The 72,089-nt window shown below is 43.7% G+C and overlaps 1 long non-coding RNA gene across 1 annotated transcript; it reads right to left on the bottom strand.

The window, feature by feature from the left end:
• Positions 1-29,759: 29,759 nt before the first annotated feature.
• LOC122553247 (uncharacterized) lies at positions 29,760-41,626 on the bottom strand. Its single transcript, XR_006312662.2, has 3 exons — positions 41,304-41,626; positions 38,554-38,651; positions 29,760-31,364 (listed from the first exon to the last, which is right to left on the bottom strand). It is a non-coding gene; the product is annotated as an uncharacterized LOC122553247 (long non-coding RNA).
• Between the last annotated feature and the right edge of the window lie 30,463 nt (positions 41,627-72,089).

Consider the following 72,089-nt stretch of genomic DNA (forward strand, 5'->3'; position numbering starts at 1 on the left):
GATATAAAGGTGAATGGCATACATCCATGAAGGCCTGACTTTACAATCTTTTACATTTCGTGCAAATATTATGAATGTTTAATACAGTGTCTACATTGTTCCGATCCGAGACTTTTCAGGTATTTGATATTGAAATGATTGAAATGGTCTGACATTGGTTATAAATCTCAATGCTTCTGTAAATATAGTGTGAAATATTTTCTCTGTGATCAAGGTCCCATGGTAATGTGCTGCTCCACTTGATGTTTGAAAGAATCGTACTTTGATTTTGCAAACCACTCCACCATAGAGTATTCAAAGTCAATCATTTCTCTTTTTTTCAAAAAAATCTTGCACAGGAAAGGAATTGCTTCTGACCATAAGCCAGGACTAAATACCATTAGCTGACAGCACAGACTGAGTTATCATGTCAGTAATGGATAATGATGCTTTAAACATCTGTCAAGAGGTATAGACCAAGGAAGGACTGATGTTTCAATTTAGTTATAAATGGGTTAAAATTGGTGCTAGTCTTAGCTGAAAAATCATGTCAAGCCTTACTTAACTCTCCCCCAGCTTAAATTGATTTTGAGTAATTATTCACAAGTCTGTGTACTTAACTTGGGTAATTTGAAAGTAAAGTCCAAGTGGCAGCAGAGGGAGATGGTAAAGAAAACACAAAGTGCTGAAAAATACTCAGCAGGTCTGGCAGCATCTGCTGAGAGAGAAACAGAGTGAATGTTTCAAGACTAACTTGACTCTTCTCCAGAACAGGTTCTGGATATGAAATGTTTTAGACTCCCTACAGTGTGGAAACAGGCCCTTTGGCCCAACAAGTCCATACCAATCCTCTGAGAAATAACCCACCCCCCCTCTGACTAATGCACTTAGCACTATGGACTATTTAGCCTGGCCATTCACCTGACCTGCACATCTTTGGAATGTGGGAGGAAACCAGAGCACCTGGAGGAAATCCACACAGACACAGGGAGAATGTGCAAACTCCACACAGACAGTCACCCAAGGCTAGACCCTGACGTAGGAGTGCTAACCACTGAGCCACCACATTAACCCTGTTTCTTGCTCCACAGATGCTGACAGACCCTATTGGATTTCTCCAGCATTTTCTATTTGCAGATTTCCCACATCCGCAGTGCTTTGCTTTATAAGATAGCTTGCAAGTTGTGCTTAGCAAAATGAAAATGCTTAAAACCAAAGGGCAGGGGGCGGGGAGGGGGATAAAGATTCAGAGCATTTATAGATGCTAAGAGCCAGCAGCAGCTTCACTGCAAGGCTAAAGAAGTGATGGGGAAGACAGCAAAAACTTGCTTTTATCTTGAGCCTCTACGAAATAAAATGCTCTGGGACGACTGAAGGAGGAGTCAGAAATGTGTGCAACTGTCCACAGACACATGGTGAAGGAGTTCTGCTGTTGAGGTGGTTCTGGGTAAGGCGGTGGACTGTCTCTGGGCTTCTCTCTCTCTCTCTCTCTCTCTCTCTGGCACCATCCCCATTGGTCAGAATTGTAACATTTTCACAGGGACGTGAAGGCAATTCTTAGATCACAGTTTATTGCCACTGCTGTCTTTATGCCAGATAATGCATAGGAATTAGAGAAGGCGATGGCCTTGCGATATTATTGCTGGAACACTGATCCAGACACCCAGGTAATGTTCTGGGGACCTGGGTTGAAATCCTATCACAGCAGGTGATGGGATTTGAATTCAATAGAAATCATTCTCCTTGAAGTGTCAAAGACTGAGGGGTGACCTTACACAGGTTCATAAAATCATTAGGGGCATGAATGAGGTGAACAGACATGTTCTTTTTCCCGGGGTTGGGGGAGTCCAAAACGAGAGGGTGTAAGTTTAAGGTGAAAGGGGAAAGATTTAAAAGGGACCTAAGAGGCAACTTTTTCATGCAGAGGGTATGGAATGACCTGCCAGAGGAAGTAGTGGAAGATGGTACAATTAAAACATTATTTTAGATTAGATTCCCTACAGTGTGTAAACAGGCCCTTCAGCCTAACAAGTCCACACTGACCCTCCGAAGAGTAACCCACCCAGACCCATTTCCCTCTGACTAATACACCTAACACTATGGGCAATTTAGCATGGCCAATTCACCTGACCTGCACATCTTTGGACTGTGGGAGGAAACCGGAGCACCCAGAGGAAACCCACACAGACACAGAGAGAATTTGCAAACTCCACACAGACAGTCACCCAAAATTGGAATCAAACATGGGTCCCTGGCGCTGTGAGGCAGCAGTGCTAACCACTGAGCCACCGTGCCAGTCAAAAGGGATCTGGATAGGTACATGAATAGGAAGGGTTTAGAAGGATACAGGCTAAGTGCTGGCAAATGGGACTAGATTTATTTAGGATATCTGGTTGGCATGGACACATTGGACTGAAGGGTCTGTTTCCATGCTGTACATGTCTCTGACTCTATGACTCTAAGTGTTTACTGATGTCTATGAAGCTTTTGTCAGGAAAAGCCCTCTAGCTTCACTAATGTCCTTTCAGGAAGGAAGCTTCCACCCTTCCTGATCTGATCGACCTGTGACTCCAGACACTTAACTTCCCTCTGGGCAATTAGGGATGGGCAACAAATGCTGTCCTAGTTAGTGAAGCCCTCATCCTGTGAATGATGTTTTGTTCAACTAAGAGCAGAATTACACCATTTGGTCCATTGAATCTGCAAGGTCCTGCACAGACCTATACTACTTGGTGGTTTCCAGGTATTTTCCTCATCAATCTGTTCAGAGATGCTGTGACATAGCTCAGGTGTCGGTAGAACTTGAAGGCTCCAGTCTCAGAGGTAGGGACACTGTCATTTCTGCACAAGAGTCCTGGAAAGGAGTGATGGCAGTGTCCGCATGCTTGACTTTGTAAGCGTTGTTGAATCTGAAGCCTAGCCTTTGAGCTCCAATAGTTTTTCTCATTGTTTTCTTTGGAGTGGTATTGTCAGGGAATGAAAAGAGATGGGCAGTGAGCAGAAAGGTGCAGTCGAAACCCAAGGCCAGCCACAATCAACATAAACAATGGAGCAAGCTTGATAGATAATACGGTCTATTGCTGCTCCCATTTCTCATATTCTTTGTACATAATCAGTGCTGACAGAAACAAAAGTCTAGAAGTACGTGGAGCAAAATTTCCACTTGCCTGTGGGTATACTTTCTATCTTATGTCAGATCCAGAGCCAATGGATGTGCAGAATATGAGAAGGTGACAATCTTAGGAGAGGACAGGTGGGAGGGGTTTTGTAGACACAGCACACCCAGTGCTGCATTTTTCCATTTATTACAAATGTTCCAGTCGTATGACAAATGGGGTTTATAATTTCAAGGTAAGACTCTGTACAGGGAACTGAGAGGCTTTCTAGAAACACCTGATGTGCTGCTTTGATTTTTGCAAAGATGACCTGGGATTATACATCACATTATGTCTTGTGGTGTACTGTGACAGACAGCAGACTGACATATCCCCATTAAAGATATGTATACATTATAACATAGGCTGTCCATGCCAGTCATCTCTGCTACTAAATGCGTGACCTGTAATTCTGAGATTATGCCCTCTGGTCCAAGACTCTCCCACAGGAAACAACATCTCCTGTCTAACTCTCCACCAATTCTGTGTGTTTAAATAAGGTCGTCTCTCACCCTTCTTTATTCCCAGAGTACAGGCACAATCTACCCAGCTTCCCCTCATAACAAAATCCCTCCATATCTGTGATCGACTGCGTGCACCTTGGCTGCACTGCCTCCATGTCAATACATTTTTCCTTAGATAATGGACCCAAAACTATTTGTAGTATCCAGCTGTGAGCTGAATAGTGCCTTGTATAGTTTGCAAAACCTCCTTACTTTTAGGTTCCATTCCCTTTGAAATAAAGGCCAACATTCCGACTGCCTTCCCTATGACCTGCTGACCTTGCCTGTCAGTGTTTTGTGATTCATGGGCGAAGGGTCCCTCTGTTTTGTAGCTTTCTGTAGTCTTTCACCATTTTCTCCTCTTTTCTTCCTGCCAAAGTGCATAACCTCATGCTTCCCACATTACAGTCCATCTGCCAAGTTTTTGCCCACTCGCTTAATCTGTTTATATCCCTCTGTAGCTTCTTTGTATCATCCTTACTGCTTGCCTTGACATCTATTTTTGTGACATCCGCAAACTTGGTTTCAGTACATTCACTTTCATCACCTGAGTCACACTGTTTTTCTGGCTCAGATTGAGAGTGTAAGAGGGCAGAGTGCAACTAGGGCTGTGACAGGACTGACAGCGTGATTGGAGTGTTTCAGACCTGGAGGTAGAGAGTCATGGAGCTGTACAGCATGGAAACAGACCCTTCAGTCCAACTTGTCCATGCTAACGAGGTGACCTAAATTAATCTAGTCACATTTGCCAGCACTTGGCCCATATCCCTCTAAACTCTTCCTATTCAAATGGGAGAAAGTGAGGTCTGCAGATGCTGGAGATCAGAGCTGAAAATGTGTTGCTGGAAAAGCGCAGCAGGTCAGGCAGCATCCAGGGAACAGGAGAATCGACGTTTTGGGCAAAAGTCCTTCCTATTCAAATGCCCATCCATTGGCCTTTTAAATGCTGTAATTGTACCAGCTTCCACCACTTCCTCTGGCAGCTCATTCCATGTACGCACCACCTCTGTGTGAAATGGTTCCCCTTTAAGTTCCTTTTAAATCTTTCCCCTCTCACCCTAAACCAATGCCCCTAGTTTTGGATTTGCCCACCCCTGGAAAAAGACCTTGTCTATTTGCCCTATCCATGCCCCTCATGATTTTATAAACCTCTATAAGGCCTCAGTCTCCGACGCACCAGGGAAAAAAGCCCTAGCCTATTTAGCCTCTCCCTGTAGCTCAAATGGGAGCAGATTTTCTTTTAAATTCCTTTGAAGGGCATCACTGACTGGGCCAGCATTTCATGCTCATCCCTAGCTGGCCTTGAGAATCTGGCAGTGACCTTTAGGACACAATACCTGTTTTAAGAAGTCTGTTGAAGGTTGACCTCGAAAAGTTGTATGTCATGTTCATGAGGAGATAGACAGATTTAAAAGGACTGGAGATGTCGACTAACATGGGGTATCTGGGAGCATTGTTGGGTGGTAAGGAATTTACTGGGAATATGATCAAGAAGACTTGAAGGTAGGCCCGATCTTCCATCTTGGGACCCTCCAATCACACGGCATCAACGCCGATTTCACCAGTTTCCTCATCTCCCCTCCCCCCACCTCATCCCAGCTCCAACCCTCCAACTCGGCATCTCTTGAACTGTCCTACTTGTCCATCTTCCTTCCCATCTAACCACTTCACCTTCTGCTCTGATCTAATACCATCACCCCCCCCCCACCTGCATCCACCTATCACCTTCGAAGCACCCTCCCCCCCTAGCTCCACACCCCCCACCCCCATCACATCCCTGATGAAGGGCTTATGCCCGAAATGTTGACTCTCTTGTTCCTTGGATGCTGCCTGACCTCCTGTGCTTTTCCAGAACCCCACTTTTCGACTCATTGGAATCCATATTGGCAGGGGGTTTATGAAACTGGAGCTGTGGCTTATGCATCTAACACTTGTTTCAGTCACTTGTCCTTGGCACCTATTGAGGAACACTAACCAATAGAATAGGCATTGCATATCTGGCACACACATGGGACCTGTTTCCCGCCTGTAAAAATGCATGCAGTGAGATCCTGTTTTCAACTTTCACCGCAGTAACGTAGGCTTGCTGATTAATGTCTCAAGATCAGGTCAGAGCTGGTCATCTGCAGTTGTCCCAAGATATGTGTGGAAGATGGTAAACCCAGTGAAACTTCACCCTTAGCTTAACGGTCAAGAAACAGATCTTGGGGCCATTAATCCAACCATTACAAATCACATCTATAACATACAGAGTTCCACTAGGCCTCTCATATTAGTGGCCTTCAGTCACCTCCAGTCATGTTTTAATTCACAAAACAATATCTGGGTGATCGACCTATCTCTTGGTTTATTGGAGATAAATGACTTTCAATTTGTACTTTGCCTTAAAATTAAGCTCACATGTTTGTGACCTTCTTGTGTACCGAAAGCCAATGGGTTTCTGCTGAACTTGTTTTTGGGTCAGACGTTTTGCCACAAAAAAACTTGTGAGGAAGCAAAATCTCTACATCTTGTTAAAACTCAGTTCACTGTGGAAGGAATGATTGAGCCCAAACGTCTGGCTGTTGACTGTTAAATTTGAAAAGTGTGGCGCTGCATAAAGTACAACAGCTCAGGCAACATCTGAGGAGCAGGAGAATTGATGGTTCAGGCATAAGCCCATCATCAGGAATGTGGAGGGAGGGGGTAAAGGGACTGAGAAATAAATAGGTGGGTGGGGGTGGGGCTGAGGTCAACGTAGCTGGGCAGGCGATAGGTGGATGCAGGTGGGGGCTAATAGTGATCGGTTGGTGGGGAAGGGGGAGCAGATAGGTGGGAAAGAAGATGGACAGGTCATGAGGGCAGTGCCGAGTTGGAGGGTTGGATCTGGGATGAGGTGGGGGGGAAGGGAGTTTTGGAAACTATTGAAGTCAATGTTGATGTCGTGTGGTTGAAGGGTCCCAAGGCGAAAAATTAGGTGTTTTTCGTCCAATCATCTGGTGGCTTGGATTTGGCAATGGAGGAGGCCCAGGACTTGAATGTCGTTGGGGGAGTAGAGGGGGGAGTTGAAATGGTTAGGCACAGGACAGGGGGGTTATTTGGTGTGTATGTCTGTTAAGGCAAGGGTGAAATTCCACTGGCCATCTTCAAATTTGGTTTGGATCAATTATAGATGGGAAAGAAAGTGAGGACTGCATATGCTGGAGATCAGAGCTGAAAATGTGTTGCTGGAAAAGCGCAGCAGGTCAGGCAGCATCCAAGGAACAGGAGAATCGACCTTTCAGGCATAAGCCCTTCTTCAGGAATGAGGAAAGTGTGTCCAGCAGGCTAAGATAAAGGGTAGGGAGGAGGGACTTGGGGGAGAGGCGTTAGAAATGCGATAGGTGGAAGGAGGTCAAGGTGAGGGTGATAGACCGGAGTGGGGTGGGGGCGGAGAGGTCAGAAAGAAGATTGCAGTTTAAGAAGGCGGTGCTGAGTTCGAGGGATTTGACTGAGACAAGGGGGGGGGGGGGGGAGGGGAAATGAGGAAACTGGAGAAATCTGAGTTCATCCCTTGTGGTTGGAGGGTTCCCAGGCAGAAGATGAGGCACTCTTCCTCCAACCGTCGTGTTGCTATGGTCTGGTGATGGAGGAGTCCAAGGACCTGCATATCCTCGGTGGAGTGGGAGGGGGAGTTGAAGTGTTGAGCCATGGGGTGGTTGGGTTGGTTGGTCCGGGTGTCCCAGTATCCCTTGTGGTTGGAGGGACACCCGGACCAACCAACCCAACCACCCCGTGGCTCAACACTTCAACTCCCCCTCTCACTCCACTGAGGATATTCAGGTCCTTGGACTCCTCCATCACCAGACCATAGCAACATGACGGTTGGAGGAAGAGCGCCTCATCTTCTGCCTAGGAACCCTCCAACCACAAGGGATGAACTCAATTTCTCCAGTTTCCTCATTTCCCCTCCCCCCACCATGTCTCAGTCAAATCCCTCGAACTCAGCACCGCCTTCCTAACCTGCAATCTTCTTCCTGACCTCTCCACCCCCACCCCACTCCGGCCTATCACCCTCACCTTGACCTCCTTCCACCTATTGCATTTCCAACGCCCCTCCCCCAAGTCCCTCCTCTCTACCTTTTATCTTAGCCTGCTGGACACACTTTCCTCATTCCTGAAGAAGGGCTTATGCCTGAAACGTTGATTCTCCTGTTCCTTGGATGCTGCCTGACCTGCTGCGCTTTTCCAGCAACACATTTTCAGCTCAATTATAGATGGCCAACTTCCAACTGAATGTGAGGAGTAAATCAAGTTGGCCCAAGTGTGATGGCACAGAAACCATATCTCACTGCACCCACGTCGTGCTGACAATTCTTTTGGGGGACTTCCTGATCTCAGCTGTCAAGAGGAACAATTTGGAAAACCAGTCAGCCCAGACGCAAACCTTTTAACGGCAAGATGTTAGCATTCAAATTTTTCAAGGAAAGCTCAGAGAAATTCAGAATAAAAATGGGTGATGTTGCGGGCAGTGGTGAGGAGAAAGAAAAATACACTTTTTCTCTTCTGGCCTGGACATTTCCACAATGTCCCATATTCCTTTTTGAAACTTGAGCACTAACAATAAACAACATCTCTGTCGGTACAAATGGAATTACAAATACCTTGCTCACACTGTAAAGTCATACAGCACAGAAACAGACCCTTTGGTCCAACAAGTGCATGCCAATCATAATCCCAAACTAAACCAGTCCCTCCTGCCTGCTCCTGACCCATAGCCCTCCAAACCTTTCTTATTCATGTGCTCATCCATAGAGATTGAAGAATTTTTTTTGTTGGGGTGACCACTAACAATTCGCTAGCTCCCTCATTTCTTTAATTCTTTGAAAGTGCTCTCTTCCATTTTCAAAGGGGTTGCTTTGCCACAAATGTTCTCAACTTGAGAACAGGCTGCGCCCCACTCATAGGCCTAGCTGGTTGCTAGGGGCTACATAAAGCTGTTTGCATTTTTGATATCTCATCCTTCCCTGTTGGTATTCCCTAAGTGACGGGACTGGCGACTAATTATGATGTGAGAAACCAGAATGGTTCCTGTTCAGTCCTTTATCAGGACAGTAAAAAGTTTGTAGGACGACAGTACACACTTTTGCAAATGATATAATCAAGCCTGGAAAAGTCGTATACAATATATGTATGTGCTTGTGGAAGCTGATATTTTACCTTTATAAGGACACATCGCAATAGAATTACACAAAAGATTCCGTCATGCATGTTACAAAATAGGAAATGAATAGAAGGCTAATGAGGAGTTTTTCTGAGGGCTCAGGATGTCAAAATTCAAAGGAGTAGGCTAATCCTTGAGTTTGAAGAAATGTTGTATATTTTTTAATGCAGAGTAGAAAATAGTTCATGATTGTTGGACATCACCCACAATTTCTCTTTCTCTCTCCTGTATATGCAGCTGACCAGATAGCTATCGGGTTTTTGAAATCTCTGTTCGCAGACTATTTTTGTTTCTTGCTATGACCACCCATGTTAAGCAGAGGTCTCAGCCTGGTTTCTACTGATGAGATTTCCAAACCTCGTCATTAGTCGCACGGCCTTCCTTATGTTAAAATAAAAACTCGGCCGTTGAGGCCGTGGTATTTTTCCAGTTTGTGCCGGTTTCCCTTCCTCACCTTGATTCCTGTCAGAGTCACACATCTGCTGTTCAGGTCAGACAGGGAGGAAATGGTATTCCCATCTGCAGACTAAACTCTGGATGTAAACATTAAAAAAGGGCAGCACTCGCCCCAGGTTTGTGATGTTACTCTGCTCTCCTGCTTTTGACTTTTCGTGTCTTTGCCCGGTTCTGTAGGAGACGAAAACACGCCTTTATTGTTTGCTGCTGACTAAGCCCTGGCAATGAATTTACTACGATTTTGTAGGATTGGATTTCACCACTGCTGAGAATTAGATTGGAAACCTTTTCTTTTGGAATAGGCATTGTAGCACGGGTGATGGATTTGTACACGGAGTAGGGTAACACAGGGTTCCAATGTACTGTAGCTCCAGACCTTGCCGAAGCACAAGGCATTTGGGTAAAGAGTGTCATTTTGAGGATTTGAGAGGGCTACATTCATGGCATACAGATGACACAAAACTCAGTCACGCAGTAAACCGTGAGGAAGATATGAGGAGGACGTAGTCTGGTGAAAAGGGCAGACACGCGGCAGATGAAGTTCAATGAACAGAAGTGTGAAATGACTCATTTTGATCGGAAAAAAATGAGGAGAAGCGAGGTAATTAAAGTTTAGAAGAGGGTGCTAGTGCCAAGATGCTAAGGCATGTGGAGGCACAAGGTTGAGGGAGTGTAAAAGGCTGCTCAAAAGGCACAGTCTTTGGCTTTATAAAAGGAAATGTAAGAGTGCACAAGCCAGGAGGTTATGCTGAACCCACATAAAGCAGAAACTTGGTCGCCGGCCAACTTTGAGTTTAGAAAGGCTGTCAAGGCATTATTGAAAGGATGCATTCACCAGGAGCGCAGGGATAAAAAGACTTCAGTTACTGGAGACACTTCAGAAAATAGAGCTGCAATCCTTCAAGCAGAGAGGGTTATGGGGAAGTGAAACCGAAATATTCAAAAGCACAAAGGAAGATAAGGATCAAGTGTTTCTAGTGGCTGACAGTAACAGAGGACATAAGTTCAAGGTATTTGACCTGGAGGTAGCATAAGGAAAAGAAAACTCCTCCAAGTTGTTATGAACTGTAATCCATTGTCTGGAAACAAATTCAGTAGTAACTATCAATGAATGCAGAGCACACTCAATGGGCTGAATGGCCTACATCTGGCCCTACACCTTCTGGTCATCATGGGGAGAATTTTCAAGTTCAATGGGAAAGAGCAGGGGACTGATTGGATAACTCTCTCAAAGTAATAGTACAGTATTGAGGGGCTGAATGGTCTTCTGTTCTCTAACAATTCCATTCATTCCAGGATTTTGTATCTCATCCATTGCATTTTTGGAGCCTTTATGATAAATGCAGAGACAGAGATGTCAAAGGAGTAGTCATATGGATCTCTTCATGAAGAGTTATGTTCGGGGGTACTAGCATCATGTTGGGTGTATACCTGCTGACATCCTCAATGGTGAATAGCTCATAAAGCAACGAGGTCAGAGGAACATAAATTTTAGGTCAAGACTTTTAATTCCTTCAATGTCTTTGGGCAGCTTTCCAAAGCTTCAAATTCTCCTATCACACTGTGTACTGAATTCTGCATTGTAATCTCACCCAAATTTAACAGGGAATGAGAGAGAATTCAGATGTTAAGATCAAACACCACTGCACCAACATAAAACTTGACTCCCTAAATTTGCTAACGGTATTAAGGCTACAAGGTACAATTTGCCCGCTGAATCGCCATTGCTTTCTCCAATCACCAGGTGGAAAATGATGCCAGTTTCCACAAAGTGAGAAGCAAGGTTGCGAGATCTTCCAAGGTCTTCTGGCCTTCCAATCTTTTCTTTGGATGCCATTGGCTAGGCCGCACTTATTACCCATCCATAATTGCCCTTCTTGAATTACTGTAGTCCTTGAGGTGTAGCTACACCCAGACTACTGCTCGGAAGAGAGTCAAGTTTAGGAAGGAAATTCCAGGATTTTTACTCAGTGACCCTGAAGGAACAGTGTGGGAAAAGATCTGCCACCCTGCCTACCCACAGCCATGGCCACACAGAACACAGAAAATCAAACCTGTCCAAACCATACAAGAAACACCCAGAATGCCTCAGCATTGACCAAACAGGCTGACAAGAGAAATCAGACATGACCATAGTCACTCGCAAACCAGGGAATACACTTCCCAAGACAACTTGACAATAAGCTTCCTGGACTCGATAAACATGGCTGTCCCAAAGCTCTAAGGGCAGTCTCGTACCCCAGTGATACCAAAGCCACACAAAGGACAGGTCAGACAGAGAGGCACCAGAACACCTCACTCACAGGAGAGAAACAATAGAAATACTACTGCTTTAAAGGGGACATTCCCACCTGCCTCACAGTGCCAGAGACCCGGGTTCAATTCCTGACTCAGGCGACTGACTGTGTGGAGTTTGCACATTCTCCCCGTGTCTGCGTGGGTTTCCTCCGGGTGCTCCGGTTTCCTCCCACAGTCCAAAGATGTGCAGTTCAGGTGAATTGGCCATGCTAAATTGCCCATAGTGTTAGGTAAAGGGGTAAATGTAGGGAAATGGGTGGGTTGCGCTTCGGCGGGTCGGTGTGGACTTGTTGGGCCGAAGGGCCTGTTTCCAAACTGTAAGTAATCTAATCAAAGAGAGCTGAAATCTCCTGATCCCATTAAGAACTGATTGATGCTGCCAGTATGCTTCATTCTCCCTAGATTCAGGACATTCTCCAGATAACTGCTTTGTGATCATCACCTTCGTAACTTGATTATCAAGACCATTGTAATTTCCCTATTTTTAATTGCATCATTGTACATTATTCCTATAAAAACTGGCTTGATTCTCAGCTCAGGGAAGAGAACCCTTGATCTACCTGTACAGACTGTCAGGTCTGTGTCAGCCTAGTCAATTTCTCTTCCAGCGATATCACTTGTAATAAACAGCTTGTCAATTTCACCCACTCTGTCTTGTGTGGTCTCTGTTCAATTGGGTTCACTTCTCCGACAAACAGCGATATAGGTGATTGTCACTATGAAGAGGGACATGCAGGTGAGGGTGTTCCCATTGTACTGCTTCCCTTGGCCTTCCAGTTGGTCGAGGTTGGGAATTTGGAAGGTGCTGTCAGCGGAGTCTAGGCAGGTGGATGCTATGCATCTTGTAGATGGTACACACTGTTTAGGACATCCCATGTACTTTCTGGCAATCTCAATCTCATCCAAGATCAACAGTGAAAGCCTTGAAGCTGTATTTCAGGCATGACTCACCCCCATAAGGGCTCTCATCATTTGTTGAACTGGAACAGCAATGCAGGATACTTGGCAAACTCACCTTTGGTGACAATAGTCCTGCCTGGGCCCTGTTGTGCATAAGAATGGTCCCCTAATGCAGCAATATGTTTATGATGGATTTTAAGTGGCTTGCAGGGACTTTGCCCCACTTGAACCCAGTCCCCAAATATGAGACTCCAGAAAAGACTCTTGGTCATTCATAAAGCTGCATATCAGCTTCGAAAGCATGACAAATGGAAGGAAAGGTCCCAGATTAGAATTCCTGTGCAACAGTTTCAGGAGAATCTCCAAAGGGTGCAAATGAAATTAGTGCATCTCAGGTCAATGGTGCACATCAGCCTCACTAACAAATTGAACCAAATTTCACTGCCTCTGTGATGTTCAGTCACAGCTGTTAGATAGAGTGTACTGGACAGATAGACAATCCAACGTCATAGTTTCATTGCTCCTGAGATATACAGGAGTTTGGGAAGAATAGGGTGCAGGCAAGAGTCAAACCAAAAGCAGTTACTTCCCCACAAAGAGGAAGAGGAATCTACAAACCCAATGCACCCACAGGTGGCTCAGTGGTCAGCACTGCTGCCTGACAGTGCCAGGGGCATGGGTTCAACTCCTGCCCACCTCTCACCGGTCAAAGATATGCAGGTTTTGTAGATTTGCCATGTTAAAATGTGTAGGGTAGGTGGATTAGCCACAGGAAATGCAGAGCTATGGGGGGATCTGGGAGGGATGCTCTTCGGAGGCCCAATATGGCCTACTTTCACACTGCAAGGATTCTAGGTGTATTCGGGGCAAAAGTAGGCTATTTGGCTCCTTCAGCCTGCTCTGCCATTCAATATGATCATGACTGAGCAGATATTTTTACCTCAAGTCTAAATTGGCACAGTGGTTAGCACTGCTGCCTTACAGCGCCAGAGGCCTGGGTTCAATTCCCACCTCAGGCGACTGACTGTGTGGAGTTTGCACGTTCTCCCCGTGTCTGCGTGGGTTTCCTCCGGGTGCTCCGGTATCCTCCCACAGTCCAAAAATGTGCAGGTCAGGTGAATTGGCCATGCTAAATTGCCCGTAGCATTAGGTGAAGGGGTAAATGTAGGGAGATGGGTGGGTTGCACTTCGGCGGTCCAGTGTGGACTTGTTGGGCCAAAAGGCCTGTTTCCACACTATAAGTAATTTAAAAAAAAACCTCTGACTCAGTTGTTTATCAAGAATGTGTCGACTGCTGCCTTAAAAATATTCAATGATCCCCTCTGATTTGTCCAAACTCCAATAGATACTGGTTGGACCAATCTGTCCCACCTGTCCTTGTAAGGTATGCCCCGTAACCCAATCCCAAGAATCACTTGAGTGAACCATCTCTGCATGACTTCTCAAGCATGTATATCAGAGCTGGGTTTCCCAGTGATTGGAAGCAAATCATAATTTCAGAGAATACAAAAAGACGTACAGTCCACAGCAATGGACACAAAATGCATAGTGAGGCAGAATGTTCAATTGGAAACTTAGGTGACACAAACTGTATCTTGTAAACACCACTGCGACAGATTATAAAAAGGATTTTTAAAAATTTAATTCGAGGATATGGACGTTCCTGACCAGACCAATATTTATTGCCCTTGAGCTGATTGGCTTGCCGGGCCATTTCAGAAGACAGTCAGGAGTTAGTTGCTATGGATCTTGAGTCACAAGTCGGTCAGACCAGGTAAAGACAGCGGAATTCCCTCTCTAAAGGGCATTTACAACAATGGGTACATAGTTACCATTATTGAGACTTGCTTTCAATTTCTCATTTGGTAACAGAATTGAAATTCTGCCAGCTGGCACAGGGAGATTTGAACCCATCTCTTTAGAACATTAGACTGGGCCTCAGGCTTGCTAACTTAATGGCATCACCGCCCCAACTGAAGAATGTGGGGGCTGTTTTGGAGGATTAGTGGCAAACTATACCTTGGTTGGCAAAAGAACGATCTGAGACGTAGTCAAGTGCCATTGCTTAGAATGAATGATTGCTAGGGTTACAGTTATAAGACTCTCCTTCTTCTCCACCTGAGGGTGATATGGTGGCTGAGTGGTTAGCACTGCTGCCTCACAGCAGCAGGGTCCCACATTCGATTCTGGCCGCCTGTGTGGAGTTTGCACGTTCTCCCCGTGTCTGCGTGGGTTTCCTCCGGGTGCTCAGGTTTCCTCCCACAGTCCAAAGATGTGCAGGTCAGGTGGATTGGCCATGCTAAATTGCCCATAGTGTTAGGTGCATTAGTCAGAGGGAAATAAGTCTGGGTGCGTTACTCTTCAGAGGGTCGGTGTCAACTTATTGGGCCGAAGGGCCTGTTTCCACACTGTAGGGAATTGAATCTAATCATCTGTTTGTGCATTTTGACAAGTGACGGCTTGTATTAATACTGCTTTACGGCAGTCAGAAGTCTATCCTTTTTAAAAATAAATGGAAGAAAGTTGAGCAAAATTACCCAATTGTTCTGCAACCTTTCTCAAAGACTGTGCGTTTATGAGGCCTTCTGGTTAAAATGAGGGCCTGTAAACTGAAGATGCTTTGACTTCCAACAGCCAATAATCTGTTTGCGCACTGCTTTCTTTGGGTGGTTTCATTTTACCCTCCATTTTCTTCTCGATCGCCTGGAAAGCACTGACGTCTTTGGTGCAGGTGTTTCCCACCTGATGCAGTACCTCACACAGTTGGCAATTCTTCAGTCATTGAGTCACTGGATTTGGGAGAACTCTTCAACTTGGCTTTACCTTTGCGAAGCCTTGCCCAAAGAGAGAGCGTGCCAGAAACCCTGAAGTGACATCCCGCAGAAACAGTGAGAGGTTGGAGCCTGTTACCTGTGCCCATTTTTTTTTTGCACATCTTCTAACATGAGTCACTGGTATAAGATTTTCCTCTCTCTCTTGACCGGAGATGCTGAGTCCAACCGGACCTCCAGCTGTGTGCAGCAATCAACAGGAGACTTTCCTGAGTTGTGTAAGTTTCATTCCATTCTGAGAAACGCATTTACTAATGCGAGACTTTGGAATACCACAGCTAAACAACTTTATCCATCTAAACGAAAGCTTCATAATGGGGAGAGCTGCAATAAATGTACACAGAGCAGCTGCAATCTTGTGCTTAGGCAAACCTGCTTAACATTTCAACGGCTAATTATGGCCTATCATTGTAAATGTATTTTGCTTTAAGCCCCAGAGTTGGGACCATTAAAAAACAGATTTTAATCCACTAACCAGCTTGCTGCCAGAGTCAATGTAAAATTTCTGTCTTGGAAGCATTCACTTTGAAGAAATTCATTTCCAAATAAGATCAGGCATTTGGTAATGATTTATTTCTATTTAGACAAGTGGCAAGCAGAAAGTGAGAGAAATGGAGGATTTGGATACAGAGTATTCATATGAAATCACTGAGATTTTCAGCTGGGTTTTAGTCACCATTTGTTATATTGGCAATGCCTCCTGCTCCTGTTTATTTTATATCACAGCGTTAGAAAGACATTATCTCACGTCTCCAGCCATGAGGCTGTGGTTCATATTCTCAAAGAAATAAGAACTACAAAAACAACACAGTAAAGTCCATTGACTTAAATATTTATATGAGATCCTCTTTCAATTCAGATTCAATCTTGAACTACTTAATGGGAAATTAGGGAGTGCAATTTTACAGCCCAATTTGGCGTGGCAGTGGGCAGGGGCAGGCGTGAGATGGGCAAACATTTGGCTGGTTCTCTGAAGCCTATTGCCACTCGCGGTATTCCAGAATAGCTGCAACTAAATACTCAGCTCCTTATGGAGTGATCGCTTTCATTGTTTTTCAGCGACCTGTCACAGGCATTTACCTCACGTAATCTCAGCGGCAGCCGTGCCAGGAACACTGTGAGGGGCTGCCAGGAACCTGCAGCTGACGCTGGCACTGGCCAAGCTGCCAGGGTTAGCCATCCAAGAGAGGATTTGGTAGAATGCCAACTTGCAAAGTTTAGCCCCCAGGAGTTACTGGGCGGATGGACGACTGCGAGATTATGTTCTGTTCAGTTTCCACAGTGCAGCGTTTGTAACATTTTCTCATGAATATTTACATGCTCGCTGGCACAAAATAACTACAGAGGAGGAAAGCCTTTTGGCCCATCTGCATAGTACAGGAAGAGGCTACTCAGTCCTTCAAACTGTACCAGTCCTTTTGACAGAGCTATTCCCAGAATTATAGCATCCAATTGCTTCATCAGTGACTCCACTGTCTTGTCCTTCCCAGTATGAAAATTGATTTTACCTATTGTATAGTCCCAAAAAGGAGAAGGATGTTTGATATTAGCTCTGAAATTGCCTTATACTGGTTTAAGCCTCCATCCTTTAGTTCAATTCGCAGTTTAATTTTCAAGTTACATTTCAGATAACAGTTGACCTTTCTGATTTATTGGGAGAATTTTCCGAAGTAACCCTCGAAGATATGACAGAAAATTCAATCAAGGATGGGGAATCATAATTTGAAAGCCAAGTAGATTAGATTCCCTACAGTGTGGAAATAGGCCTTTCAGCCCAACAAGTCCACACCGACCCACCGAAAAGCAACCCACCCAGACCCATTCCCCTACATTCACCCCTGACTAATGCACCTAACACTATGGGCAATTTAGCATGACCAAGTCACCTAACCTGCACATCTTTGGACTGTGGGAGGAAACCGGAGCACCCGGAGGAAACCCACGTAGACACGGGGAGAATGTGCAAACTCCACGCGGACGGTTGCCCGAGACGGAACTTGAATCCGGGTCCCTGTGAGGCAGCAGTGCTAACCACTGAGCCACCATGCTGCCATATATACTGAGATGTGGGGAGCCTATGGAATGCTCTGTCACAGGAAAAGATTGAGGCCAAATATTGAATGCTTTCAAGAAGACGATGGATATAGTTCTTGGGGCTAAAGGGATCAAAGGGCTTGGGGACAAAATGGGAACAGGGTATTGAGTAGGATGATCAGCCATGATCATGATGAATGCAGGAACTCAGAGGTTACTATCAGAGGCATGACTGATGTAGGTTTATCACAGCGTTAACCTACACAAGACACAGGAAAAATATTTTCCTCTTGCTACAGAAACAAAACAGCACAGAAATTACAATTAAGTTTCATTCCTAATTAGCTCTTGAGTTCAAAATTTTGGCTTGTATTCACTGACTCTCTCAGAGATTTTCCCTCATTGACTGTACCTCTATTTAGTTAGTGAAAGGTTTGCTTGCGACGATGTGATTGGGCTTACTGGTGAATTTACCAGATTATGCGAGAGCATGTGGTGACGTTTAAAGACGGTTTTGATTTATTTACTTCAGCTGCTGAATGGGGGGAAAGTTTCACTTCAGTTGGTGGATAAGGCATGATGGTGGAGAGGGTGATGTGTCGAGTTCGCAAAGAAAATAATTAGACCTGGCGAGGAAAGTTCTGCATCCCTTCAAATATTCACCTAAGTGCACATCCAGCAAGAATACAATGTCACAAGTCAAACTGCAATGTTTCAGCAGCAATCAGCAGGAGGTTCTTAAGCAGCATTATCCAGTGAATGTACATGCAGCCATTATAAAACTGTGAATCAGCCAACAGCAACAATAGATAGGTTATGCCTCAAGGTCAGGATGTCAATATGCCTTTAAGAGACACAATTTGCGGAATACTTGCGGACACAGAGATGGGTTCAAGTGCGTATACTTCAACGCAAGGACTATCAGAAATAAGGTGGGTGAACTTAAGGCGTGGATCGGTACCTGGGACTACGATGTTGTGGCCATCACGGAAACGTGGATAGAAGAGGGACAGGAATGGTTGTTGGAGATTCCTGGTTACAGTAAGATTGGGGAGGGTGATAAAAAAGGAGGGGGGTGGCGTTGCTAATTAGAAATGGTATAATGGCTGCAGAAAGGCAGTTCGAGGGGGATCTGCCTTTGGAGGTAGTATGGGCTGAAGTCAGAAATAGGAAAGGTGCAGTCACCTTGTTGGGTGTTTACTATAGGCCCCCCAATAGCAGCAGAGATGTGGAGAAACAGATTGGGAAACAGATTTTGGAAAGGTGCAGAAGCCACAGGATAGTAGTCATGGGCGATTTCAACGTTCCAAATATTGATTGGAAGCTCTTTAGATCAAGTAGATTGGATGGGGCGGTGTTTGTGCAGTGTGTCCAGGAAGCTTTTCTAACCCAGTACGTAGATTGTCCGACCAGAGGGGAGGCCATATTGGATTTGGTACTCGATAATGAACCGGGACAAGTGATGGGCTTGTTAGTGGGTGAACATTTTGGTGATGGTGACCACAATTCTGTGACTTTCACCTTGGTTATGGAGAGAGATAGGTGTTTGCAACAGGGTAGGTTTTACAATTGGGGGAAGGGTAATTACGATGCTGTAAGACAGGATCTGAGGAGCATAAGTTGGGAGCATAGGCTGTCAGGGAAGGATGTCATGGAAATGTGGAACTTTTTCAAGGAACAGATACGATGTGTCCTTGATATGTATGTACCTGTCAGGCAGGAAAGAAATGGTTGTGTGAGGGAACCTTGGTTGACGAGGGAGGTTGAATGTCTTGTAAAGAGGAAGAAGGAGGCTTACATAAGGTTGAGGAAACAGGGTTCAGACAGAGCAGTGGAGGGATACAGGATAGCCAGAAGGGACCTGAAGAAAGGGATTAGGAGAGCTAAGAGAGGGCATGACAAATCTTTGGCGGATAGCATCAAGGATAACCCAAAGGCATTTTATGCGTATGTGAGAAACATGAGAATGACGAGAACGAGGGTAGGTCCGATCAAGGACAGTAGTGGGAGACTGTGTATTGAGTCGGAAGAGATAGGAGAGGTCTTGAATGAGTACTTTTCTTCAGTATTTACAAACGAGAGGGACCGTATTGTTGAAGAGGAGAGTGTGAAATGGACTGGTAAGCTAGAGGAGATACTTGTTAGGAAGGAAGATGTGTTGGACATTTTGAACAACTTGAGGATAGACAAGTCCCCCGGGCCTGACGGGATATATCCTAGGATTATGTGGGAAGCAAGAGAGGAAATTGCAGTACCGTTGGCAATGATCTTTTCGTCTTCACTGTCAACAGGGGTGGTACCAGGGGACTGCAGAGTGGCGAATGTTGTGCCCCTGTTCAAAAAAGGGAATAGGGATAACCCCGGGAATTACAGGCCAGTTAGTCTTACTTCGGTGGTAGGCAAAGTAATGGAAAGGGTACTGAGGGATAGGATTTATGAGTATCTGGAAAGACACTGCTTGATTAGGGACAGCCAGCACGGATTTGTGAAGGGTAGGTCTTGCCTTACAAGTCTTATTGAATTCTTTGAGGAGGTGACCAAGCATATGGATGAGGGTAGAGCAGTGGATGTAGTATACATAGATTTTAGTAAGGCATTTGATAAGGTTCCCCATGGTAGGCTTATGCGGAAAGTCAGGAGGCATGGGATAGAGGGAAATTTGGCCAATTGGATAGAAAACTGGCTAACCGGTCGAAGTCAGAGAGTGGTGGTAGATGGTAAATATTCAGCCTGGAGTCCAGTTACAAGTGGAGTTCCGCAGGGATCAGTTCTGGGTCCTCTGCTGTTTGTAATTTTTATTAATGACTTGGATGAGGGAGTCGAAGGGAGGGTTAGTAAATTTGCAGATGATACAAAGATTGGTGGAGTTGTGGATAGTGAGGAGGGCTGTTGTCGGCTGCAAAGGGACTTAGATATGATGCAGAGCTGGGCTGAGGAGTGGCAGATGGAGTTCAACCCTGCCAAGTGTGAGGTTGTCCATTTTGGAAAGACAAATAAGAATGCGGAATACAGGGTTAACGGTAGGGTTCTTAGTGAGGTGGAGGAACAGAGGGATCTTGGGGTCTATGTTCATAGATCTTTGAAAGTTGCCACTCAGGTGGATAGAGCTTGTAAGAAGGCCTATGGTGTATTAGCGTTCATTAGCAGAGGGATTGAATTCAAGAGTCGTGAAGTGATGTTGCAACTGTACAGGACTTTGGTAAGGCCACATTTGGAGTACTGTGTGCACTTCTGGTCGCCTCACTTTAGGAAAGATGTAGAAGCTTTGGAGAGGGTGCAGAGAAGATTTACCAGGATGTTGCCTGGAATGGAGAATAGGTCGTACGAGGATAGGTTGAGAGTGATAGGCCTTTTCTCGTTGTAACGGCGAAGGATGAGGGGTGACTTGATAGAGGTTTATAAGATGATCAGAGGAATAGATAGAGTAGACAGTCAGAAACTTTTTCCCCGGGTACAACAGAGTGTTACAAGGGGACATAAATTTAAGGTGAAGGGTGGAAGGTATAGGGGAGATGTCAGGGGTGGGTTCTTTACCCAGAGAGTGGTGAGGGCATGGAATGCGCTGCCTGTGGGAGTGGTAGAGTCAGAATCTTTGGTGACCTTTAAGCGGCAATTGGATAGGTACATGGATGGGTGCTTAAGCTAGGACAAATGTTTGGCACAACATCGTGGGCCGAAGGGCCTGTTCTGTGCTGTATTGTTCTATGTTCTATGTTCTATCAATGTACTTTTAAGATGGGGAGGGAATGGGTCTATTGATATTATCACTGGACTATTAATCCAGAGACGCAGATCATGGTCTGGGGACCTGGGTTCAAATCCCACCATGGCAGATGGTGGAATTTGAATTCAACTTTGAAAAAATCTGGAACTAAATGTCTATTGATGACCATGAAACCATTGATGATTGTTGGAAAAACCCATTTGGTTCACTAATGTCCTTTAGGGAAGGAAACTGACATCCTTATATGGTCTGGCCTACATGTGACTCCAGACCCATAGCAATGTGGTTGACTCTTAACTGCCCTGTGGGCAATTAGGGATAGGCAATAAATGCTGGCCCAGACAGTGACACCCATATCTTGTGAACGGATTTAAAAAAAGATGCTCATGAGATCATCATTGTTCCATAGCATGTGACCTGATTCCATAAAGAGCTCAGACGCCATCTTGTCGCAAGATCACTTAAAGCATGACACATTACTGGACATATGTTCCTCAATGAGCAATCTAATAGCTAAAGGTGAGCCCAGACACTGACATGTCATAAATGTCATGTTTGTACATATTATAGCTATGTTAAACATCTGTTGGATTATTCAATACCACCATATTCTAATGTTTTGAGAGACAGTGCAAGCATTGCAGTATATGGTAAAACACCCTAATGGAGACAAAAATGACATCAGGTCAGGATTTACTGTGAATGTCAGGACTCTGATAGCAGGACAAGGATGCACTGAACAATGGGACTCAGAGGTCTGCCATTAAGACGGAGGGGAGGAGGAATAGTTTCTGTTCCCCAGCAAGTGCCAAAGATTTAGCCACTGAATATGTTCAAGGCTCAGTTAGCAAGGTTTTTGATCTACAAGGGAGTTAAAGGTCATATGGGCCTAGCAGGAAGGTGGAGTTAAGATCAGCCATGACCTTACTGACTGGCAGAGTAAGCCGATGGGGCACCCATTATGTTCTTGGTCTCCACCAATGCTTGCTGAAATATTTTCTCTCGTAGAAACTTCCTGAAGGCAGCTTCTTAACTGGTCACCACCAAAGGCACTGTCCAATTAAAGACCGATTAGCAGCTTCACCCAGCGAGGATGGCACTGCTGAGGTAAATTGGAGACTTTGAGGGTGTCTCAACATGGAGTTTCCCTCAGAAATGTAAAATAAATGATTATTTCAAAGCGGGGTGGCAGTACATCCTCTGGAAAAGAGGGAACATCCCTCTGCTGAGATCATTGGGCTGCAGATGTGACCTTTGCTGTCAACCTTCACATTTTTGAGGCAACACACCCTTAATATTGCCATCTCTATTAGGCTGAAAACTTCTGTGTCAGGTAGGAAGTGGAGGGGTTGGTGTTTGAAGGAAACGTTGTGTTATGTCTCACAGTCAGTATGTCAATGTACCTTCAAGAGATATACTCATGACATCATCACTGACTAATGATATGTTTGACGATGCTGCCCCCTTAAGAGGTTATTTTGTCCTTTTTTTATTAAGAGCGGTTGTAAAGCAGAGGAGGAGAGCTGTCTCTAAGAAAGTCAACAATTTGTGAGACCTTGTGATTTATTTTTAAAGTTGTAACAATGGAAGCAGCCTGGGCATGGCCAGCTCTCTCAGACCAGCCTTTCTCGTCTTTTTTGTAGTTTTCAGGTTTAGCTTTGAGCAGAAGCCATTTGGGTCTCAAAAGAGGTGGTTGTTCAGTGAGTGTTGCCTAGCTGCTACTCTCTCTGAATTTTCTCTTGATCTTGTTGACTCGTGAATTGGAGAACTGCATGTAAGAATCTGTGTCTGAATTTTCCTTTTTGCCAAATGGTGTTTATGGGATGTTATTATATTAGTACAGTTAATTAGTAATAAGTACTGTATTTATTATTTAGTTAAGTTTTCCAATAGTTAAGTTATTCTAAATTCCTCTTTCTTTTGTTTGTGTTTTAACTATAGTGTTTAAATAAATTGTTTTGCTTAATGTCAAGTAGTTTAACATCTGTCAAGTAGTTACATCTGAAACAAGCACTTCACATCTACCATTGAAATAAGAAAAAGTTAGACTTTAGGCTATCTTCTTAAAATATTTTGAGGGGGCCTGGTCTGGTCCATAACATGTGTGAACTGAAATTACAAAGGTCTCATACTCCATCTAACCTCAAACCATAAACCTATAGAAGAACCATGCTTTCCTGTTGTAAACTACCTGCTTAATATTGTCACAGACACTATGATAACTGAAGAATGTGGTTTTGTCTACAATATTTAGCTGCACTAAATATATTTTGACTCTTGAACATCACAATATCCCTATCTAATTTCTTAGGGAGATAACATAAGCATTTCTGCATCAGGAAACACGATGACTTTGCTATTTTACATTAAACGTACATCATGCTTGCACAGTAGCCTCCTAAAGAAGCTCTAATCTCTTTATGGCAGGTACTTGGAAAACTAATGGAAGACCGAGTGGACAACAGTTTTGGACAACAGAGAATTTAGACAAAGGAAAAGTATCTCATTCTTAAACAAATAATTTCTGTGAGTACACTTTGCTGTATAGATCTATAGATACAATATTTAACACTAGGAAAGCAGAACTAATTTATTTTTGATTTAGAATATACTTTCCGACAAAACAAAACACATTTCTAAAATTGCCTTAATTACAAGAAAGAAATCAATGCAATGTAGTGATGAAGCTAGTGCAATGCAGAAGTGAAGTTGTGGGGAGGAGGGGAGGGTTGCTGATATATTCTATTCCTAAATGTCAATCGAAAAGTAACAGTTTGTCAAGCCAGTAGCTGCAGAGTTTATGATGCTTAAAGGAAGAGCAGTTGCACTGAAATGAAGTCAGGGACACATGGCTTAAGGTGATACATTTTAAAGACGGAATCATGGATGCATTCACACTTGGATTTCAGCGAAGACGATTGAATTGAAGATCACTTGAGGTGATGAGACCTACCCTCTGCTCATGTGGGAAATGACCTTGGCATTTAGGAAGTGGTACTGGAGGACTGGAGAATTGCAAACATTCTGAGGAAGACCCGAAACGTTATCTCTGATTTCTCTCCACAGATGCTGCCAGACCTGCTGAGCTTTTCCAGCAATTTCTGTTTATGTTGCAAACATTACACTCTTGTTCAGGAAAGGGTCCTAAAGGTAAGTCCAACTATTGCAGATCAATCAGCTTGACCCTCAGGGTGAGGGAACATCAAGATACAATTATTCTGGATAGAAGTAACAGCCTTGTGGAAAAATGTAGGTCAATTCAGAGGAGTAAGCATGGACTCGGTAAGGGCAAATCATGTTTATCTAATATGCTAGAGATTTCAAAGAGTTAACCAATGAAGAGTTAACGAACAACATCAAGATGGCTGATGTGATGTACATGGACTTCCAAAAAACATTTGATACAGTGCCACAAAACAGACTTATGAGTAAAGTTACAGATCCTGGAATAAAAGGGATTGTAATAACATGGATATAAAGTTGGCTGAGAGATAGGAAACAGAATATTTGCTCATGCTTTTTTTGGGAGAGTTGTAATGAAGTTCTTAAGAGATCAGTATTGAAACCCTTTATTTTCCATATATCTGATGTGGTGATCATTTCAAAGTTTGCAGATGACACATAAGTTGGGAGATTTGTAAATTTTGAGAAGGACAATATAGAACTTTAAAAGGATGTTGGCATGTTGGTGGAGTGGGCCATAAATGTCTTAATTATTCTGAGGTAGTCTTCTGCCAACTCCCTTTTTTCCTGATCTGGAGATGCCAGTGTTGGACTGGGGTGGACAAAGAGAAGTCAACCAATACCAGTTTACAGACCAACACGTTTATTTGAAATCACAAAATTTCGAAGCGCTGCTCCTTTGTCACCTGACAAAATCTTGTAATTTCAAATTAACCTGTTGGAATGTAACCTGGTGTCATGTGACTTCTATCCTTTTTTCAGAGAGTCAATGCTATCTGTATTTCTAGAGTTTCTTCATTGGATATCCTTGTATCACTTCACAAAAAGAATCAGGACCAAGTCATTCATCTCTTTAAGTCTGATCTGCCCAACAATATAATTGTAGCTAATTTTCTACCTTAATGCAAACTTTCCTCGCAATCCATACATTAATGTGCCCTCTAACCTGAATGATCTTGGGGATGTGCAGCAACTTGAATGTTGTACTTGAGATGAACCTTGTAAGTTATTGAGTATCTGTTACTGTCCACTAAAACTTAAAGAAAACTTAAACAGATCACCCAAGCATTTCACCTTACAATTAGAAAAGATACTGCCCCATTTCCCTCAAGTCCATCAGTATCCAGTCATCTATCATAAATGAATACCCATTGCTCTCTGGTTAGAGCATGCCTAAGACTCACAGTCTTTCAAGTGAAAAAAGGCCTTCATAACTCAATCCTAAATGGCCTAAAACTGATTCCTAGTTTGTTGACACCCCAGCCAGGGAAAACGTCCTCTCAGAATCTACTCTGTTGAGTCATTTGATAATTAGTGCTTCAGTTAGCTCAGCGGTCTTCAACATATGTTTACCCAATCACTCCATCTGAAACAAACACTCTTTCGCAGGAATCAACTAGTGTACCTTTGTAAATTCTAAAGCCTAAAACAAAATGTCCATTCTTAAATGAAATCCCACTGCTTAACAATCCAGAGCGTACTCATTGTTGCACTAACTACATATTTCACGTAATCATTTGAGCTGGAAGTTGTTAAATACATGCACAAGAACCTGTTCTCTGTAGAAAAATATCACTCATTCTAGCCTTGCATCCTTGTTGAATTATCAGGCAGTGTGGATGCCTATCGTTCCTGGTTGCTTTTCATGGCAATGCCTCAAGCAATCAGAGTAAATTTACCAACCACCCAGCACCCTACCATTTCCCAAGTATGAATTGCTATGATCCTGTGAAATTTGGGAGCAGTGAGGAAATGCCAGAGGTGTGGACTCTTTTGGATAATATCTGCAGATTATCCCATGGCATTGTTTCAAAGGGGAGTTATCATGGGTGTCTTGGAAATATTCATTCTTCCATCAACGTAACTAAAGCAGAGTGTACCTGGCCATTACTGTGTTGCTGTATGTGGGAGCTTGCTAAGTGGAAATTGGTTGTAATGATTCCTACATTACAATAGTGATGACATGACAAAAATATCTCACTGGCTGTAAAGGTCTTTGAGACATTAGGTTGGTGTAAAAAGAGATATGTAAATGTAATTTTGTTTTACTAATGTTAATGTTGCCTGTTAGTTAAGTTGTCACTATGCTGTTGGGCCCGGGTTAGTCCTTAAATCCTTCTGTATGAAGTAATGAGAGTTTAATTGATACTTTTTGATTGTATAGCGTTTCTGAAAGATTTACCAAAGGTTAATAAGCACTTGCCTGTGTGGAATTTGGGAGGATGTTTCTCATAATCAGGAAAGGGCTTTTTCAAAATAAAGAGTTCTCCAATTTAAAATTAAGATGGGGATAGGCTTTTATAAAATCAGGCTATGGAATTCTGCAATGGATGTTGGGTCAGTGAATGTTGGCTCAGTGAATGTTGGGTCACTTGATTTTGGGTCAGTTAATGTTGGGTCAGTGAATGTTGGATCAGTTGATGTCATGTCAGTGGATGTTGAGTCAGTGAATGTTGAGTCAGTGAAATTTGGGTCAGTTGATGTCGAGTCAGGAGATGTCAGGTCAGTGGATGTTGTGTCAGTGAATGTTGGGTGAGTAAATATTGGGTCAGTGGATGTTGGGTCAGTTGATGTCGCGTCAGTGGATGTTGAGTCAGTGGATGTTGGGTCAGATGATGTCGGGTCAGTTGATGTTGGATCAGTTGATGTCGGATCAGTGGATGCTGAATCAGTGAATATTGGGTCAGTGCATGTTGAGTCAGTTCATGTTAGGTCAGTGAATGTTGGGTCAGTTGATGTTGGGTCAGTGGATGTTGGATCAGTTGATGTCGGATCAGTGGACGTTGAGTCAATGAATATGGGGTCAGTGAATGTTGGGTCAGTGGGTGTTGGGTCAGTGAATGATAGGTCAGTTGACATCGGGTCAGTGAATGTTGGGTCAAATGATGTTGCGTCAGTGAATGTTGAGTCAGTAAATGTTTGGTCAGTTGATGTTGGGTCAGTTGATGTTGGGTCAGTTGATGTTGGGTCAGTTGAGGTTGGGTCAGTCGATGTTGGGTCAGTGGATCTAAAGTTAATGGATGTTAAGTTAGTGGATGTTGGGTCAATGAATGTTGGGTTAGTGGATGTTTTGTCAGTGGCTGTTGGGTCAGTGGCTGGTGGGTCAGTGGATGTTGAGTTAATGAATGTTGAGTCAATGGATGTTGGGTCAGTGATCGTTGGGTCAGTGGCTGTTGGGTCAGTGGATGTTGAGTCAGTGGATGTTGAGTTAATGAATGTTGAGTCAATGGATGGTGGGTCAGTGAATGTTGGGTCAGTGGATGTTAAGTTAGTGAATGTTAGGTCTGTGAATGTTGGGTCAGTGAATGTTCCCAAGGCCATATTACAGACAGTTTTGGTCAACGGGAATCAAGAGTTGTGCTGGATAGAGAGAAAAATGTAGTTTATGACTGATAGATTTGTACAGCACAGTAACCTTTAGTCCAACCAATCAGATATTCTAAAGCAATCTAACCCCATTTGCCAGCATTTGACCCATATCCCTCTAAATCTTTCCTATTCATTTACCCATCCTGATGCCTTTTAAATGCTAAAATTGTACCAGCCTCCACCACTTCCTCTGGCAGCTCATTCCATACCCACACCACCTTCTGTGTGAAAAAATTGCCCCTAATATCCCTTTTAAATCTTTCCCCTCTCATCTGACAGTTATGCTCTCTAGGTCCCACTTACCCTGGGAAAAAGACCTCAGTCACTCACCCTATCTGTACCTCTCATAATTTTATAAACCTCTATAAGGTCATCCCTCAGCCTCTGATGCTCCAAGGAAAAGAACCCCAGCCTATTCACTCTCTCACTATAGCTCAAATACTGAAGTCCTGGCAACATCCTTGTTAACCTTAGATCCCCTGTCAGCCTCTCTGCTCCAAGGTGTACAATCCCAGCCTATCCAATCTGTAGTGATTGGAACTTGAGGCCATAATTGGATCAGCCTTGATCTATTTGCATGAAGGAGCAGGTTTAAGAGATTGAATGGCTTACTTCTGCTCTAGTTTCATATAACCTCAATTTTTTGCAAATAAATGGTGGAAAATAAAGAGGCTCATCAGCAAAATAAATCTCAGCTAACATTGTCCTTATGCATCAGTATGAATGACATAAACAAAGAAAGTATATAATTAAAGATAGGACAGGACAAGAGTGAAGCAATTGATAAAACAAAGTAAGGGAGATATATCTGTTAGTGCACATGAAAAAGGGCAAGTCATTGAAATTCTCCTTGTATTTTAATTGTTATGTCATAATGTGTAGAATTGTGTGGATTGTCACTAGAGGCGGGGGGGGGGGGGGGAGGTGAGAGTAATGTACAAATCCAGGCAGCTTCCAGAGTCAGTTCAGATTCTATAAGGTTTGAGCAGTCTGCTTGGAAATGGAAAATATTGGCAGAATACTACAAACTGTGGAAATTGGAAATAAAAATAGAATGTGCTGGACATACTCAGCAACTCTGTCAGCATCCGTAAAAAGAGAAGCAGAATTAATGTTTGAAATTAAATGCGACTGTTTCTCACACAATGAAATTGCTTCTGGAGTCTAATCATATGCTGGGTTGATGTGAACACTCTGCAATACCCTCTGACACTGGGTTCGCTGTCAGAGATGTGGGTCAGATACATGGCCCCTTCTTCATACTTACCCAGGAATTATCGCCTCGGTCAATATCTGGTTGAACTCAAGAAATTAGCCAGTGTAACCTGAGCTGAACACCACAATCAAAACCCTCAACCAATTCCACCCAACTCTAACTCTCTCTCATCACAATGTTTTGATCATGTGATTTGGGAGGACTGAGAATTTCAAAGCCACGGGCAATCTTTCCAGCTGTCATTGCGAAGGAAAACTCATTTCCTACTGCACCCACCCCGCAACTTTGCCTTCTGTGACTCTCCTTGTGCCAAATCCTAATCTAAAACTATCTTCCTTCCTCTATGTGTAGGAAAGCTAGCATGTGGGAATGAGGAATCAAGAAATTTCAGAAATTCAAGCAGTCATCTTCAACATCACCATCCAAATCTATCTAGAAAGTCAAGAGCAGCAGGTCCATGGGAGCCTCACTTCCCAACTTGGAAATATATTGCCATTCCTTCAATGTCACTGGGTCAGAATCCTGGAGTGCCCTTCCAACTGGCATTATGGATCTAATTATACCCCAAGGAGTGCAGTTGAGGGCAGTTCACCACCATTTTCTCAAGGGGTGTTTAGGGGTGGTCAATAAATGGTGGCCCAGCTAGTGATATCACATTCCATGATGAGTTTGAACCAGATGAGATGGGATGTTAGTTTGAGCTGATGGGACCAGAGCAAAAGGGCTGTGGGTGGGTAAGGCGACATGGCTTAGCAGGAAAAGTGGGCAAGTTTGCACCTCAATGACTCTCCTTCACTGTCTTCCTTCTTACCATTGCTCCCAGAACTCGCTGTTCTCCCTCACCTTTCTCAAATGTTGGTGTTGTAAAACTCGCAGCTCAATAGCGTACAAATTGGACAGCATTAAACCAACACAATAAGTGGCTGATTCGCAATTTATTTTGCCAGTGTCTATCAAAATCTAAGTGATAAATAATTGTCAGCTTGGTTTCTGAAAGATACAATTGACTTGTCTGGTAGCTTTGTGTGCATTCTATGTGAAAGCTTTCTGTAACAAATTTGGACTTGCCACTGATCAGGTTCAATCCTTCTTTTATGTGGTCTGAGACTCATTAATGACAGTTGGCTCACACAGTGCTCCATATCTTCTCGCGCTCTATATGACCTGGGGGTGAAACTGAAACACCCTTGTAATCCATAACAGATCTCCACATATTTCTTCAGTCACTTTAAAATGTGCAATATGTTAGCACATATCAAATGGTTTAAATCCTTAAGTGGCTTCATTCCACCGGGAGACAAACACATGATCAGTACTTGGTTCAATTGGTACAGCTGATCTCTACATAATAAGATAATCTAAAATTAATGAACATGTCAGCAGTGGGTTGATTTATTTAATCTAATTTAAATAAAACATTTCCTGTATTCTTCCAGGGGAGATCTCCTCTCTCTTCAGTCTTCTGTCTTTTTCTCCATTCCTTGAGTATTTCCCGTTTCCAAAAACAAGGTGTCCTTTTGCTGACAGTATCACTCTTCCTCATTCGCACTCGTTCCAAAGAACAGAACTTTTATCCAGAGCATGGAATGGGCAGTGTTTGACTGGCTGTGCAAACAAAAGGTAGAAACAATTTTCTTGCAGTGACACTTTGTCTGAATGCCATCTTCCAACTCAGGCAAATATTAATTATTGCTGAAGCATTCAGCATTATAAATAACTCCCATTTTCAAGGCTGCATTTATCAGCACTGTCACTAGGGGCGCTGCAATTGTGCATGAGACCAGCCACTGCAAACACATGATCAGTACTTGGTTCAGTTGGTACAGTTTATCTCTACATAATAAGATAATATAACATTAATGCAGACTTGCAGAGTTACATTGTACTTTGCTCAAAAACTGCATGAATTCATGTAAGACTCTGTTATCTCACTTTTTTAGTGTACAATCAGTCTAAACATTATGGCAAAGACAAAGAACACAGGGGGCTAACACCTTCAGCATATTGTCTACCTAACACCAATTGTTACAGTTAACCTGAGAATGCAACTTTTAAAAAAAGGTTTTGTGATTTACACATGAAAGAAGTGAAACTATCATAGTATTCTAACAGATGAAAGTCACAACAAACAAGTAAGGTATTATTCAATGTATAATTTCAGTTACATCACGCTGTAAACTTTTGCTATAAATTCTGTGCCTGACAATTGTGCCCTACACAACCACCTGATGAAGGAGTGGTGCTCTGAAAGCTACTGCTTCCAATTAAACCTGTTGGGCTATAACCTGGTGTTGTGTGATTTTTTTAACTTAGCCACTGCAAAGCTATGGAACAACAGCTGCCAGGACCAAAGATGGCACCGCCCATATAATAACAGTGCTGTTTGGAACTGACACCTGAACAGTCATTTGTAGCCTTTCCCAATGAAGGGCTTCTGCACGAAACATCAGTTTTCCTGTTCCTCGGATGCTGCATGGCCTGCTGTGCTTTTCCAGCATCACTCTAATCTTGACATTGGTAGATTCAAGCCCAGCCTGTGGATAGGAAGAGAAATGGGAACAAATGGGAATGCAACTTCAACAATGAGAGAGCAAGCAGTCAACCTGCGACTTCTGTTCAGGGAGAAATAATACCACTTGTTTAACTGTTATAGAACTGCCTTGTGCATTTTCTACTATTGGATGTACAGCGCTAGAAATGATTCCGTTTAATTAGATATCTGGGCACATTGTAAAAGCCCATCTGGTTCACTAACATCCTCTCAGGATGGAAATCTGCCTTTCTTACCTGATCTGACCTATATGTGAGTCTTAACTGCCCTCTGGGCAACTAGTGCTGGCCAATAAACACTGACCTAGCTAGTGATGCCTGCATCCCATGAAGAATTTTTTTTTGAAAAGTCAGTGCAGAGCAGATCTTGATTTAATTGAAGGGATTTTTTTTTACTCATTTATGGGATGAGGGCATTGCTGACTGGACCAGCAATAATTGCTCAGAGGACAATCAAGAGTCAACCACATTGCTGTGGATCTGGAGTCACATGTAGGCCAGACCAGATAAGGATAGCAGTTTCCTTCCCTAAAGGACATTAGTAAACCAGATGGCTTTTTCCCAACAATCATTAATGGATTAATAGTCATCATTAGACTCTTAATTCCAGATTTTCTATCGAATTCAAACTCCATCGTAGTATGATTTGAACTCAAGTCCCCCAAACATTGCCCCAGCCTCTAGATTAACAGCCCAGTGATAATATCACTAGGCTACTGCCTCAGCAAATGTGCTGAATGACCAATTTAGGATATGCTACCTTTCCTGCAAGTGATGGAAGATTGTTTTTCCACAGTTTTCCTCTCATTTTCCGCACCAATTTAATTTTGTCTCCTCTAACTGTTGACTCTTGTATATGTGGCATGTATGCTACTCTTTATATGTTTCTCATGATAATCAATATTCCCTGAATAGGTATCCCCGATGGCTCCATTAGGAGCACTATGCCTTGTGTTGGAAAATGACAGGTTCACACTCCCACTCCAGTATGAGAGAGGGCTGTACTGTCAGGGGCATCATCTTTCGAATGAGGCATTCAGTTGGTGCCTTATTTGCTCTCTCTGAGATAGATGTAAATGGCATGACATTGGCTTTGAAGAAGAGCAATGGAGTTATCCACGGTCAATATTCATCCCTCAACCACCATCACATAATACTGATTGTCTGATCTTGACCTCATTTCTGTTAGTAGAGGCTCGCTGTGTGAAAAATGGTTGCCATGATTCATACATTACAACCCTTCAAAAAGCTGGCTTGCTGGCTGTCAAGTGCTTTGAGATATCCAGTCGTCATGAAATGGTGCTACATAAATCTAAGTCTTCCTTGCTACAGAGCAATAAAGATGGGAAAACCTAACAGTTCTTTTCTCCAATTTGCCAATACACATCAAGGTATAGGAACCCTTTATCAAAGTGTAACTTAGAGGCACTGAAGATCATTTGTGGGATTGACCAAACTGCCCTGTAATCATGAACTATCTCAACACAAAGATGGGATCAAACTAAGGACCTTGACATCCCACAAATCTCGACATAGGGTGGCAATGATGGATGTGAGCTCTGAACCGGCCATTAATTTTATTAGTGAGCCATTTAGTTCATTCAGCCCTGCCCTCAGCTCTAAAATAGGTCCAACTGGTATAAGCAAAACTATAAACACGCCAGACCCTGCAGAGGTGACGGCACAGTGGTGTATAATCAGGAAAGGATTGTCTTGGATTTCTTAACATTGACTCCAAGCACCATGAAGTCTCATGGCATTCAGTCAAACATGGACAAGGAGACCTTCTACTGAATACCACATACCACACCTTCCCTCAGCTGAGGAATCCATGTTCCTCCATTTTGAACACCACTTGGGGGAAATGTGCCAGTCTTCAATATCCGCCTCCAAGAGCGGATCGGCAGCACCACTATTTGCCAGAGCTTTTCTAAAGGATAGCGCTGCTGGACTGGACCTGCTGAGCTTTTCCAGCAATTTCTGCTTTTGTAGATGTTGGACTGGGTTTGCTGCAGGTAGTGAAGGGACCAGCAAAAGAGAAAAAAAAACTTGACATCATCCTCACCAATCTGCTTGCCACAGATGCATCCGTCCATTATAGAATCGGTAAGAGTGACCACTACACTGCCATTGTGGAGACAAAGCCCTGCCTTCACGTTGTTAATACTTCATGTTATGTTTGTGGTTCTAAATGGGAGAGATCCAGCAACTCAGGACTGGACATCGATAAGATACTGTGGGCCATCGATAGCAACAGTATTGTCCTCCAGCACAATCTGTAACTTCATGGCCTGGCATATCCCCCAGTCAACCATTACCATCAAGTCAGGGGATCGACCCTGGTTCAATGGGGAGTGCAGGAGGGCATGCCAGGATCAGCACCAGGAGATGCCAGCCTGGTGAAGCCCCAAAACAGGACTACTTGCAGGCTAAGCAGTAAGTAAAAGCAATTTCGTATTCAACAGATCGGATCGAAGCTCTGCAGTCCTCCCATATCCAGTCATGAACGGTGGTGGTCAATGAAAAAACTCATTGGAGGAGAAGGCTCCAGAAATATCCCCAACCTCAATGACTGGGGAGCTGGCCCATCAGTGCAAAAGACAAGATTGAATGTTGCAACAACAGTCAGAAGTGCTGAGTACAGAATCCTATGTGGATTTGTGCAGTTTTTAAGCAAAATAAATGTAATTCTGCAAGTACAAATTCACCCCACAAACTTACAGGCGAGACACAAGCTGCAATCGACAGGGTACCTTCATTGTCGAGTACTTCCCAGGAGCTGAAAAACTACACCATGTTCTTCGCAGCCTGCAACACATTATCGATGAAGATGAGCACCTCACCAAGATCTTCCCCACACCTCCATTTCTTGTCTTTAAACAACCATCAAACCTCAAACAGATCATTGTTCGCAGCAAGCTGCCCGGCTCTCAGGACAACTCCATACAATCCTGTCACGGCAGGTGCTGCAGGACATGTCAGAGTGTTGACACAGATACCACATTACACGTGGGGACACCTCCCACCATGTACGTGGCAGGTACTCATGTGACTCAGCCAACGTTGTCTATCTCATCCGTTGCAGGCAAGGATGCCCTGAGGAATGGTACATTGGTGAGATGGAGCAGACACTACGGCAATGGATGAATGGACACCGAAAAACAATCAACGGACAGGAGTGTTCCTTCCCAGCCGGACAACACTTCAGTGGTCCGGGAAATTCGACCTCGGACCTTCAGGTGACCACCCTCAAGGCGGACTTTGGTTCAGGCAACAACACAAAGTGACAGAGCAGAGGCTGATAGCCAAGTTCGGTACCCATAGGGAGAGCACACACACACAAATACACACAGACACACACACTTCTATAGAGCCATAGACTCACGTAGAACCTCTTTCATACATAAGCTGTCTTTCATACGTTCACACATACACTCCCACACTCTCACACTCACCCTCTCACAGACTTATACCCATTTACATTCACAGTCACACATATACACATACACACACTCTCTCACAGACATTCAAACCATTCTCACCCTGCACACACACGCACACACACACACACATATAAGTTTGTGGGATGAATTTGTACTTGCATAATTACATTTTATTTTGCTCAAAAACTGCATGAATCCACGTGCGATTTTGTAAATCCCTTTTTTAGATTAGAATCAGTCTGAACATTGGGGCACAGACAGCCTCACACAGGGCACCTCACACCTTCAGTGCATTATCTGGGCTGACATGACACCTATTGTTAAAGTTCACTTGAGAATGTAACTTTAAAAAAAGTTTTGAGATTTAAATATGAAAGAACTGAAACCAACATGGTCATTCTAAAAGATGAGAGACAAACAATCCAGGTCTTTTTCAATATATAATTTCAGTTACATCACACTGTAAACTTCTGCTCTACATTCTGTGTCCTATGATCTTATACTCCGCAACCACCTGATGAAGGAGCAGTGCTCCGAAAGCTAGTGCTTCCAAATAAACCTGTTGGACTATAACCTGGTATTGTGTAATTTTTAACTTTGATTTAACAAAGTGTGGCATCAATGAGACCTAGGAGAGAAAGTGAGGTGCTGGATTTCAGAGTTGAAAAGTGTGACGCTGGAAAAGCACAATTTGTCAGACAGCACCTGAGGAACAGGAGAGTCAATGTTTTGGGGCATAAGCCCTTCATCAGGAATGGGGAGAGGCTGCAAGGAAAGGGGGCTGAGAGATAAATGGGAGGGTAGGGGTGGGGGTAGGGATGGGGGAAAGGTAGTTGGGAGTGCAATAGTTAGATGCAGGTGGGAGGTGATGGCAATAGGTTGGAGTGGAGAGTGGAGCAGATAGGTGGGAAGGAAGATGGACAAGTAGGACAGCAGAAGAGGGTGGTTCCAAGTTGGATGGTTGGACATGGAATGAGGTGGACGGAGGGGAGATGGGGAAAGTAGTAAAATCAACATTGATCATGTGGTTGGAGGGTCCCACGGCGGAAGATGAGGCATTCCTCCTCCAGGCATCGGTGGTATGATTTGGTGTTGCAAGAGGCCCTGGACTTGCATATCCTTGGCGAGTGGGAGGGGAAGTTCAAGTGATTGGCCATAGAGCAATGGGGTTGTTTGGTGCCCGTGTCTCAAAGATGTTCCCTGACGCATTCTGCATGTTGACGTCCTATCTCTACATCAGGAGCAATGGACTCAGGAAGCCCTAGCAAATCTGGAATCAATGGGAGTTAAGGGAAAAAAACTCTCCACTGGTCAGAGCCATACCTGGCACATCAGGAGATCAATGTGATTGTTGGTGGTCAGTCATCTCAGCTCCAGGACATCCCTGCAGAAGTTTCTTAGAGTAGTGACGTGGGCCCAATCATCTTCATATGCTTCATCAATGCCATTCTTTCCATTACAAACGAGGTGTTTGCTGATGATTCAGCATCATTCTTGACTCCTCATACTGAAGCAGTCCATGTCCAAACATGGCAAGGCTTGGACAAACCCAGGTTTGGACTGACACTTACCAAATAACATGCATCCCACACAACTGCAAAGCAATGGTCAACTTCACTAAGACAGAATTCAACCAGCACCTTGACATTTAATGGCATTACCACTGCTGAAACTCACTATTAATATCCATTGACCATAAATTATGACAGAACCAGCCTTATAAATATTTTTGCTACAAGAGCAGGTCAGAAACAGTGAGTAACTCACCTCTTTACTCCACAAAGCCTGTCCACCATCTACAAGAGACAAGTCAGGAATGCAAGGGAATACTCCCTGCTTCCCTAGAAACTTGACACCATCCAGGACAAAGCAGCCCGCTTGATTTGCATCACATCCATAAACATTCACCTCCCTCTCACTCAGTAGCAGCAATGTATACTATCTACAAGACGCTCAGCAGAAATTCACTAAGGGTACTTAGTATCTTCCAAACCCATGACCTTTACCATCTAGAAGGACAAAAACAACAAACACATTTTGTCATTTACATAAATGATTTGGATGTGAGCATAAGAGGTACAGTTCGTAAGTTTGCAGATGACACCAAAATTGGAGGTGTAGTGGACAGCGAAGAGGGTTACCTCAGATTGCAACACGATCTGGACCAGATGGGCCAATGGGCTGAGAAGTGGCAGATGGAGTTTAATTCAGATAAATGCGAGGTGCTGCATTTTGGGAAAGCAAATCTTAGCAGGACTTATACACTTAATGGTAAGGTCCTAGGGAGTGTTGCTGAACAAAGAGACCGTGGAGTGCAGGTTCATAGCTCCTTGAAAGTGGAGTCGTAGGAAGATAGGATAGTGAAGAAGGCGTTTGGTATGTTTTCCTTTATTGGTCAGAGTATTGAGTACAGGAGTCATCATCACCTCCCACCTGCATCTAACTATTGCACTCCCAACTACCTTTCCCCCACCCCCACCCTCCCATTTATCTCTCAGCCCCCTTTCCTTGCAGCCTCTCCCCATTCCTGAAGAAGGGCTCATGCCCGAAACATCAATTCTCCTGCTCCTTGGATGCTGCCTGACCTGCTGCGCTTTTCCAGCAACACATTTTCAGCTCTGATCTCCAGCATCTGCAGTCCTCACTTTCTCCTACAGGAGTTGGGAGGTCATGTTGCGGCTGTACAGGACATTGGTTAGGCCACTGTTGGAATATTGCGTGCAATTCTGGTCTCCTTCCTATCCGAAAGATGTTGTGAAACTTGAAAGGGTTCAGAAAAGATTTACAAGGATGTTGCCAGGATTGCAGGATTTGAGCTATAGGGAAAGGCTGAACAGGCGGGGGCTGTTTTCCTTAGAGCAGTCAGAGGCTGAGGGGTGACCTTATAGAGTTATGCAAAATTATGAGTGACATGGATAGGATAAATAGACAAAGCCTTTTCCCTGGGGTCAGGGAGTCCAGAACCAGAGGGCATAGGTTTAGGGTAAGAGGGGAAAGATATAAAAGAGACCTAAGGGGCAACTTTTTCACGCAGAGGATGTACATGTATGGATTGAGCTGCCCGAAGATGTGGTGGAGGCTGGTACAATTGCAACATTTAAGAGGCATTTGGATGGGTATATGAATAGTAAGGGTTTGGAGGGATATGGCCCGGGTGCTAGCAGGTAGGACTAGATTGGGTTGGGATATCTGGTCGGCATGGACAGGTTGGACCTAAGGGTCTGTTTCCATGCTGTACATCTCTATGACTCTATGACTCTACCTACAAGTTCCCCTTTAAGCGAATCACCACCCTTGGAAATATATTACCGTTCCTTCAGTGTTACTGGATCAAAGTCCTGGAATTTTCTCCCTAATTACACTACAAGGGCTTACAACACCAAATGGACTGCACTGATTTTGAAAAGGCAGCTGCCAACCATCTTCTGAAGGGCACCCCCAAAGGGCATCCAGTGCTGCCCACATACTGTAAGCTAATAAAAAAAAACAACAGCCTTGCCAGTGATACCAACACCATGAAAGGGAAGTAAAGAAATGAAAAGGTGACTTCAAACAGGACAGCATGTCTTTCTTTGTTGCAGGAGGGCCATTTTGAGACCCTTTGTCTGTATATCTTTCCCCCTGTGTTTTTCTTTTGCACAGCATCCAGAGGGTCCCGATAAGTTGGAAGAGCTATTACAATTCAACTGCAGTTTTATAACGACAAATAATGTAATCATACTGCACGTACCTCATTGTAATGATTTGAGTAGCTGGTTAAATATTCATATTGGAATATTACTCTTATGTTTGTTATGCCAAGACGCTGAAGCGATATTAGCTGACTTCCTGTAATATAAATAGGCATTGTCATAGGAGCATCTGCTTTCTTCTGTTTGATAACGCTGAACTCCTTTTTTGTATGCTCTCCTATTTACACTTCCTCAAATTATTTTTGTCTTCAGTTGACAGAGATGAATGAAGGGATTAATATATATTGGAAAAGTCCTATGAACAGTTTGCCAGCAAAGTGAAAGGATTGATATTATTTCCCACAGGTAACCAGACACAGACAAAGTGGATTAGAAGTAATTTGCTATGGGGCTCAAATGTGATCACGAACCATTAGCGCGACAGCATTTACAGGAGCCTTTAATTGCTTTTCTCAAATTAAAAACTCCCAGATCCTGCATAAAAATGTAGTGTAACTCTGGATATATGACATCCTGATCTGGATATATTCCGAGATCTCAAAATACCAAGTTAAACAGCGTGTTTTCTAGATGCTTCCCCTGCCTTTCGTATGACAGTTTGCACTTTGCAAACAGTGCTTAAATTTTTATTTAAACACCTTTTTTTTTGCTTTTCTGTTTGTGTCACTATGCTAATATAATTGTATCTTTGCTTTTCACGCTGGCAAAATAACATTAAGCAGCTTACACACGAACAGGCAAACAACAAGAATGAATGTGGACATGTGACCTTTAATTGCATTTTTCTTTCCTGTGTAAATAATTTATTGCAAGTTAGGTGAGATTTATATTGCAGCCCCAAACAGCTAGTTTCTCCATCATTCCCTGACACGTGTGAATGACAAACAACTGATCTGAAGAAATGGTTACATTTTGGCAGATACCAGGGAGATTTCTTGGAGGGAAAGCCTCCCTTTAATTTAGTATGTTTGTTCTATTCATTTCCTCACAGTTCTGTTTCCTGGAACTAGCATTTGGGTGAACATACACCTTACTTTGAGACTGACCTTGCTATCCCATCATGAACCTGTCAGTAAGGACTGGGCCCACTATTTTCACCCTCTGCTCTGCTATTTTAAGCTTTCATGGTGCATAAGGCTCATGGGAGGTAGATGGAAAGGGCCACCATCTACTGTGAACCAGAAATAACCTCCACCCGCCTACAGCACAACTTTACCCCCACCTCCATCCGCCTATTGCACGTGGACTTCACCAGTTTCGTCATTTCCCCTCCCCCCACCTCACTCCAGTTCCAACCTTCCAGCTCAGCACCACCCTCATGACCTGTCCATCTTCCTTCCCACCTATCCGCTCCACCCTCCTCTCCGACCTATCACCTTTACCCCCACCACCATCCACCTACTGTACTCTCAGCTACCTTCTCCCCAGCCCCAGCCCTCCTCCTATTCATCTCTCCCCCCCCCACCCCGGAGGCTCCCAACCTCATTCCTGATGAAGGGCTCTGACCCGAAACGTTGATTCTCCTGCTCCTCGGATGCTGCCTGACCTGCTGTGCTTTTCCAGCAACACACTCTCAACAGAAATAAATGTGATCAAGTTAGGACGATAGATTGTGGGGCTGGTCAACAGTGAGTTGGTGTAGCCGGGATGACCTCATAAACATCACATCTTTTTATTCATTCCTGGGATGTGAGTGTCACTGACAAGGTCAGCATTTGTTGCCCATCGCTAATTGCCCACAAACGGTGGTGGTGAGCTGCCTTCTTGAATCATTTTTCTCTCTGTGGTTTAACTAACACCCACAGTGCAGTGACAAAGGGTATTCCTACTTTTTAACCACATGGCAAGGAAGGAACAGTGACATAGCTTCAAGTCAGGTTGGTGTATGGCTTGGAGGGGAATCAGCAGTTGGTGGTGTTCCAATTTACCTGTAACCCTTGCCCCTCTGGGTGGTTGAGGTCACCATATAAGAAAGCTCGAAGCGGCAAACTGAATCCTTTTTTGTCGATGTGGCACACTGCAGCCGCATTGCGGTGGAGGGAGTTTACCTACTGTACTACAGCGATGTGCCAGTGCAATTGCACTATGTTCTGAGATAATTTAGAAATGGTAACTTTCAGAAATAAAGTCCACCATGGAAGTTGGTAGCTAGTTTGTCTAAAAGAGGAAAAGCAGTGCGTCTGCATTTGGTTTGCAGAAGACTGGACATTTTTGAATAAGGACAAATGGTGCTATTTCATGAGGAAGCAAACATGTGTGTATGCTGCTCACATCCAACAGGGGCAAAGCTTGAAAGGGAGAAATGTATTACTGAAAGGTCTTGCAATAAGTTTGGTGAGAGGAAAGTGAATGATCGTAGTGTTACACTTTCATTACGGCAGAAATCCCTGACCTCGAAGAATGCCATCCGCTTTCTCTGCTTGGAGCTAGTGAGGATTGCAGATGGTGTAAGTCAGAGTCGATAAAATGTGGGGCTGGAAAAACACAGCAGGTCAGACAGCATTGGAGGAGCAGGCAAGTCAACGTTTTGGCTCGGGACCCTTCCTCAGGACTGATGTGGGGTCCTGAGCTGAAACTCAACATTCCTGTTCCTCCGATGTTGTGTTTTTCCAGCTCCATATTTTATCCACTCCTTCTTTGCTCAACAAGTTAAAATAGAGGCTCTTTGAACAATTTGATACTCTAACTGCTGCTTTCTCAGGATTTTAAAAATGATTTTTTCAGATTCACTCACTCATTCTTTCCTCCGTCACTAGGATTTCAAATTGAGAGAATGAAATGACTTTACCATTGAAGGAAGCTGCTTCTGCCAGGAATTCTTCATATTTCTATAGAATCCTCTTTGTTAATAATCACACACAATTCTGGAAGCAGTGAGAGACTGGAGAAGATTGAGAAGTTCATTCAGCTAGGTCCCATTATGGCTCAATTTTCACACTCTCCACTCCACCCATATCCTGGAAGAAATGAGAAACAAAAATAAAAAGGGCGGAATGTCCAAAGGTGTGCAGGTTGAATAAATTGGCCGTGCCTCATTGCCCATAGTGTTCAGGCAAGGTTAATTAGCTGTGGGAAATGCAGGGTTATGGGAATAGGTTAGGTGGAGGTGGCTGTGGGTGGGATGCTATTTGGAGGGATGGTGTGGACTTGAATGGCCTGCTTCCACACTGTAGGGATTCTATATGAGGGTGTCATGCTAAAGCTATTGAACTAGTGCTCTTCATACGCAGGCTTACACTGTGGGGACGCAAGTTCAAATTCCACCATGAGAGTTAGTGGAATTTAAATTCCATTAATCCACAAGTTTCATTAATGAATACAAATCTGGATTGGAAAGACTGTCACAGGAATGGTGACCGCTGGTAATCATCAAAACCCATTCCGTTCATGAATGTCCCAATGAAGGAACAAAATCTTCTATCCCTGCCTGGTCTGGATGGCAGGTGATTCCAGATTCACAGTGATGCAGTTAACTCTCTAACCACTATCTGAAATGATCTTGCAAACTACTCAGGGTCAGTTAGGGCAGACAAAAAACACAAGCCTTGCCAGCAACATCCATTTTATCAACTTTTTTTTTAAATTGCAAGGAAAATATTCTGGGGAATCTTTTTCTGACTGACCCCATTTTCTTTGCAAATCCTGTAATGGCCTCACCCAGCTTAGCTCAAGATCCACCTTCAACTATTATGAGGGCGGCATGGTGGCTTAGTGGTTAGCGCTGCTGCCTCACAGCGCCAGGGACCTGGCTTCAATTCCAGCCTCAGGCGACTGTGTCTGTGTGAAGTTTGCATGTTCTCCCCATGTCGGCATGGGTTTCCTTCTACAGGCCAAAGATGTGCAGGGTAGATGCATCAGCCATGGGAAATATAGGGTTACAGGCATGGGATGGGTCTGGGTGAGATGGTTGGTTTGAATTTGATGGGCCAAATAGCCTGCTTCCACACATAGCAATTCTCTGATCTGTTGTCGCTAACCAGCTCCTTATTTATTATGGGACCAATCAAACATCCCACTCAGCAACCTCCAAAATTTTGTAAATTGTATAAATTGAGATGAAGGAAATACTGATGGGGAGCATTGAATGACAATTTGAACACAGATAAAGAGGTTGTTACTGACACAAATGGTAGATATTAGAGTTGGGAGTCATACACTGTTAATGTTTCACTTTATGAATAAATCTAACATTGATTGACTTCTTGTTTCTTACTTCAGAAAACAGACTTTGACACAGGCCTTCGCGCCCTCAGAAAAATACGAAAAGATTTTTGTAACGAGAATTTATCTTTGTTTCCTCATCACTGCATCTCTGCCAGCTGTCTTACCGATTTAAAAATAATAATAAAAGTAATAATGATCAAGAGGACTGAGAAACATATGTATATCTGCCCAAAACATGATTTAATTCAGAGGAATTGACTTTGCAGGAATGGTTGAAGATGCTGAGAGTGAAGGAGACTTTATTCTGTGATTGTCCAAACCATGGCTAGACTAAGACTGTTTTCTCAGTTTCCCACAATGTAAAATTGTGTGATATCATAGCACATTCCATCACTTAAAGTTAACAGTCCATTTTCTGACAAAAGGTAAATCTAACAAGCAATTTAAAACCTGAAAGAGCTGCAGATGCTGGGAATCAGAAACAAAAACAGAAGGTGCTGGAAAAGCTCAGCAGGTCTGGCAACATCTGTGTAGAGAAAGCAGTTAACATTTCAGGTCCAGTGACCCTTCCTCAGAACAAATTGTTTGTTTGATTAACAGGATAATGCAGTCCGATATGATATCATCCAGGTACTGCTGTTGTTAGTTTGCATTAAACACTGTGATCACAGGATCAACAAGAAATGCAGCATTCCCTGATCAGAGTCAACCTCAGTTTAATGCCCCATGGGTAAACACTGCCTATAAAACACTGCCAATTATCGTTTGGATATTATTGTGTATTGGTTGTTCCCAGGTCCATAGCTCAAAAGGGCTTCAGAAGAAACCCAAATTGTGGTGAGAATCTCATTACTACAGGAAGCAGATGAAGTGAAGACTGTAAATATAAATTTAGATTTAGGAAAAATGGAAAAGAGGAAAGATGGGAGAAGTTTCCAGTGAAATATAAAAATTAGGATGGACTGTGTTTTAAATGTGCAACACATCAAGGTTGGTTAGGGGGGTGTTTGTTGACATAAGATGCCTAAAATTGTATGCGTCTCTTGGCAGTGGTCGCATAGCTATCGCAGACTTGGGAGGTACAATTGTACTTGATTACATTTCAATCCAAGCATAATCTTCTTTACACAAACCAGAGAAAAAAAGCTGCATGCATTATGATGTCCATTTTGAGTTTCCCAAGTTGCCAAATGAACTCATTAACTCACATAACCACTCACTCACTCATGGGATGTGGGATCACTGGCTAGGCCAATATTTAAAGTCCATCCCTAGTTGCCTTGAGAAGATGATGGTAAGATGTTTTCAGTTCATGTGAATTCCAAGATTTTGACTCAGCAATCGTGACGATATCTTTATTATTCTCATCAGTCCACAGATATGCATTTCGTACGCAGTCCTTAAATCATGCCAATCTCGAATGGGTACATGTGCATATTGTTGCCATTGACTGTTTATCTGCAGGACCTTATTTCCCCAGGGGGTGTTGTTCCTATGCCATTTGTTATTGCTGTTGGTGTCAGTATTGTTTCATTTCTGTTGTCAGATTGCTATAGGAGCTCTGGGGTCTGTCAGTTGAAGTGTGTTCTGTGCAGGTACTGCATTCAGCTCTTTTTCATCAGAGATCTGCCCTTGAGGAACAGTTTCTCCATATTAATATTTGTGCCTACAGTTGTGGCAGTACATCAGAGTGTTCACTTCCACCACATACAATCACAGTGACAAATGGTCCGTGTAAGTCCCAAGTTGCTACATACACTGGTGTTTATTGAGCGCGTTGAATGTTTGTGATCTGACCCTCTGGTAGTCAAGTCTGGCAATGATTTAGCCGTCTTATCAAATTGAAATATGGCTTTCTGTTGTTTGACCATTTTATTCACTCACACATGTTGCTACATCTGATTTCAGCAACTTTGTTACGATTAGAACAGTAGAGTTTGAGCGACATGACATCAGGCTTTGTGCCAGACTACTTTCCAAGTCATAATCAATCGTCATCATTGACGAGCCCTCACAGTTGAGGTTGACTCTCTTCCACTCTCAGGGCGAGTCCATAGCTGGTTGTCCAGACCAACGGGGCTACCACAGGCTTTGTTACGCTCAGGGCAGAAGGTAGAAAGAGGGTGGGCGGGGCATTGATGTGGGAGCACGCTCCTTGCGCTGTTTCCCCCTGACTTCTGCATTTTCCCTGAAGGCCAGTCTCGAGGTGCTCGATGCCTTCCCGGATGCTCCGCCTTCACTTTGGAATGGTCTTGGGCCAATGATTCCCAGGTGTCTGTAGGAGTGCTGCACTTCCCCAGTGAGGCCTTGAGGGATCTCTGAAACATTATATCCACCTGGGGCTCACCTGCCATTTTGGAGTTGGGAGCCGAGCACCTGCCTGGGGAGTCTCATGTGGGTCATGGGGACGGTGTGCCCAGCCCCCTCACAGCCATGAGTGCTTCGATGCTGGGGATGTTGGCTTGGTCGTGGACACTGGTGTTAACGCATCTGTCTTCCTAGTGGATTCACAGGATCTTGGACAGGCAGTGTTGGTGGGAAAGCTCCCGCACAAATCAATAGAAACTATTGTATTAATACAAACAGTGCAGTGCTGGAAAAGCACAGCCGGTCAGGCAGTATCCGAGGAGCAGGACAATCGATGTTTCGGGCATAAGCCCTCCATTAGGAATAAGGCTTGTGGGCCAAGGGGGCTGTGAGATAAATGGCAGGGGGGTGGGGCTGCAGGGAAGGTAGCTGGGAATGCAATAGGTAGATGAAGGTGGGAGTGAAAGTGATAGGTCGGAGAGGAGGATGGAGCGGATAGGTGGGAAGGAAGATGGACAGATAGGACAGGTCGTGACGGCGGTGCAGAGTTGGAAGATTGGGACTAGGATAAGGTATGGGAGAGGAGATAGGGAAACTGGTGAAATCCACATTGATCCTGTGCAGAGGGTCCCAAGGCGGAAGATGAGGCGTTCTTCCTCCAGGCGTTGGATGGTTAGGGTTTCGGGCGATGGAGGAGGCCCAGGACCTGCATGTCCTTGGCGGAGTGGGAGGGGGAGTTGAAGTGTTCAGCTTGGGGATTGTATTAATACCTATGGTACTGGTTCTGATGATGAATCATACCAAACTCGAAATTTTGTTTCTCTCTCCACAGATACAAAAGTCACTGTGTGTGTGTGTGCGCGTCAGATGCTTAGCATCCACAGTATTTTGCCTATAGTATACTGGCACCCGTGTTGTACATACATAATATCAGGGGGCAATTGTTCATGAGGGGTTATGCCACGATACCATGCTGGGGTGCATGAAAGTCAGTAAATTCTGCATGTGGGTCTTATTCAATCACTACCAAGAATGCTCATGATAGGTTTAATATAGAATTCTCCCCAGAGGACAGGGCTGTGCTGCTGGCATTAATAATAGAATCAAATTCTATTTTATGAGGTCAACACCTACCAACACCTCTTGTGTTTTAATATCAGGTTTGAAGGACAGAGCTCCGAAGGGTTGCTGATAACAGAACACCGAGATGTTGAAGTCAGGCAGATGACAGATGTTATCCCTAGAAGACTCGCAGAGTGAATGATCTCTCTAATCCGCACAAATATTTGGACATTCTGCAATTCAGCCTGTAATTTTCACCATTTTAAATGGTGCCACCTGTTTAACTTTGAGGCATTAACAGATGGCTGAAAAAAAATGACAGAGCATACATCGACTGGCAAAAGTTTCCTTTTGATTGGAGTGCCTGCAACTTTCAATGCTTGCTAGATTCACCCATGGTTAAATGTCACTATCAAAGCTGTTTCAAAAGAAATCAAGAGGACGTTCCAATTTCTTTTTTTCATCTCGAGTTCACAAGAATCACAGCCTGTAGCTGGAAATGTCAATGCTTTCCAGGTCTTGCCTTATTTTAAGCTAATTTTCTGGCGTGGAAAGTATCCACCTGAAGGTTTTCAGACAGCTCGATGGATCCACGAAATCATCACCGTGGAGCTGGTGTTGGCTGATGAGGATTTTGTAAAAGGAATCAGTGCCATCGCTCCATGTGAGTTTAAAATGCACTGCTGTCTGTAATTTGGAAATGCTTTTCTGGGAGGGAGTGGGGATGATGCTGGGGGAGGGTGTCAGGTAAATAGCTAACATGGAATGCAAATTTCAAATTCAATTTCTGGTTTTATGGAACAGATAGTTTGGAAATGGTGGCATAATGGACTTTGCTTCTCAATTGAGAAAATCTTCATAATTTCCTTTCTTAATTTGGTGTCATTGACAGTGAATAATTGGCAAGAATATTCGGCTATTTATGAGTATTAATTGGAGCTAATTTGTGTACACACTACTTGGCAATGGAAAGTTGCAGGGATGATACTACAGTCTTGTTTTGAAAAGGGGGGGGGGGGGCAACACCAATGTTTGGTGGCTCAGTGGTTAGCACTGCTGCCTCAACAGCGCCAGGGACCCAGGTTCAATTCCAGCCTCGGGTGACAGTCTGTGTGGAGTTTGTATGTTCTCCCTGTGTCTGCACAGCTTCCAGTAGGTGCTCCGGTTTCATCCCACAGTCCGAAGGTGTACAGGTTAGGTGGATTGGCCATGGCTTTTGTAGGGACGGCAGATCTGGGTGGGATAGTCTTCAGAGGGTCAATGTTGGGGTAATGGCCAATTTCTGCACTGTAGGGATCCTATAGACATTCAACGCTCTGTGTCCTGTGGCTCGCTTTAAAAAAGAAAGGGACTGCCTTTCCAGAGCCATCTGACGACACATTGGTTGGCTCACGGTCAGATTTCTGCCCTCCCCTCCCTCCATGTTTGGGGAACAAATCCTGTCTAAGACAGCAACAAGCCAATTGATTCCAGCTTCCAGTTGCCTGTCACATCAATACACCACCCTGTTCTCCTTGGCCAACAGCTCTATCTCAGGCTCGCCGCAGTGCCCCAGCAAAGCTCAGCACATGCTGGAAGAGCAGCACCTCATTTTCTGCTTGGGGACCCTGCAGCCCTCTGACTCAATTCCAGAATCAAGTTCAAAAATTTAGGGATGGAGCTCTCCTATGTCCTTACCCCAACTTTTAGTGTCAGGTTCAAGTGGGTGGTACAGGCTGTGCCCAAAGAAGACAGTGTTCTAGAAAGCAGACTCAAGGGCAAGCACGGAGATGGGCTTGGCCAGATTTGAAAGGCCAGAAAGTGGCACAGGGGACTCTTCCCTCATCAAAGGAAAATTGCCCCCACGCGTCGTGCCTGATACCACCACGTCTGTTAAATCCTCTTTGATAAAAACGTGATGGTGAGGTCATATGAAGCACTTAGCGTGGGAATGGGTATCCTGAAATGTCCTCTGCCATGCACAGATGACCAATTTCCCCTCCATCACACACCTGGAAAATGGGACACATGTTGGGGGTGGTCGGAACTTTATCTTCTTTTTCCAAATAAAGATTCCTTGGTTATTGTAGACAACCCAGTAATAAGTCCTCTGGTGCTCTCTATTGTCATCACTGCCTCCTCAGCATCTGACACCTAGTGGCGGGAGGTTTCAGACCAGGGGAGACATGGACACAAAGGAGACCAGCAGGGAGGGGAGAGCTGCCTTGCTTCTAACTGTTGGGCAGGACTGGCTTGGATTGGAGTGGGAAGAGATGGAAGGGAATGCTGGTAGAATTGTGGACTGGGGATGGGTGGGAAGTGGCATGTGGGGCTCAGTCCAGGCTGACGGGTGAAACAGTAAGTTACCAGGGTTGGTGTGAATGAGGCAGAGAGTCTAGCAAAGCAATCGAGACTAGCATCCTTCAAATGAAAAGGGAAGAGAGCTGAAAATGAAAGCAGTAAACGGGGTTGTCAAATGATTAAAAACATCAGTGAAGACCAATATTAAGCCAAATACAATTGAAAGAAAGAACAGTCAACCAAAATGTCAAAAGATCATAAGAGTTAGGAGCAGGAGAAGGCGGTTTAGCCTCTCAGTCCTGCTCCGCCATTTAATAAGATCTTGGCTGATCTCATCTCGATCTCAGTTCCAATTTCCTGCCCACACTCCATCATCCTTCAACCCATTAACTGATTAAAAACCAGTCTATCTCCTCCTTCAATTTAGTCAGAGTTCTGGCATCCCAGTGCTCTGGGGTAATCAATTCCCTGGATTCACACTAATTTGTGAAAAATAATTCCTCCTCAACTGTTTTAAATCTGATACCCTTATCCTAAAACTATGACCTCCTGTTCTAGATTGCCCCACAAGGGAAAACATCTGCTCCAGATCTCCTTTGTCAATCCCCTTTAACAACTTACATTGCTCAACTAGATGGTCTCACACCATTCTCAACTCCAGTGAGTAAAGGTCTAAACTACTCAAACTCTCTTTACCTTTCATCTCTGGGATTAAGCTAGTGAACTTTCTCTGGGCTGCCTCCAATGCAATTACATTCATCCCCAAGTAAGGGAACACAAATGCGTGCAGATGCACTATTCCAGGTGCAATCTCACTAAAGCTTTATGCAATTGTAACAACACTGCCCTGCATTATACTCCATTCCTTGAGCAATGAATGCCAAAATTGGCTTTGCCTTCCTTGTTACCTGATGTACCTGCAGACTAGCTTTCTACGATTCATCAGACCATGAATCCATTGTCAATTGTTGGAAAAACTCATCTGGTTCACTAATGTCCTTTAGGGAAGGAAACAGCTATCGTTACCTGGTCAGGCCTAAATATACCTCTAGATCTACAGCAATGTGTTTGACACTTAACTGTCCTCTGGACAACTGAGGATGGGCAATAAATGCTGGCCGAGCTGTCAATGCTGTCATCCCATACATGAATTTCTTTTTAAAATGCGAGAACACCCAAATCCCTCTGCCCTCAAGAATGTTTACGTTTCTCTCCACTTAGATAATAAGTTGCCTAAAATAAAGACTTTCAGATGGCTAATTGGACAGAAAATTTGTTATTTCTATCTTTTCTTTTTAAAAATCAAAGCCCTTTTGTCACAAAGTGAAATTTTCTCCATAGACTCTGTCGGATCTGTGGACAGGTATCCACACTCTCCTTCACTGACTCACAGTAGCATCAGTCAATCTACAATCTACAAGAAGTACACCAAAGATCCCTTGACAGCACCTTCCAAGCCTACGTCCCAATTCCATCTAGAGGGACAGCGGAAACGGACACATGGGAAAACCACATCTGCAAATTCGCCTCCAAGCCACTCATAATCCTGTCTTGGAAATAACTTACTGTTCCTTCAGTGTCACTGGGTCAAAATCCTGGAATTCTCTCCCTAAGGGCATTGTGAGTCTACCTACAACATGTAAACTGCAATGGTCCAAAACACAGCTCACCCCCACCTTCTCAAGGGCAACTGGGGCCAGGTAATGAAAACTGAGGCAGGTTGTGATGCCCATGTACTAAGAGAATAAAAACAAAGACTACTCTGAGTAATTACTGTCAACAAACACATCGAGTTAGACCCCATCTACCACCCCCTGAGAAAAAGAACAGGAAACGACATCACCGCAGGAAATGACATCACCACAAGAAATAACATCACCGACCCAAAGAAACCCAAACATCTAAATAAAAAGCAGGAATCATGTACACTGCTTCGCCTGAGGCCCACTGAAGATGTTACCTAGTAGGGTGACGAAACGTCTGGAAATGAACTTCCCAGCTCAGCGAACAAACCTACATCCAGAACCTAAACCTGAGCTACAAATCTTCTCAAAACTCGCTGAGTATTTTCCGTTTTTACTTCAGATTTTCCACGTGTAGTATGTTTCTTCTGTAAACCTCTCTACCGTCAAACTGAGTTTCAGTTTCACAGAAGTAACCTCAACAACGGATGCATTTGATTTTCTATATAATGAGAGATAATAACAGTAGCATTGTCAGTCATAAAATGAAGGGTGGCGAATTGGATGCAGTAAGTGTATCAATTTAATATGTAATTAAAACCAAGATTAACTAAGATAAAACATTTGAATTGAGAGATAAATCAATGTTTCTTAATCACTTGATAGCCCCACTATTACGTGAGTGTTCACAAAAACAAAGCAACTGTAATCCGATGATTTTCAATACTGCTTACAAAAATCCTGTCTATAGATTTCTTCATATAGTGGCTTAACCCAGGCTCACTACTCAGTAGCCTGTTTGAAGATATAAAGTATAGTAAAGGAATTCTAAGTACATGTTCTTGTTTTAAATGTTCATGGAAATTAAACACATTAAGTCCCTTGTAATTTCAGGTTACATCTTTGCAGTTTGACAAAACCTTTGAAAATCGGATTGTAGAAACAGGAATAGGAGAAGGCCATTCAGCCCCTTGAGTTAATTCTGCCAATTAAACAGATTATGGCTGATCTGTAGCTTAATTCCGTATATTGGGGCGGCACGGTGGCTCAGTGGTTAGCACTGCTGCCTCACAGCGCCAGGGTTCCAGATTCAATCCCCGCCTCAGGCGACTGTCTGTGTGGAGTTTGCACATTCTCCCCGTGTCTGCGTGGTTTCCTCCAGGTGCTCTGGTTTCCTCCCACAGTCCAAAGATGTGCAGGTTAGGTGAATTGGCCATGTGAAATTGCCCATAGTGTTAGGTGCAGGGGTAAATGTAGGGGAATGGGTCTGGATGGGTTGCTCTTTGGGGGGTCAGGGTGGACTTGTTGGGCCGAAGGGCCTGTTTCCACACTGTAGGGAATCTAATCTAATCTAATCTGCTTTCAGTCCACATCCTTTACTACCTTGCTTAACAAAAAATGTATCTACCTCCGATTTAAACTAACAACTGATCTGCATTAAGTGCCATGTCTGAAAGAGAGTTCCACTCTTTGTGCGTAGAAATGCTTCCGAAATCTCTACTCAAGGGCCTGGCCTTACCTTTTAAACTATGTCCGTAGTTCTCGAATCTCCAAACAGTGCAAATCGTTTATCTTTATTACCCCTGATTTTTCCTGTTGCACCAAAAACGTGTTTCATCTAATCAAGAACCGATGTATCTTTTTGTTCTGTATCAGGAAATTGCATTTCTCAGTACCAGGAAGAATCTAAATTACATTCTGCATTTCCATCACAGTGGCAAGTGTCCAATTGAAATCATGCACTTTCAATTAGCAGGCTGCCTTATGTTGTGTGAATACACAGAAATACAAATTATTGGCAACTGAACTGCTTCCCTCCGATGAAATTATTTCAGCAGGAATAAACGAAAGGTTAGGATTTATACAATGTCTTTCGTAATTGCTGGATGTTCCAAAGCACCTCACAGCCAATAACTGACTTCAGGAGGTACAGTCCCTGTTGTCACACCTAAAATGGGGCAGCCAATTTGCACACAGCAAGTTCCCACCAACAGCAATGACTAGATAATCAATTATGGTGTTGATGATTGGGGGATAATCATTGCCAAAATCACCAGAAAGAACGCCCCTGATTTTGTTCAAGTGCAAAACTATGCGTTTTTTTCCCCATTCACACAAGAGGGCAGTCTGGACTATAGTGATCATAGTGAGGTCAGCCAGTTCGACCTCAGAGAATATGGGTTCCCTGATTGGGGCTGTTAACCTGGCCCAATCAGGGAGCTCTGGCTGACAAATAGAAACTGAAGTGTCAGAAATTCTGACACTGAGAGCTGCCTCTGAAGAGGCAGTGATAGAGTCAAGGACTCTTCATGCATAAATAAAGGGTGACTTGGTGACGTGATACCAGCCTTGGTGGAGTTATTTCATGGTTCTTGTTCTGAGCTGGGACGTACAGTAGTATGGGACTCCCTCAGTAGTACACTGGAGTGGCAGCTCCTGCAAGAGACTTGAGTCCACACCATTTTCACTCAAAGGTAAGCTTACCACAAACTCAATTGAAGAAATCAACTGCATCTCAGTTGGTGTGAGTCCTGGCTCAGAGCTCTGACGTTGTGGATTTAAGCCTGAGATGTTTTCCACTGTCCAGCCATCAAACGGGCATGAATCAACTTTAAAACAAGAAGTGGAAGAAAGCGGAGTTTGAACTTAATGTGAAATAGATTTCGGAAATGTAGGTGATTCAGCTGGAATTTCATGCAGGCATTGAGTTACTCAACTGAAGGTGTTGATTGTGTCTCGGTTGGTTGCAGTCCATTCGAAACACTGTGTGGATTTGAGGCCTACTCCAGCGACTTCAATATAAAATCCAGTCTGATAAACCGGTGCAGTACTGAGGGAGTTGCTACACTTTTGGAAGTGGGATGAAGGCAAGGAGTCCCATAATACTGCTGTGAAGAAGCTACCAGGATGTTGCTCGGTATGGAGGGAAGGCTGAGGGACTTGAGGCTGTTTTCGTCAGAGAGAAGAAGATTGAGAGGTGACTTAATAGAATGGAGAGTGTAGTGTTGGAAAAGCACAGCAGGTCAGGCAGCATCCGAGGAGCAGGAGAATGATGTTTCAGGCATAAGCCCTTCATCAGCCCAACTCTGATCTTCAGTATCTGCAGTCCTCACTTACTCCTAGTTGACTTAACAGAGACATATAAGATAACCAGAGGGTTAGATAGAATGGATAGTGAGAGCCTTTTTCCTCGGATGGTGATGGCTAGCACAAAGCGACATTGCTTTAAATTGAGGGATGATAGGTATAGAACAGATGTCAGAGGTAGGTTCGTTACTCAGAGAGTAGTGAGGGCATGGAACACACTGCCTGCAACAGTAGTAGACCCACCAAATTTAAGGGCATTTAAATGGTCATTGGATAAACATATGGATGATAATGGAATAGTGTAGCTTAAATGAGCTTCAGATTGGTTTCACAGGTTAGTGCAACATCGAGGGCCGAAGGGCCTGTTCTGCACAGTATTCTGACCAATCATTATCCCTTAATCAGGCACTATATCAATGGAAGCTTTCCATTTGAATCTTTGTTCAGAAATGCTGGCCATTGTGCACAGAAAGCTATAACATCTCAGCAAAAGCATCACACTATTGTCACTGAAGGATAAACTTTCTTGCCCAACACATGGTTCAAGCCTACACTGAGCTGCTGCTTGCCCACAGCCATCCTTTCTCACGGTGAATCTATTCAGTGCTACTTGTCTTTCAGTATTTATGTGGCGTTAATTGCTGGGGAAAGCATTACTGCTTCAATAATATTTACCTTGGAATACTTACTCTTGGCATGTTTGACCAACCAAAAGGCCTCTGATTGACAGAGACATCATATTTTCTCTGTTGAGTCATTGCAGTATTCCCCGGAAAGCAGATAAAAGCAGCTGGACAGAGTGATGATTCGAGCAGCAGGAGATGGCTTCCCCGTTAGAGAGTTCAAAATTGTGCCGAATGTTCTAAGGGGAGATGTCTTTGCGCTGCTCCTCTGTCTCATTTTCCTGGACTGTGCGCTGTGCTGACCAAAGATAGACTGCAGCTTTACTCCTCATTCTTCTCGTGAGGTCCCAGCAGCTAAGCGTGAGAACACTCTGCAAAGGTTTTGACTCTGTGGGGAAACCTATTCTGCGAGACGCTAGGTCAGATGGAACACAAGACAAACTTCCAGGACAGGGGAGGCTGGTTCAGTGTCAGGCAGAGAGAATTATAGTGACTAGTCCATGCATCAAAGACAATGAACAAGGAAGTCACATAGCAACTCAGCTATTTCACATATATCAGCTTGTAAGTGGCACATACTAGTAATGGCATAAACACATAAAATCACTTGCTTTGTTAACAATACATAGAAAGATATCCCAGCATCATCATTCATGAAAATGAATGACTTCAAAGTCTTCTCACTAACTTATTTTACAGTTCACCGAACTGAATTCTTCTACTATAATGTTGCACCCAAATCTATCTTGTGACAATTACCTTGTAGAGGGAGTTAGGATGAAATTTATCTGCAGTCATAAGGGTATTAATAAGGGGCTGAGTACGCACATTTGTGGGGCACTGCTGTTTGAGCACGTGTTGTTGCCTATTCTCACTGATTGTAGCCTACCAGCTAGGAAGTAGAGGATCCATTTGCAGATAGGAGTATTACAATGGGAAGTGCTGTCATCTTGGAAAACATTGAGATCTCCACCAGAATGGAGGTAGGACCTCAAGGTTGGGGGAAAAAACTCTGACTTACAATTTATGTTCCCACCATGAAAATTTGGGTCACACTATTCAGAGTGATGAGAGAGGAACAGACTCTGATAACCACTGGCTTTAATTTATAAATAAGAAGCACTTATGAGGTCATTTCTACCTTTAAATAATCACCCAAACCCTTCTAAATGTAGAATAGCTGGTCATTCTAAACTTAAAACAACACATTTACTCAAAAACAAGAACTTAAGTTCTATAGTTCTAAAACCCAAGGTCTTACATACTTTATGCACCCAGTTTGCCTCAGAATAATGCAGAGATTAAATTAGTTTCTAAATGTGCTCTGGTGGTGTCTGCTCAGAGTCCACATCTAAGCAATCAAGTGCAGTGAACACAGATCAGTTATCAGACTCTCATTACCTAGCACAGAACAATTGCACTATTGACTGCTACAGGAGGTGTAAACATTAGATCAACCTACACTTACTTCTTCAGCACAAAACAGCACCTAAGTTAGTCAATAACCAGCAGTGTAGAAATCCACATTGTGGGAGCCATGTGTGTCTGATTGAGGTACAGAGAAAAGTCAATGGTGCAGAAAGAGCCTAATTTCTACATTAATTAGTCACGTGTCTACCTTAATTAACCACATAGTTACAATATAAATTATTTGCAAATGGTATGAAGGTCCTCAATCTATGGAGTATTGATGATTTCGTGGAAGTGCATTGATGTTTCAGTGGTAGAATTCTTGCCTGACTTGGGTAATGTCTGAATTGGAATCCTGCTCAATGCAGCAAGTGTTTGATGGAGGTATTCAAAGTGATCAGGGCCATAAATAGAGTTGGAATGGAAAACAAATGTCCCCACTAGTAGAAGGATTAAGGTCACTGGCAAAAAAATACCAACAGAACATGAGGACAAACCTTTCATATACAGCAACTGACTGGGATCTCAAAAACACGGCCTGAGAGTGTAATTTTCTTTTGATTTGATTTATTATGTGCCGAGATACAGTGAAAAGCATTGCTTTCCATGCTATCCAGACAAATCATACCTTACATAAGTACATCAGGGTAATAGAACAGAATGCAGAATATAATGCTACAATTACAGAGAAGGTGCAGAGAAAGAAAGAAAGATCAACTTTGATATATGAGAGGTCCGTTCATAAGCCTGATAATTGTCTGTTCTGGTCTTGAATCTGTTAGTAAGTGTTTTCGAACTGGTGTATCCTCTGCCTAATGAAAGAGGGTGTAAGAGAGTATAACCAGGGTGGGAGGGATCTTTGATGATGTTAGCTGCTTTCCTGAGGCAGTGGGAAGTGTAGGTGGACTCAGTGGATGGAAGGCTGGTTTGTGTGATGGGTTGGGCTATGTTCACAACTCTCTGTAATTTCTTCTGGTCTCGGGCAGAGCAGTTGCCATACCAACTTGTGATGCATCCAGATAGGATGCTTTCAATGGTGCATCTATAAAATTTGGAAGAGTCATTGTGGACACGCTGAATTTGCTGAGCCTTCTGAGGAAGTAGAGGTGTTAGTGTGTTTCCTTGACGAGAGCATCAACATGGATGGACCAGGATGGATTGTTGGTGATGTTTATGCCCAGGAATGTAAAGCTCTCAACCATCTCCACATCAGCCCCATTGATACAGAGAGGGGTGTGTCCTCCATTCTGCTTTCTGAAATCGATGACTAGCTTCTTGATTTTGTTGACATTGGGGGAGAGATTGTTCTCCTTACAAGGTACCGCTGAGCTCTCTACCTCTTTCCTGTTCTTTGTCTCATCGTTGTTTGAGTTCTGACCCACTTTGGTGGTCTCATCATCAAATTTGTAAATGGAGTCAGAGCTGAATTTGTCCACGCAGTCATGAGTGTCTAAGGTGTATAATATGGAGCTGAGTACACAGCCTTGTGTTGAGGGTTATGGTGGAGGAGGTATTGTCGCCTATCCTTACTGATTGCGGTCTGTGGGTCAGGAAGTCAAGGATCCAGTTGAGAGGGAGCAGAGACCTAGGTCTCAGAGTTTGGAGATGAGTTCAGTCAGAATTATGGTTTTGAAAGCAGAGCTAAAGTCAATATACAGGAATCAGACGTAGATGTCCTTGTAGGTGTCCAGATGTTCCAGGGATATGTGTAGGGGCAGGGAGATGGTGTCTGCTTTGGACCTATTGCAATGGCAGTCGGAGAGGCTAGAGTTGATGTATACCATAAATTATCTCGCAAACTACTTCTTAATGACGGATTGTCAGAGGCACCGGGCGGTAGTCATTAAGGCACTTTGCCTGATTTTACTTTGGCACCAGGATGATAGTGGTCTTCTTGAAATAGTTGGGAACATCAGATCAGAATAAGGAGAGGTTAAGGATGTGTCAGCAAATATTCCTGCCAGCTAAGCTGCACTGGATCTGAGCGCATGACCAAGGGAAGCTATCTGGGCCAGTCACTTTCCATGGGTTCACTCTCAAGAAGGCCAATCTGATGTCTACGGCAGTGACTGTGGGTACAGGTGCATTCGAGGCAGTTGGGGCATGTGACATCATCTCACTGACCTTCTGTCCAAAATGAGCATAGAACGCATTGAGCTCATCGCAGAAGAATGCATTGTTGCCAACAAACCTATTTGACTTCACCTTGTGGCCCGTTATATTAGTTGACATGTGTACATGTGGTTAGTCCAGGACTCTAGCTTAGTCTGGTATTGGGATGGAGTTGGGATCAGTGGAGGCAGTCAAGAGGGAATTGTTATCTGAAAAGGTAGAATATACAGAGTTATAGAGAGAATGTTCACGCTAATATACCATTCACGTATGACTGTGACCAAATTAGGTGCCATTTTGTGCCTGAGAAATCATGGGATCAAATGTTTATATCTCTTGTGATGGTCAATGGTAACTGACCTGTACCTACTGTGCTTGATTGCTTTGTCTTGGATGTGGACTCTGAGCAAAGTAAACCAATACCACAGATATATTTGGTGGCAATACTCCAGTAGGTAAGTGCTCCCTCAGAGAGCCAGCACAGATAAGGCAGGCTGAAAGGCTTTCTGGGCTATCGACATCCTGTGTTTCTGAGTGGATAATATTGGTGGGAGGGAGGTCCCTGTGCCTGTGAGGGGAATTGCAGTAACCATTGAAATGGAGAGACATTTATAATCAGTCAGGTTGGAAAAAAAATAGAAATTTCAAACAGTAAGCCTTCTTAGGGAGGAAGGCTATTCAACCCTTAGTGTGTATATGCTGCCTCTTCAAAACATTGTACAATTCACTGCACTCCCCTGCTCTTTTCACCTGATCCTGCCCTTTTTTTTCCACTTTCTTTCTCTCTTCAATATTCTTGTAAAAATTTCATCTGCTGCTACCATTCTTTCAGGTAGAGCATTCCAAAGTGTAATAATTCTATGTTAATGGTGTTTTCATACTTCTTGTTTAAACAGCAAACGCAGATCACTGAGACTAATCAGAAAGATATTTTTTGCAAATGACAGAGCGAGCAAGGTCAATGAGTGAGCTAATCTCATCATTTAATTATCCTGGGTTAAATATTGAATCTCTCCAATAACTGCCAATTGCTTACACTGTTAAATCCTGAAATGCATTCCAGCAATCCTTCAGTATTACCAAAGTCCACGGTCTGCCTGGGGAAAAAAGGTGAGAGACTTTGATTCTAAAGCTGCTGCACCTTTGGGGATGTTGTAAAATTAAAACTATGGATCTGATTAAGTCCAATGGGGTCGTACCTCATCTTAGACCATTAGCCTGAACTTGGCAGAGTACTTGGCGTGCATTAAAACATAATTTCTAAAGCACTGTAATTCTGAATAATCCACTTTTGCAGCTGTTTTTGTTTTTTTCTAAAATACGGAACTCCATAGGAATGGAGTCGGCCATTCAGCCCCTTAAGCCTGCTCCACTATTCAATAAGATCATGGCTGATCTGTGGCCTAACTCCATATGCCTGCCTTGGGCCCATATCCCTTGGTACTCTTGCTAAATTAAAATGTGTCCATCCTAGATTTAAATTGAAACAATTGAATTAGCATCAATTTCCATATTTGTGGAAGAGTGTTCTATCACCCTCTGCTTATAGAAGTGCTTTGTAACACTACTCCAGGCCCTAACTCTTAGACTATACCCCCAGGATTGTGGAATCTTCAACCAATGGAAATAGTTTATCTTTATCCAGCCTTTCTTTCCCTGTTAGCATCCTGAAGACCCTGCTTTGATCGCCTTCTAAATTCTAGGGAATAAAAGTCTAATTTGTCTAGTCTCTCCTCATAAATGAATCCCTGATGCCCAGGGATCATCCTTGTAAACCCATGTTGAACGCCCTCCAATGCCAAAACATCCTTCCTGAGCTATAGTGCCCAGATCTGCTCTCAGTATTCTCAGTAGGATCAAACCAGAACTTTGTATAACTGCAGCATAACATCTTATAGAATCCCTACAGAGTGGAAACAGGCCATTTGGCCCAACAAGTCCACACTGACTCTCCAAAGAGTAACCCACCCAGACCCATTCCCCAATTACTCTACATTTACCCCTGACTAATGCACCTAACCTACACATCCCCCTGAACATTATGGACAATTTAGCATGACCAAGTCACCGAATCTGGTGAATCTTTAGACTGTTGGAGGAACCCAGAGGGAACAGGGTGAATGTGCAAATGCCACACAGAGAGTCACTCGAGGGTAGATTCGAACCCAGGTCACTGGTGCTGTGAAACAGCAGTGCTAACCACTGAGCCACCGTGCCACTGTTATATCTGCAGCCTTATATCCCAGCCCTTGTTCTAAATTCATTTTCACTCATGTTCCCAGTTTGGATTTAAGGTCTTGTGGGGAGGGAGATGGATGGAGCTGCATCGCAGAGGCAGAATTCGGACATAACGGGAATTCAGGAGGAGCCCCATGATTGCTGTGGTTAGGAGATGGCATGGAGGGACGAGTCTAGAGGACAATTGAGGGGAAGGGGGAGGCCAGAGGCCTCATGTTGGGACTGGAGATCTTCGGAGGGTATTGGGGATGACTGTGTCCCACTCGGAGAGGTTTCTGAAGCAGCTGCTTGAATCCAGCTGCTCATTGGGAAGGTTCCTATCTCTTGGAATCCACCCAATCAATCCATAATGGAGCCCCCACCAGTTCTCCCATTCAAAGAAAGTTCAAGTTGAAAGCATGAATTGAAATGAAGCTCACAACATTATTACTGTAAATAAAGTTCTGCCTCCCATCTTGGATTGTGTGTTTGCCATTCACCTGCCAATCTCAGTTACAATTGGAAATGGGGAAGGCTGGAAGTGGCTTGCATTAGTTTACTTAATAAAATCATAGAATCCCCCTCAGAGTGGAAACAGGCCCTTCTGCCCAACAAGCCCCACACTGACCCTCTGAAGAGTAACCCAGCCAGATCCATTCCCCTACCCTATATTTATCCCTCACCAATGCACCTAACCTACACATCACTGAACACTATGGGCAATTTAGCATGGCCAATTCACCTAACCTAACATGTTTGGACTGTTGGAGGAACCCGGAGCATCTGAAGGAAACCCACACAGACACGGGGAGAACGTGCAAACTCCACACAGACAGTCACCCGAGGCTGGAATCGAACCTGGGTCCCTGGTGCTGTAAGGCAGCAGTGCTAACCACTAAGGCACCGTGCCATCCAAGATTTGTATTGTGTGATTACATGATTTGCATATCAATTATATCCAAGTTATTATTTTCCCATACTAACTGGACAGTGCCAATTTGTGACTTGAAAGCCAGAGCAGTAACCTGGTATCACCTCTGGACATCCATTTTGGTCAGTATTCCCTAATATTTCGGTGCACACTCTCTGTGGAACGGAAGATGGCGACTGCCTGTACCCACCAATCACAAGAATTGGCATCAGCAAATAGCTAGCCTCACTGTACCATTGTGAATGTGCCCAGGTCTGAACCCACACTTTAGATTGTAGTGCTGCTGCCAGGCCACACTGGGTGCAAAGAGAGGTGCCCCTCTCATGCAGAATTGGGTGCATTGTCAAGCTCTGAGCTTGCTTTCATAGGGCTCAGCCATTGCGTCTCTACCTTGCCTGTTGGTGCAGACTGAAGGCCAGGCAGCTTGGCATGTTTGCCTGTAATGAACAGATAAAAGCGACACTGGTCAGTCAGAAGACCGGTCTCCATCTACAGTCAGCAAAGGAGGCGAAGTGTCATGAGTGAGTGAACAGGAAGCAGAGGGCAAGAAGGGTTAGTGGTTTGGAGGAAGAGAATGGGGGTGAGACCCATTGAGCAAAGATGCTGATGCAGTAGTGAGCAGGAGTGGGAGGTGGGTTCCAGTTTTCCTAATATTTAATTGGAGCAACTTTCTGCTTGTCAAGTACTGGATGTTGGATAAGCCAGTTGATAATTTAGCATCAGGTGGAAGAGCTGAGGGGTATGGTCATGCAGAGGACAGAAGGTCATTTAATCTAGCTGCGGCACTGCTGCATGTTTCTCTGGACTGTGGACCCTGCACTGACACAGTGGCTACTTCAGACCGGGCTGTGTTTGGGAATACTATCTAGCTCAGTGTTTGTCTTGGGATCCCAGCACTATAAGCATCCCTCCACTGCCCAGTTCAAGAGCGGTACCCTGTAGGCATGGCACATGCTTAATGAGGAGAGTCGCTTAACCCTCCATGATACTCCCCAAAACTGATACAACCAAACTTTGGGCAGATTCAGTTCAGAGTTAACATTTTGAGTCTTCTCCAGTTCAAACAATATTACCTTCAATCCAGAAAACCAACGTCATTGTAATCTCAGTCATCGAGTTTCAATGTATGCACTGACACTTATGTGCACATTCACACAACAACCCCCTGATTCCAGACAGTGTCTGTACCTTCAACACAGTCACTATACCACCCCCCTCCAAAACCTCTTCCCTGTTATTGATGGGAATCCCAGTCTCTTGGCTCCAGTTGTCTCTATCCAATCAAAGGAATCACTTAAAATGGCTGCTCTTTCTGACCCCACATTATTACCACTATTGATCGATCCTTGAGTCTTTCTCAATTCTCACCTTCACAATGTCCCTTAGCAGTATCATTCTAAAGTACTTTATTCAATTCTACATGGATGTTGCTGACACCCAGATCTACTTCATACGGCAGGTCTCTCAATCTGATGTTAAATTATCAACTGGCTTATCCAATATCCAGTATTTGATGAGCAGAAAGTTTCTCCAATTAAATGTTAGAAAAACTGAAGCACTGTTTCTGGTCAACTCTTTAAAGTCTGTTCCCTGGCTATCGATTTGGTGAACTAATATTCAATATGATCTTGAAATGATCTTCTTATCTCCTCTTCATGCCATGAGGAAGACCATCTATTTCTACATCTCATTATTTTGCTTTAACCCCTCCCTCAGATTGTCTACTGCTGAAACCCTCACCCTTGTCTTTATTCCCTCCAGGCTCAACTATTTCAACACATTCCTGGTCATCACCCACGTTCCACTCTTCATGCACTTGAGTGCTTCACAAACTCTGCTAACTCACAGCAAATTCTGCCTTATTTCCCCTGTCCTCATTGACCTACCTTGGCCCCCATTGAAGGAACTTCTTGACTATAAAATTCTCAACTTACAGTATTTCAAAACCCTTCTCAAAGCCTCTAAGCTCCCTCTCAATCCTCTAACATAGCTGTACTCTTCTAACATTGATTTTTTTTTGCATTCCAGCTTTAATTGCTCCACCAATGGTGGCCATGCATTCAATTGCCTTAGCCCCAAGATTTGGAATTCCCTCCCTACATCTTTCGGCATTTCTACCTTGCTTTGTTTCTTTAAGACACATACTTCTTTCAAAAAAAACTTTGGCTTGTTAACCTAGTATCAACTGGGTGGCTCAGAGTCATACTTAGTTTTAAAATTCTCCTGAGTTTATTATGTTAAAGGTCCGAGGAAATTTGTTGCTGCTCATGACTCCAATACTGCAGCTGAGCTGGGGGGCGGGGGGGCTCACAATTTGTTGACTATGTCTTAGGCCATAAGACATAGGGGCAGAAATTAGGCCTCTCAGCCCATCAAGTCTGCTCTGCTATTCAATCATGGCTGATAAGTTTCTCAATCCAATTCTCCCATGATCCCATTGACAATCAAGAACCTATCTATCTCAGTCTTAAATATACTCAATGATCTGAAGCTTTTAGGGGTGACACAGTGGCTAGCACTGCTGCCTCACAGCACCAGGGACCTGGGTTCAAGTCGCACCTCAGGTGACTCTCTGTGTGGAGTTTACACAGTCTCCTTGTGCATGTGTGGGTTTCCTCAGGGTGCTCTGGTTTCCTCCCCCAGTCCAAAGATGTGCAGGTTAGGTGAATTGGCCGTGCTAAACTGCCCATAGTGTTAGGTGAGTTAGTCAGGGGTAATTATAGGGTAGAGGAATGGGTTTGGGTGGGTTACTCTTCGGAGGGTCGGTGTGGACTTGTTGGGCCAAAGGGCCTGTTTCCATGCTGTAGGGAATTTAATCTAATCTTTTAAAATTGAAAATCAGCATCAGCAGTTAGTGCATATTGTAAAGGACAAGATGTGGCTATGGATATGGTCAAGTTAACAGACAGGGCCTCAAAGGCATATTGAAAATTGGCACCACCCCCCCCCTTAAGATGGAATTTTCCAAGTCATTTCCTGTGTAGCTTGAGATCCACAAAACTACCGTAACAGCAGTAACTTCCTTTCCAAATTTCTTGTACCGAAAGGAAGAGGTAGGTGGGGGTGTCATTGAGGATAAGGGTGAGTGCTACCAAGCAGTCTGAAAAATCACAGTCAGTTTCTGACAACAGCACCCCCCACATTGATTATCTACTTTCTCTTTTGGATGGAAAGCCCTTGAATAGTCAGTCAGCCCTCCCAGGAAATGACCAGAGGGTAAGATGATAACTTAGGAAGGCAAATGCAAAGATAGCATTATTTTGAGGGGACTTGAATGTAAAAGCAAGGATGTACTTCTGAGGCTCTACAAGGCTCTGGTCAGATCACATTTGGAGTATTGTGCACAGTTTTGGGCCCCATATCTCAGGAAGGATGTTTTGCCTCAGGAGCGGGTTCAGAAGAGGTTCACAGAATGGTACCAGGAATGTAAAGCTTAATATATGAGGGACATTTGCAGACTCTGGGATTATACTCAATGGAGATTAGAAGGATGAGGCGGGGGATCTAATTGAAAGTTGTAGAATACTAAATGGTGTGGACAGTGTGGATGTTGGGGAAGATGTTCCCATTGGAATGAGAGACTAAGACCAGTGGGCATAGCCTTAGAGTAAAGGGAAGACCTTTGAGAACGGAGATAAGGAGAAACTTCTTCAGCCAGAGAGTGATGAATCTATAGAATTAATTGCCACAGAAGGCTGTGGAGGTCAGGTCATTAAGAATATTTAAGACTGAGATAGATAGGTTCTTGATTGTCAATGGGATCATGGGAGAATGGGATTAAGAAACTTATCAGCCATGATTGAATAGCACAGCAGACTCGATGGGCTGAAAGGCCTAATTTCTGCCCCTATGTCTTATGGTCTAAGATAGTGCTGGCACAACAGCATGCCAACTTGTGACATGAACATTCACTCTTACCCACCTGTGGTTCACAGCCAGGTGGGCTGAAAGTCTTGCAACACTCCCCTGCCTGTCTCTCAATTTGGACATGCCAATTAATAATGTCTCCTCTTGGTCTGGCCTGCTCCCTGTGGATTGTAGTACCCTACATTGATCCTCTCAATAAGAGGTCTATTAAAATCCCAAACTGGCTACTAAGCTGCTTGTTCCCCACATCATTGCAGTCATGATTTGGAGAAGCCGGTGTTGGACTGGGGTGTACAAAGTTAAAAATCACACAACACCAGGTTATAGTCCAACAGGTTTAATTGGAAGCACACTAGCTTTCGGAGCGACGCTCCTTACCACCTGATGGAGCGTCGCTCCAAAAGCTAGTGTGCTTCCAATTAAACCTGTTGGACTATAACCTGGTGTTGTGGGATTTTTTAACTTTGAACATCATTGCAAGTTACCATAACAAAGGAAACGCAAAAATCTGGAAAGAAAATTTATCAGTGCTGCTCCACGTACGATTTTATTAAAGAATGTAATCGTTACAGGTTAACTATTGACCAAGGATAGAATTAATTTTGTCATGTTCATTGTCACTTTGGATGGTTCAGAAAATGTTTCACATTGAAACTTTGGTGAGAAGACCATTCCAATCAGTCACTTTATTATTGAGTGTTTAGGTAGCTCCAATACTGTTGTATCAGAGAACCTTTACTGCCTTGTTCTGTTTGAACAGTTTTGTCACTGAGACTCACATGAGGAGTAGGCTCCCTTTGAAAGACGACAGCAGACAATGTTGGTGGTGCCAAAGGCTGCTGTGCCTCACTTGGAACAGTAGGGGCCACCACAGTCTGCACAGTCACCTCTACAAAGGCTGAAGACAAACCTTTCAGAGGAATGTGGACAGGTCTCCACGTTCGTGGCTTGTAAATAAATGTGCACAAACCCCTCTCAGTGGTGTTTACTGCATTCTCTCACACAAATGATGATTGATATGTCACGTTTCATGGTCTCCAAAATCCAAATAAAAGATCTTTTTTCTAACCTGCAACTCAAGCCATATTAAGGAGTGTAAGTACATGTCAAACTGCCTACTTTTAACTCAATTTTGCTTTCATTGGTGGCAGATGTGTTCTGTTTGGGAAGCAGGTAACAGCATTCTATTGGCATTTTGGATTTCTGCTCAATACAGATCTCAGTCTCTTCTGGTTCAGTGAAGATTCTGCTGTTTGTTGGTCTGCTCACCTACAATTTCACCTACTTTTCTCTTTTGAATTGCAAAATCATACCCCAAATTAAGAGCGGCTTGAAATTTTTGTCTACCTATTATGTTGAGGTTGTAAAGGATGTTAGTGAGGCCTCTTCTGGAGTACTCTGTCCAGTTCTGGTCGCCCTGCTACAGGAAGGATATTATTAAACTGGAGGAGGTTCAGAAGAGATTTACCAGGATGTTGCTGGGAACGGAGAGTTTGAGTTAGAGGGTTAAGCTGGATAGGCTGGGATTTTTTTTTCGCTGGAGAGGTGACCTTATACAGAGGAACCTCGATTACCAACATTCGATTATCTGAATTTCGGATTATCCGAACAAGATCGCAAGCTCTCGATCCTTGGCTAACTATATTATCCCGTGTTTGATTATCTGGCAATCGAATAACCGAATGAAATACTCCCCGCTCGTGTCCTTTGGGTAATTAAGGTTCCTCTGCAGAGAGTTATAAAATATTGGGGGGTATAAATAATGTGAAGGGCAGGTGCCTTTTCCCCAGGATGGTGGAGACTAGGGGGCATATTTTTAAGGTGAGAGGAGAGAGATTTAGAAAAAACATGAGGAGCAATTCTTTACAAGAACTTTCTGAGGTGGGTGCAGACATAGTTACAACATTTAATAGACATTTGAATAAGGACAAGAATAGGAAATGTTTGGAGGGATATGGGCCAAGAGCAGGCAGGTGGGACGAGTTTAGTTTGGGATTACAGTCGACACGGACTGGTTGGACCGAGGGGTCTGTTTCCATGACTCTGTAACTCTCTACCTCAGTATGACCCTTACTCCAAATCCATTCACTTATTCAGTTGTAGGGTGTGAGTCTAATTTACAAGGCTGGTATTTATTGCCTATGCCAAATTGTCCTTCAGCCAGTAATGGTGTGCCAGTTTCATCATGCAATTGATTTATTCTTAACTGTCCTGAGCTAGCCACGTTGTTGTCGATCTGGAGCCACATACAAGGCCAGCCCAGACAGGAAAGGCAGATTTCCTTCTGCAAGGGATATTACTGAAAGAAATGGGGTTTTTTTCTTTAATAAGGATCTCGTCATTTCAAGGTCACCGTTATGGATACTCACTTTTTAATTCCAGGTTTTCTCCTTAAAAAATGAACTGGGACTTGTCAGCAGTCATAGTGGGATTTGAGATCATACTTCTGAGATCATCACTCAAAGGCAGTGCATTCCTCATCCAGTAATGTAAGCACGATGCTGCTAAGGGGCACACACACCTGTTGCTATCAGTTACAGTCATAGAGCATCATAGAGATGTACAGCACAGAAACAGACCCTTTGGTCCAACTTGTCCATGCTGACCAGATATCCTAACCTAATCTGGTCCCATTTGCCAGCACCCAGCCCATATCCCTCTGAACCCTTCCCATTCATTAACCCATCCAGATCCCTTTTAAATGCTATAATTGTACCAGCCTCCACCAGTTCATTTGGCAGCTCAGTCCATGTACACACCATCTTCTGTGTGATAAAGTTGTCCCTTTTTGTCCCTTTTAAATCTTTCCCCTCTCACCTTATAGCTATGCTTTCTAGGGCTCCCTTACCCTGGGAAAAAGACCTTGTCTATTTATCCTATCCATGACTGTCATGATTTTATGGACCTCTATAAAGTCACCCCTCAGCCTCCTATACTCCAGGGAAAACAGCTCCATCCGACTCAGCCTCTCCCTATAGCTCAAAACCTCCTATCCTGGCAACATCCTTGTAAATCTTTTCTGAACTCTTTCAAGTTTCACAACCTCCTTCCTATAAGAGGGAGACCAGAATTGCACACAATACTTCAAAAGTGTCCCAACCAAAGTGCTATACAGCTGCAACATGATCTCCCAACTCCTATACTCAATGCTCTGTCCAATTAAGGAAAGCATACCAAATGTCTTCTTCACTATCCTATCTTCTGCACATCCTTAAATATTTCTGTCCAATTTAACAGCCTCGTATTCCTACCTCTTTTCTTTCACCGCTCCCACATAGCAGCTTGCACACTCCTGTACTGGAAGACTTATCCTTAACTTCTCTCTCTTCTTGCGGGACAAGGTAAGCACATAGCCCCCAACAGAGGCAGGGCACAGAAGAGGCATCACTAGTTTCAGAAGAGAGCCGCGGAAAGAGTGAACACTTTGCCAGTTACAGCTTCGAGGCTGCACCCCTGAATTGTCACCCTGGAGTCTGCGTGAGGCACAGGGTGCTGTAACCTCTTGTAACCTCTAACCTTGAACATGTTTATGACAGATTGAGGTGAAGCTAAATATCACACAACACCAGGTTATAGTCCAACAAGTTTATTTGGAAGCACTTGCTTTTGGAGCGCCGCTCCTTCATCAGGTGGTCGTGAAGGAGCAGAGCTCCGAAAGCTAGTGCTTCCAAATAAACCTGTTGGACTGTAATCTGGTGTTATGTGATTTTTAACTTTGTACACACCAGTCCAAGACCAGCTCCTCCACATCAAGATTGAGGTAAGGCAGAGAAAGAAAAATTGTTCCCATTAACTAATGCAAAACTGTTCTCTTTCATTAATACAGCGCTGTACCCACAATGTCAATACCATTACAAATGCATAATATTTGTTAATTATTGTCCAACCTGTTTCTTTGCTTAATGATGGCAATTTTAGATGATGTGTTGGAGCAGGGAAGGAAGAGCAGCTGGGCGGTAACATTCCGTATTGACAGAACTACTCAGTACAAATGTAGCCACAGGAAGGACTTCCATGTTAACTGGGCTAGTGTCACTGAAGAATTCTCACTGCTGTATCCAGTGAATACTCTTACCCAAGGTAAGAAATTAGGACTCTTGTGATGCAGTGGCAGTATCCCTCGCTCTAAACCAGGAGGTTAAATTCAGGTCCCACCTGCTGCAGAGATGCGTAATGTCCCTGCTGAACAAATTGATTAGAAAATATCTACAATCACACTGGAGGAGGACGATAATTACTCTGTGCAATGAGAATTACTTAGTCTTTGTAGTTTTGTTCCACCTTTCTGCCAACATGGGGGAGTTATACGAAGGGCGTACAGTATGTTGCCCTAAGCACGTTGACAAGACGTAAGACAATAAGACACAGAAGCAGAGATTAGGCCATTCGGCCCATCGAGTCTGCTCCACCAATTGATCATGGCTGACAGGTTTTTCAACTCCATTTTCCCGCTTTCTCCCCATAACCTTTGAACCCCTTGGCAATCATGAACGTATTTATCTCTGTTTTAAATATACTCAATGATCTGGCCTCCACAGATTCACTACATTCTGAGAGGAGAAATTTCTCCTCAGCTACTATCGTAGGGTGTGATCCTTTATTCTAGGTTTATGCTGTCTGGTCTTAGATCCTCCCAAAAAGGGCAAATAGCACTCCACACTTACCCTGTCAAGTCTCTTAGGAATCTTGGGTGTTTCTATAAGGTCACCTCTTATTCATCTTCAATCCAATAAACACAGGCCCAACCCACTTAATCCCTCCTCATACGACAATCCCTCCACATCCAGTATCAGCCTAGTGACCCTTTTCTGGACTGCCTCCAATACCTATATATATATTCCTTAGATAAGGGGTCAAAACTAGTCAAAGTATTCTAGCTGTGGTCTAACTAGCATTTAGTATTGCTTTAGCAAAGCCTCTATCACCCCCACCCTGACTCCAAATGCTCTTATACCCCACTCTGTTTGAAATTGAGGCCAACATCACTTGCTTTCCCTGTTCCTTGCTGAATTTGGATTTGAGCTTTTTGAATTTCACACATGAGGATTCCCAAATCCCTCTGTTCCATAGCTTTGTGCAGTCTTTCTCCATTTAAAAAACGTTCAGCTCATCCATTCTTCCTGCCAAAGTGTGTAACCTTACATTTTGCCACTTTATATTCCATTTGCACACTCACTTAACCTGACTATATTCTTCTGCAGACTCTTTGTGTAACCCTCACCACTTGTATTTCCACCTATTGTTGCATTCTGTAGTATGTTCACTTTCCTCATCCAAGTCACTTTTAACTTTCTTGAACAGGTGGAGGGAGAGGGTGAGGGAGAGGGAGAGGTGGTGATAGGTAGACAATGGTGGATTATAGATTTCAGAATGCTTCACTCACCTGAATGAATATTGGAGTCTCGAAATGCATAAACACTCATCCTGCTGCCTCAGAAATCTAAAGCAAAAGCAGAAATTGCTGGATAAACTCAGCAGTGCTCTGAGGACGGAAAACAGAGTTAACATTTTGAGTCCAGTGACCCTTCTTCTGCAACCTATGTCCTTTGTCGTTGTGAATAAGACGGAAATCTGTTTCATTGAAAGAGAAAGTAGATTTCCTCTCATGATTTCAGTGCATCCCCATACACTTTACACCCAATACTTCTGAACTGTAGACATTGCCGTAATGTTGGAAACAGAGCAGCTAATTTTCAAGCAAAGTGAACTCCCAGAAAATGCAATATGATACTGATCAGGTCATCTGTTTTCATTCTATGATGATACTATGGCTTTAAGAGGCGTATTTTGACCTGAGGTTTTTTTTTGAAGAGAGCTTTGAAGACCAAGACGATGAGCTGTCTATTGAAAGCCCATAATGTAAACAGCTTGTGATGCTTTGGATTTTTTAAAAAGTAGGAACAATAGAAGTAGCCTGAATGGGTGGGCTCCCAATTAACCAAGATTTTGATTTTTTTCGTAGCAGCTGCTGGGGGCTTGAAGATGTGGAAATCTTAATACCTCTCACGGTTACAACTAAAAGCTAGGATTCACTTCCTGCTGCTGGAATTGCATATGAAACAACCTAATTTTCTGAATTTGACTTTGTCAATTTTTTGCGTGTTTATGGGATGTTACTATATTGGAACAACTGCTGTTTGGTAGTTAAATAATCTATGCTTCTGTTAAGTTTTCCGATAGAGTTACGTTCTTTTGTTGTATTTTAACTATAGTGGATGAATAAAGCGTGTTTTGCCTCAATGTCAAGTAGTTTGACCAATCGAATTGCATCCGGAATGCAACACCTTTCACTTAGCCTTAAAATAAGTAAAATTTAAGGTCTAGTTTATCTTCTGAATATATCTTGAAGGGGTTTGTTCTGGTACATAACAATTCACAAAGTTGATTGAATGATCCAATTTGGCCAGGGATACCTGGGGAAAAAACAATCCCTGCTGCTATCTTTACTTTCCCCTTTTCTTCAACCTTTGAGTTCACTGGGGGTCTCATCTGAAAACTGAGCATCTCTGACAGTGTGGCCACTCCCTCACTGGCAGCTGTAACACCATTTTGTTCCCCAACAGCTCAGTGTTTTGCTCAGTCATTCTGGGATGAACCATCTTTGCTGGTGTATTTTCAGTGCAGTGCCTCGTTTGGCCACATGATGGCTCTGTCTAATTATGTTGAGGTAATGGTCACAGGCTGGATCTAAACGGAGCATTGCTATTGGATTGAGGATATGATAATTTTCCTATTCTCTCCCTCCTTGCCCTTGTGGTTCAGGTACTAGTGACTGGAATACACCTAATGCAATCTGGGTGATCTACATCCCCGTGTCCACCCTACTTACACGATCCAGATGTTCCCACATGGCTCCAGGAATACTCCTCCATTGCAAGGAGTCACACCTGGAAGTGATGCACTGACCGAGACCGAGACTGGGCCAAGCTTCATTCAGTCACCTTTCTCACAGAAGCGGCATGGTGGTACAGTGGTTAGCACTGCTGCCTTACAGCGCCAGAGACCCAGGTTCAATTCCTGCCTCAGGTGACTCTCTGTGTGGAGTTTGCATTCTCCATGGGTTTCCTCCCACAATCCAAAAATGTGCAGGTTAGGTGAATTGGCCATGCTAAATTGCCCGAAGTGTTAGGTCGGTGGGTTGCGGGTCGGTGTGGACTTGTTGGGTCAAAGGGCCTGTTTCCACACTGTAAGTAATCTAATCTAAAAGTTGGCAGATAGTATGACCTTTTGGTCGCTCCTGTCCTCTATCATGGAGATCTTGGACAACAACATGTAGGAGAGGTTGGACCAGCCATTATCCCTCTTTGAGCTGACTAAGGCCCTTGAGTCCTTCGAGATGTGTCAAACTCCCAGAATTAATAGACAAAGTCTTTTCCCTGGAGCGGGGGAGTCCAGAACTAGACAGCATAGGTTTAGGGTGAGAGGGGAAAGATATAAAAGAGACATAAGGGACAACTTTTTCACGCAGAGGGTGGTACGTGTATGGAATGAGCTGCCAGAGGAAGTGGTGGAGGCTGATACAGTTGCAACATTTAAAAGTCATCTGGATGGGTATATGAATAGGAAGGGTTTGGAGAATATGGGCCAGGTGCTGGCAGACGGAACTAGGTTGGGTTGCGATATCTGTTCAGCATGGACAACTTGGACTGAAGGGGCTGTTTTTGTGCTGTACATCTCTATGACTCTATGACTCTAAGTGATGGCTTACTGGCCAAGCTATATTCATCTCAGTGAGACTTGATTGACCAGAACCTGCTGACGGTGTATGACAGTGTGCTTCTGTCAGGTCGCATGTGGGTGATTGTCCCTATGGAGTTTGCACATTCTCCCCG

This window comes from Chiloscyllium plagiosum, unplaced genomic scaffold (assembly GCF_037043375.1).
Source record: "Chiloscyllium plagiosum isolate Xiang-an unplaced genomic scaffold, Cpla_swu_hap1 HiC_scaffold_10, whole genome shotgun sequence".
NCBI lineage: Eukaryota > Metazoa > Chordata > Chondrichthyes > Orectolobiformes > Hemiscylliidae > Chiloscyllium > Chiloscyllium plagiosum.